General features: G+C 40.0%; 1 protein-coding gene and 2 long non-coding RNA genes across 4 annotated transcripts; 1 reads left to right on the top strand and 2 right to left on the bottom strand.

The window, feature by feature from the left end:
* Positions 1–15323: 15323 nt before the first annotated feature.
* On the top strand, positions 15324–56472 carry LOC109421913 (membrane-bound transcription factor site-2 protease). Of its 2 annotated transcripts, XM_062855179.1 has the most exons (4): positions 15324–15644; positions 15700–16390; positions 32039–32786; positions 56228–56472. In XM_062855179.1, the coding sequence occupies exons 1-4, from the start codon at positions 15570–15572 to the stop codon at positions 56232–56234; spliced, it is 1521 nt and encodes a 506-aa protein (XP_062711163.1). In that variant the 5' UTR covers positions 15324–15569; the 3' UTR covers positions 56235–56472. The 2 variants fall into 2 exon arrangements, with proteins under 2 accessions (XP_062711163.1, XP_029721011.2); XM_029865151.2 differs by lacking the exon at positions 56228–56472 and having other exon boundaries at positions 32039–33457.
* LOC134289402 (uncharacterized) lies at positions 44647–52582 on the bottom strand. The gene is made up of 2 exons (XR_009998506.1): positions 48701–52582; positions 44647–48275 (listed from the first exon to the last, which is right to left on the bottom strand). It is a non-coding gene; the product is annotated as an uncharacterized LOC134289402 (long non-coding RNA).
* A 5258-nt stretch (positions 56473–61730) lies between the features above and the next one.
* Positions 61731–63510, bottom strand: LOC134291658 (uncharacterized). Its single transcript, XR_009999214.1, has 2 exons — positions 63311–63510; positions 61731–63247 (listed from the first exon to the last, which is right to left on the bottom strand). It is a non-coding gene; the product is annotated as an uncharacterized LOC134291658 (long non-coding RNA).
* Positions 63511–72089: the final 8579 nt, after the last annotated feature.

The raw sequence follows: 72089 nt of genomic DNA, 5'->3' as shown, positions 1-72089 counted from the left end.
GGACCCAGCTTCCTTTAGAATGTCTCCCAATATCACCTAAAATTACCGAACACTTATTGGGAGGAACCGACTTCCCTCAGAATGCCCCCCCCCCAATATCACCTAAAATTACCAAACACTTATTGGGAGGACCCAGCTACCCTTAGAATGTCTCCCAATATCACCTAAAATTACCGAACACTTATTGGGAGGACCCAGCTTCCTTTAGAATGTCTCCCAATATCACCTAAAATTACCGAACACTTATTGGGAGGAACCGACTTCCCTCAGAATGCCCTCCAATATCACCTAAAATTACCGAACACTTATTTAAAGGACCTAACTTCCCTCACAATGCCCCCAATATCTTCTAAAGTTCTCAAATATTCATTTAAAAACCCCAACTCTCCGCAATAATCCACCTTAATATCACCCATTCATACCTTAAATAGTACAGAACAGACTGTGTACCCGATGGCACGTAATGCCAGAAAAAAGATTAATCACAGCTTATTTAGCATATTAGCATACATTAATGTTGTAATTTATTATGGCATTATTTATTGAATTACTTATTTAAAATCAATAAAATAATATCTGACTTCGTCAGCATAACCCCAGCCCATCTGAATAGCACCGCAGATTGACTGCGAGTGCAAGGAAACCCAACTCGGCAAAGGAATTTAAACACCACGCAGCTCGTCTTGCTCTCGGCGACCAACATTAGTATCGCTACTAGCATATCAATGTTTTAAAAATCTTGCGCGCGTCCTCTCGCACGCAACCTCCGCATTGCTTTCCGCCATAGCGGAAATTCGATGCGCCGCTTTAAACTGTGCGCACTCCCCACATCAACAATAACAGAGGCATGGTCGTGGCTACAAACTTCTCCGGCTCTCCACCCGAACGACCAACTCGCCCAGATTGGTGCAATGTATGTTATGCACGACTAAACATAACACCAATCAGGACGAGTTGGTTGGTTGTGTGGCAGTGTTTGGCTATTCATGTGCGTTGCAATAGTTTCTCTTGCCTGCTGTTGGGAGAGTAAGGCCAGTAGTACACAGGGTCAAATATTTGTCAAGGAAAGAACTCAAGAAACAACATCAGTTTGACACTAATGAAAATTCGATCGAGTCAAACAAGATGTTTGAGCATTGGTTTCTTTTTGGACAAATATTTGACCCTGTGTACTAGCAGCTTAAACAGCAGGCACACGAACGGGAAGTGCTGCCAAAGCACGGTTGAATGAAATCGGGGCGATGTTTTTCGCAATTCGATGAGTTTCTTACCTAACTTAGAATTATTTATTGTGGCCAAACTACAAAAAATTCAATGTTGGTCTCAAAGAGAGTTTGGTAGAAAACAACATAAACAATCTTTTGTAGAATATCACTTTTCTATTTTACTACGTGTTTTCATTAAATAACAACAAAAATACCTAAAAAAAGAGTATTTTTTCGGCTTTTGCCGCAAATTTTCCAAAATTTAAGCATGTTAATCACTTTAGATCGAGTTTTTGTCCAAGAAGCATAACAGCACAATGGTTCAGGCTTTCAATTCATGCAAAAAGATTGAGATTTTGATCAAAGATAGCTGAGATACAATTTTTTGAAGTTTTGCATGTTAAAAATCATAGAATTTTGAATAACTCACTTAGCAGTGATTTGCGACCCCATGTTCCTTGGGCACTTTTTCATATCTCATTAAGACCTATCTGCCCTCAAATTATTTGAAGTCCGGAAACAAACACCCTGTATACATGATTACATTTCTTAAAATATTTACCAAATCTATAATTTTACAATAAGTTTGAGCTAATTTTCTTCACGCGGTCAAAATTAGCCATTTTTGAGACTACAAATGGCTCTTAAATTGTTGTTAAAGCTTTGTTTACTACCAAGAAAATACCAGGCGTTGTTAGTAATCCCAATTTTGCGTAAACCAAAAAAAAGAGTTCGAAATAAATTGTTATAAAACAGAAAAAAATACAAACAGTAGGTGGCAATATATTTGCCACTGCCTTATAAAGGGTTAATGGGTTCGATTGAAAAATTTTCGTCAAACGGAAAATTCTTCATTGGGTGTTTTTCGTGTAATGTCCATCGCCTAATATTAGTTAATTAGTTAATATGTTAATGATAGTTCAATGTTTAGTCCGTACAGCCTCTGTTTGAGGACGGTGTTTTTTTAAATGTTTGTTCAATCTATGATTGTCTGATTGTTTCGTTGAGATAGGTATAGGTAAGTTTAAATCTTAGATTTTTGTTGAGATAAGATTATACTGCTTAGAATCTTACAAAAAAACTAGATTTACAGCAACTAAATTGTATTGCTGAGGTTTAGACTTTAATATCCATTGGAAACATCTTAAATTTTAAAGGAACCTACAAAAAAAAAGTTTTTGAGATAGGCCTGCAAATCCCTACATGTATTTTGAAACTTCGAAGTAGTTTAAAAATTTGATATGGAACTTAAAAATCCATACAGAAATTCAATGAAATTTTTCTGACTGAAACACCAACATTTGCATGGTCTACACTCCATTTTAAATCTCCAGAATATTTCTCGATGAAGAAAACTAAGTAATTAGAAATTCTGATGATTTAAAACTAATTAGTCTGTAAATCAATACCATGATTTTTTTTCCTTGAAGAAGTAACTTACAACTAAAAGACAGTATGATAAAATAAAATGTATGAAAGAACTGTTGAAGATAATCTCATCATTAATGCGACATAATTTGTTTCATTTGTAGATTCTTGTTTCCTAATTTTTATGTCAATGTTGTCCACGTGGACATTTGACGAACCCCCACCCCCCTCTCCGTGGACAAGCGTGTACTTTTCGCTAACCCCCTCCCCCCTCCAAGCTGTCCACGTGGTATATGGACGGCCCCATATAAGAGACGGGCTCCTGTTGAGATACACAGCGTGAGTGGTGTATTTTCTATTTCTCTTTCCTACACTGAGGATATGGACATCTCTGGTTGTGGCTTTCACAACCAAAGGCGCGCGCATCGTTTTTCTATGCGTTTGACGTTTCACACTAGCGCTTTCTGTGGACGATATTGCACAACACAGTGATTCGTGCAACTTTTCCACCAGGTGACGGTAGTGTGAGCTGGGCGATGGATTTCCATGGAAATCGTTCAAGATGTTACGTCTGTTTGTCTGTGGTAGCTCCATCTACAGCTCCTGTAAGTACGGTACCCCTCGAGTACGTGAACATGTCTTGGTCACAAATCTCTCCAGTAACAGCTGGACCATCAGCCATACCAATGTATAGACCCCCTGGTACATATCCTTACCCCTACGTTATGCTGCCTAGAAATCCGATAGCCCCGCCAGTTTCATGCACTCCTCTCAGTTCATCGAGTCAACCAGCTTTTTCGAGTTCGTTTCCAGTGATGTCTAATCTTGTTCAAGCGCTGCCACCAAATCTCAATCCTACGGAGGTTTTACAGTTAAACCAACAAGCTTCCTTGACATACCATCAGCTTTATACCATCAGCTGCCGTCGCAGTAGCTGAAAGATCTTCTGTAGGACCACAAGCGCTGCCGTCATGTAGTGTCCCGATGCCATCGTTGGTACACCAACCGTCTTCGACAGCACCGCTGGGATCGCCTCCATGCAATCCACTGAACACAAAGGGTCAAGGTTTGGTGGACAACAAAAGTCAGTCTTCGAGGGTTGCAAGTTCGAAAACATATACAAGACACAACCAAATCCAGTTGGAACTACAGAGATTGGATGAAGAAAGGAAGCTTCAAGAAAAGGATTATCTTCAAAAACGATTCGAATTGCTGAAGGAAATCGCCAGCGAAACGTCGTTGACATCCGACATCGACATAAGAGAAGATACGGCCAGTGAGAAGGCTAACTCTTGGCTGCAACGCGAAGCACCAAATGATCGTTTACCACCATCAGAAGTGCAGCAAAATACGTTTCTTTTACAACCAGCGCCGGCCGTACCAGCTAACATTGTCGATCTTACGGTGCCCCACGACTTTCGCAGCGGAATATCAGCTAAGAGACAGAGTGCTCAGAACAGCAGCAGAGCTCCAGCCAGAAGCATACGATTTGCAAACTCCAGTGTACATAATTTTGATCCAATTCAACGATCAACTCCGCGGCGTCCTCAGATGCAATCTGGGTTTGAATACAACCTATCGCAGAGCCACGTTGCTGCTCGGCAGGCGGTTTCGCGCGAACTACCGATCTTCAGTGGTTCTCCAGAAGAGTGGCCGTTATTTTACTCAACGTTCAACTCCACAACGGAAATATGCGGTCACACACAGGAGGAAAACCTCTTACGGCTCCAAAAATGCCTCAAGGGAAAGGCTTTTGAAGCAGTGAAGTGTAGGCTAATGCATCCTTCCAATGTCCAGGGAATCATTACTACACTGAAAATGCTTTACGGAAATCCAGAAGTCATCGTTCACAATTTGATAGCGAAGATCAGTGACACTCCGAGTCCGAAAGTGGATAAGCTTGACAGTATTGTCGAGTTCGCGCTGTCAGTGCAGAACCTTTGCGCTACAATCGAGGCCTGTGAACTGCAAGAGTATTCATACAACGTTGTTCTTCTACGAGAGCTTGTAGATAAGCTGCCGCCAGCAATCAAACTGGATTGGGCTAAGCATCGTCGTTCTCTCGCGGTAGTCCATCTTTCCTTGCTCGCTGATTGGCTTTATGACCTTGCTGAGACTGTCTGCCCAATAGCGTCGCTCCAAAGTACTCGTACTCAGAAGAAGGGATCAGCTTTTCTCAACGTGCATAGTGATGAACAGGTTGAATCTGACGCCGCGTCCACCATACCAAAATCGTCATCATCATTATGTCCCGTATGTGAAGGCAACTGCCTAGAACTAACAAAGTGCCAGCGATTCTTGGATCTCACCTACAACTCCAGGTGGACGATAATTAAAGAGTCTGGTATGTGTAGAAAATATTTGAAAAGGCATAAGGGTGTCTGTAAACTGCAACAACTTTGTGGCCAAGGCGGTTGTGCATTCAAGCATCATCCACTGCTCCACAACACACATCGTACCAGCGGAACATCGGAGAAACCCCAAAAGTCTCCATCAGGTACTCCCATTACAGGCGAGACCACCTCGAATGAAAGGAACTGCAATGCCTATCACAAATCCTCTACCAAAACGCTATTCTGGGTCGTACCAGCCGTGTTGTATGGACGTGGTAAAATCGTCAAAACTTACGCGTTTTTAGACGATGGGTCTGCATTCACCTTGATGGATGAGCAACTCGCTGAAGAACTAAACCTAAACGGTGAACTAGAGCCCATATGCTTAAAATGGACTGGCGATAAGCACCGACTTGAAAAAGGTAGAAGGGAAGGTTCAAATATTACGTCCATCGTTTTTCGGGATTTCTAGACCCCCCCCCCCCTCCCCCCTCTGTCACGCTATTTTCCTATACCAAATACACGTACTGTCACACTTTCCTAGACCCCCCCCTCCCCCAAAAGTTGGACGTAATTTTTGAACGTTCCCGAACTCGAGATCTCTGGTACAGCAGGAACTTCTAAAAAGTATCATCTGCGAGAAGTCCACACAGTTCCAAACCTCGGACTTCTCCGTCAATATCTCTATGTATGGAGGATCTTGTTCAACAATATCATCATCTTCAAGAAGTTCCAGCTGAATCGTATGAAGATGTTCAACCCAGACTTCTGATAGGAAGTAATAACACACATCTAGGTTACCACAGAAGGGTCGGGAAGGAGGCATGTTTGAGCCGGTTGCTACAAAAAGCCGTCTTGGATGGATTGTCCACGGTGGTGCAGATGGTGGCGAATTCAGTGGTTATCATGAATGGAATGCACATACGTGCTGTGAGAATATCGACAACAATCTACATCGTGCCATGCAGGAGTATTTCTCGCTTGAAAGCATGGGTATTTCCAACCCGTGCATCTAGTAGTGTCAGCTGAGGATCAACGAGCACAAACAATTTTGCAAACGATGTACCGAACCGAAAGCGGTCGATACGTAACTCGTCTTCTATGGAAATTTGAAGAGTTCAGACTAAATAAAAAGAAAATCGCGTTAAGTACTGTTCCTTTGAATTCCACTAAGAATTTGCATCTTTTGACAGATACGTATTTCGACCTCAACTGTAAGGTCGTCTTCAGTGTCTTGTACTTGACTCGACTCGAAGTCGAGGATCATTGCGTTACAAGGTTAATCGTGCAAAACTACCATGTAAAATATCACCATTGTAATCATGAGACAATTGTGAACGAACTACGACAAGTATATCACATCTGTAGATATTGTTTCGTGATTAGTTATCTCGGTAGCGAATCCAATTGTATCCCGTTGAGGATTCCAACGAAGCCCTAAAATCTTGACGAATTTGTCGTTCGGTTCTTCTATCGGAATGTTGGATTCCCATTTATGCAGTTCAAAACCTGCACTGCTGAGAATTACGTCGAGCTGTTTTTTAATCAAAATCAATTTCTCCAGATTGTTTAGTCCGGTCAAAACATCATCCATGTAAAAATCGTTCTCTAATACTTCACAGGCTTCGGGGTACTGGTTTGCGAACTGTCTTGCTAGCTCTTTTAAACATCGTGCTGCTAGAAAGGGGGCAGAACAGGTACCATAGGTTACAGTATTCAAACAATATGTACCAACTGCATCGTTGGGAGAGAAGCGCCATACTATCAACTGTAGCAACCGATCCTTTTGATTTACTACGATTTGCCTGAACATTTTCTTTAAATCAGCCGTGAACACGTACTTGGGCCAACGAAACCTCAAGAGGATGTCGAATATGTCAGATTGAATCGTAGGTCCTGTCATTAGTACATCGTTCAATGATAGCCCACTAGAAGTTTCGGCCGAACCGTTAAAAACCGTCCGAAGTTTAGTCGTTGCACTTTCAGGCTTCAGAACGGGGTGATGAGGGAAGTAAAATGTTGACTCTTTTGTTGTCAACTCATCGTGTTCGACCAACTGCATATGGCCGAGTTGGAGGTAAGCTTGCATGAATGAGACATATTCCTCTTGGAGTTGGGGATCTCTATGAAACCTTTTTTCCAATTGGAAAAGGCGATTTAACGCTGTAACTCGAGATTCACCTAATAGTTTAGGGTTCTGTTTAAATGGTAGCCGAACCACGAAACGTCCATTAGCATCTCGTTCAGTAGTGCCGATAAAATGTTGCTCGCAGAGAGCCTCTTCGTCCGTCCATTCTCGTACGTGCAAGTTGATTACATTTCCGTTCATGAATCGAGTGACCTATAAAAATCCAAATAGTCCTATTTCTGTTTGATTCTTCAAATGTAGGTTAAAATTACCTCTCTACTCATATTCATACGGGTGATATCACCACCGACTAGCCATCCAAAAGCAGTATTTTGAATGGACGGAAGGTTCTGGGATAGTCTTGTGTTCCCATCCCTCAGTATATCGAACATTACTGCAGCTCCTAGTAACAAATCTACTGGGCGTCTTAGATAGAACTCAGGGTCGGCCAGATTTACTTGTGATAGATCCCAATCAGCAATATCAATGTCCTGTTGCGGTAGTGGACTAGTAATTATGTCTGTCACCAATACCGGGATCGTTTTTTGATAATCCGAAGCTTTTGCTTTAATGGTAATATATGCTTTCTGGTCCAATCGGTGAGGCATGTTCCCGAATCCAAGAACTCTTTCCGAAGCATTTGTTGTTCTGGCGCCACAACGCTTAATGACATCAGAAGAGGCCAAATTAGTCTGCGAGCCTGTGTCTAACAGCGCACGACATGAAATGGGAGCAGCATCACCAGCTGATATTAGGACGGACGCTGTTGGAAGTAGTGATTTGCTGGACGAATAATTACACATTACTTGATGGTCTGCGAAATTTTATTTTGAAAAAGAAAAAATAACAAAGCAGTTTCATTGCGGTTGTTCATGTTCCAATAGGATTTGAATCTACTCACTGCGTTCAATCTGACTGGATTCTTGATTGCTTGATCTCTGGGCATTTGACTTCTCACGGTGGATTGAGGTATGATGTTTGCCTCCACATTTGAAGCATCCACGATTGCGACACTGTTCTGCGCTGTGATTGGGTTTCAAGCAGTTAAAGCATAGCATGAAGCGTTTAATTAGCTTAACTTTATCCTCCAACGACTTCTGTTCAAACCGGTGACATTTTCCGATGTAGTGTTCGTCTCCACACGCGATGCATCCTTGCTGTGTCGTTCTAACGGCCATAGAACGAATTTCCGATCGAACTTTTTTATGCGAATAAACCTGTGGATCTGCAGATATTTTTCGCTTTGTCGGCATGGAATCCAACATCTGACATCGGTCGTAGATAAACTGCTCCAGTTGGTCGTAAGGCGGCGGGGTTGTTCCGGATGCTGATGATTCCCATTCTCTGCGCGTCGTCACATCGAGTTTGTTTGCCATGAGGTGAATAAGCATTGCGTCCCAGGATTCCACAGGTTGTCCCAGAATTTGTAGGCATCGTAGATTTTTCCGAGCAGAATCAAATAATTTCCGCAATGCACTGGCCGATTCATCCTCGACCCGAGGCAACTCGAACAGCTCTCGCGTGTGCTTCTGTACTAACAATTTCGGATTGTTGTACCTTTTGACCAGCAAGTCATATGCGATGTCGTAATTTGTGTCAGTGGTAGGAAGCGAGTCAATGATTGCCAAAGCTGCCCCACGTAGGGACAGCTTCAGGTACTCAAACTTTTGGATTACAGCGAGAGATGGGCGATTATGAATTAAAGCGTTAAACTTGTCGTACCATTCGAGCCAATTTTCATTAGCTCCGGCGAATATGGGCAAATCAACTGAAGGGAGTCGCACATTATCTCTCCCAAATGATGCGGACGCTGCCCTCTTGCTTGCTATTGTTCTTTCAAACAGTGCCAAGCCAGTCACGTACTGTAGATCGATCTCTTCACGTTTTTCAAATTCTTCTGGAAACCATTGCTCCAACCAACTCTGTCCTTGATCGAAGCTCTTGTAGCACTCCTTCAACATTTCCCTTCTTGTTTCTAGGGAACAAACATCGTTCTTGTAGGCGTCGATGTTGTTGACAATAGATCTCATCCTTGCGACCGCATGATCACGTTGCATCTCAAACCGTTCCTGCTCCGACTGAACCACTATAATTGGTTGGTTACCTTCGCCGTCGTTTATCATGATTGAACCTGGGTGATTATAGATGATATTATCAATATATTAATATTGTTTTTAATATGATTAAAAAACATCAATTTTCCTCACAAGCTAAATGTTTGTCTTATAGGATTTGTGTGACCCACATGTCACTTCTTTTTCAAATCAGATGTCGTTAACCCGCATGTTAACCTCAAAATGTATTCACATTAGATTTATGGGAGATTCTCGTTGGATTTCAGTGGCCCGCGTGCCGCTTTCTCACTCATGTATGAACGACCCACGCGCCGTTTTCAAAACTTTTGTTTTTGTCTTATAGGATTTGTGTGACCCACACGTCACTTCTTTTTCATATCAGATGACGTTAACCCGCATGTTAACCTTAAAATGTATTCACACTAGATTTATGGGAGATTCTCATTGGATTTCAGTAGCCCGCGTGCCTCTTTCTCACTCATGTATTAACGACCCACGCGCCTTTTTCCAAACGTTTTTTTTTCTTTTCTGCGTCATTTTCTCTTTTGAGGTTAGTTGACGCTTTGCAATTAAATATCGATAAGATTTATTTAAACGAAGATCAAACCAATCTCACACAATGAATTCAATTTTAGGCGATCAATCTGATTCTTTTCCTCTTTTATTAGTTGCTCTGCCGTATCCGGCTCGAAGGACCAACATCCCAAAGCTAAGAGTGATATGCAAAAGTGTTCGAACAAGTTATCAACAGTGTAGAAACCAGCGTGCTGCGCCAGTCCCTCCGTTGATGGGTGATTTACTAGCGGCAAGGCTTGCAGCGTTCACGAGGCCATTCTCGTTCATCGGCGTGGACTATTTTGGTCCTATGTATGTAACAGTTGGACGAAGGCTCGAAAAAAGGTGGGGCGTACTTATAACCTGCCTAACAGTACGGGCAGTTCATCTAGAAGTTGCAAATTATCTTACCGCTGACTCGTGCATCATGGCGCTAAGAAACTTTATGGCAAGACGGGGTGTACTGACTCGAATCTTCAGTGACCGTGGTACTAATTTCGTTGCGGCTAGTAAAGAGCTGGAAGCAGCATTGAAGGAGATGAATCAAGAGCGTGTTATACGAGAAATTGTGAGTCCTCATACCGAGTGGGAGTTCCTGCCACCTGCGTCTCCACATATGGGTGGTTGTTGGGAACGACTCGTCCGCTCGGTGAAAACGAGCCTACAGAAGATGAAACTTCAACGTAATCCGTCCGATGAGTCCCTGCGCAACACACTAATCGAAACAGAAAATACTGTTAACTCTAGACCGTTGACGTTTGTGCCTGTAGATGACCCTGATGCTCCAGTTCTAACCCCGAACCACTTTTTGTTGGGGTCCTCTAGCGGGTTGAAACCTGCAGCACCCCTAGACGATAGTAGTCGTTCTCTGAGACGAGCATGGCGAGCCTCACAAGCAGAGGCGAATCTTTTTTGGCGAAGATGGCTGCGCAATTATCTTCCGGAGCTGACCAAAAGATCTAAGTGGTTCAATAAGATCGAACCGATTAGTATGAATGATGTTGTGGTGGTAGTAGATCCTGGACTTCCTCGGAACTGCTGGCCTCTCGGGCGTGTCATCGCTATCAAAACGAGCAAGGATAACCAAGTCAGAACAGCAACCGTTCAGACCAGCAGTGGAATCTACGAGCGTCCGGCTACGAAGTTAGCAGTACTCGATGTTCGACGCGATGGATTGGTAAGCCAGGAACCTGCGAACGTGGTAACTGTGGTAAATCGAAACTTCAACAGCTTGGGGAACAATGTCAAGATACTTCACTGACGTTCGTCGAAAGCCACGAACAATAGACCAGGAAAAAAGGTGGTTTGATTTGCCAAATGCTCATGCTGAATTCGGAGTCAAAGTGAATTATTATAGTTATTTACGTGACGAGTTGCAAAAAGTTGATTTTTTCAGCACGAGTCGTACATTTATCCAACGAGGCTCGCCGAGTTGGATAAATACGAAGAGTGCTAAAAAAATCGAGTTGTATGGAAATTTTATGCAAAGATGTTTTTATAATGCAACTCATTTGAGTTGCATAATATTCATAATGCAACTCAAATGAGTTGCATTATGAACATTCTACAACTATTTTTCATTATGCAACTCATTTCAGTTGCATAATGAACCAGTTCGGAAAAAATAGCCATTATGATACCAAAATGAGTTAGATAAAATGTAAATTATGATACTGAATTGCATAAATAAGTTTTATAGTGATCTAAAACTAGGAAAACTACCTTTTTTACTTGGGATAACGAGTGCGTGATATTTGATGCTTAAATGAAATCCAGATTTAATATTCTATTTTCCCAATCAAATCTAGAACACGATAAACCTCCACGCAGTAAATCGTATCCACAGAATTAATAACTTTGAATTGATTATCTTTAATTCGTGGTAAGATAGGTCTTGATTTGGCCAAAATTAAATAGTTACCGACAAGTCCTTTTTTTTGAGTAGGTTACGTCATAGGCTGAGGTGAAAATCTCTCTAAAATAAAAACTCTCATTTTTGAGTAGCGCCCATGCCGCACAGGGACTGTGTTGGAAACACACATTTTTTTAAATTGCTCGTACGCTCACATTTTTGCAAAATATCAATATTTTTCGGTATTTGAAGGTGGTTTATAAACCCAGTGAGGTTGCTATGTCGAAATTATTGCAAAATACATGCTCATGTGAGCGTACGAGCAATTTTAAAAAAATGTGTGTTTCCAACACAGTCATGTGCGGCATAGATGTTTACTAAAAATGTGCAGGCCGAACACATTTTTGAGCGTTGCCGTTTTTGCGTGATTGTTGGAATTGTGCAAGAGTTGTAGCTATCAAGAAAGGATAAAGTTCCTTAACTGGACTGTTGAAAACCGGAACATTTAGTTATCGTATCGCGTATATTTCACAGGTCATTTTGCTCTATATACTTTGCTGCAACATAAAACAACCATATACAATCAGAATAAAGCACTAAACGTCAGTCTATTCCAATAGTTATGATTCCCATTTCTAACAAACATTATATATTGTTATAGGAAGTTTTTAATATACGTTGCTGTTATTCAAAAACTTGGACCGTCTTTATTCTGAGTTGGCTGCCCGCCAACAAATAGCCTACCTTGTCTTATTGTATGCCGTGTATGTGTTATGGTAATCAAATGGTTCTAACCTTGGATAACATTACGTTAACTCACTGGTTCATCTCATCCCACCCGTTTCAATTTGCCTTGGTGTATCTTATGTCCGGTGTTGATAAAATAGTTCACGTCTGTAAATGTCAAAAAAGACATGCTCTGTTTTTAGAATGTCTTGAATTGGAATAAATATTGGTATTCTTACGTAAGATGTTCGTAATCGCGATTTGAATTTGGTATGGATCAACGTATTCGCCTTTATTCACTTTGCCACTGTTTCCTGAGATGTTTCACTGGTCTTCGTGTAGAAAAATAATTGAGAATTTCGACAGGAAAGTAAGATAAACGCAAATATATAGCTCAACATATTGTGGAGAATATCGAATATCTTTGAAAAATCAATAGGCAGTACGAAGTTTGTGCCCTCGAAATCGTGAGTAGGTGTCAAAGTCGACCATTGTGGCGACCATTTTCGGACTCTAACAAGTCTGTCCTTAAACCCCCAACCAGCGGGTCCGGACTGTATTTGAATAGTCCGTTAAAAAAGGAAACGATGGGAAGTGGGTAGAGTGAGACGTCTGTTTGTCTGTGGTTCAAACATCTTATGACACCATATCATTTATCGCAGTTAACCAGAGTGTTTAATCAAAGGAGGGTTATATGAGAAAATGGAATGTTATGGTATTCCAGTACACGCAGAAAAAAGGATGGTAAAATCAAAAATATTTCAGGTAAACTCAAATAAATTGTCAATTTGTTCTGGCAACAAAAATAAAACTGTTTGGAGCAAATCGAACGTCACATTTGAAGCAAATTCAATCTATTTTTGAAACAAACATGCATCTTCTGACAGGTTATGTTAGAAACAAATGTAAAAGAAAATGTTTTTTTTGTGGCAGGTCGGCCCTACGGAAATATTTGTTTTACAATTACATTTACAAAGTCTTTTCCTTCTCTAGGAAAACCCACTTCCCGCGTGGCACTTTCAATGCCAACATCATGTAGATAACATACGCTTCCGAAATCAATGGGATTTCGTGGAAACTTTTGGTGAAACTTGACTTTTTTTGCAAGAGGAAATCTTGTTTGGTGCTGCAGCTGGAACTTGAGAGTTTTGTTTAAATGGGTATTGTAGAAATTAATATGTAATTGATTTAGTTTTAAAAATTATTTTTTTAGTTTTAAATATTTTATCAGTTTACCGAATAAACATGAACATTTTTGTTTCAAACGAACGAAATTTGTCTCCGTGAAGAAAAAAAAAGAATTGTTACAACGAAAAAGCAGCGGGTCATAGGTTCGATCCCAGCCCCGGCACTTCGTCAGTTGGTCTTCCCCCCGAGAGCAGCTGGCACTTGACCCTCTTCTGAGCTCTCATAGCTCAAACGGACCCGGATAATTGGATATCAGCGAGCGGCAATCCATAATGGACGACCCCCAATCGAACAGGAAAAGGAACAACAGCCACACATCATTTCATCATCGTGCTCATCATTCTTCCATAAGGAAAGGGTAGAAAAGTGAAAGCAGCACAAAGGCAAAACCAGTTCGATATAGTAGAATAAGAATATAATAGAATACAATTAGGCGCTGTACAAAGTGTAAGTGTTGGTGTAAGTGCAGCCGCCAATTGGAATCGCTCACGTAGTGCCCTAGTGGACAAAAGGAGCTGTAAAATATGTTATGGGTAGTACGCTGATAGCCAGAAATTTCTTGGCCTATCTCGATGCCTATCTGTTCGAAATAAACATAACTTTATTTTTGGAGATACTATAAAAATCTCTTAAATAAAAAATGGCAGTTCTCATTTTCAAAAAATAATCATTTAACTTGGACTTTTATCTCAAAGATTGCACATATGTTTTTAAAATTTTGAACACCCCCTAAAAATTTAAAATTGCGAAAACTTTGGGAAAATATGCAATTTTTTCTCTTATTTTTTCGCAAATATATTCTTTTCCAGAGTGCTCATGATATAGGAAAATTATTTTTATCAAGAAAAATTCCCTCCGCAGTTTAGGACAATTCTTAAAAATGAAAAAATGGTCATTTTTCGCGGAACTCTTTTTTTATGCGTCTTCAAAGAACGACTGCGCAAATAAAAAATACATAAAGTTGAAAATTTGCATTTTTTTCGATTGGGTATGTATTTAAATCTATTGAAGAGGTAGTTTTACCAGAGAACGGAATTTTATATCCTCTGAAGATATTTAAAACAGAGCGTCAAAGTTCGACCAAAAAGTAGGTGTGTTTTTAGGATAGATTATATTCTTAATGTTGGAGGTTTTTCTATCCAAAATAAGAATTTTAAAAGTCGGTTTTGAGTGATATGTTATGTGTACATAACTGCTAGTAATAGTCATTGTTTTCCAGATTTTTCCCCGAACAAATTTATTTTGCTACAAATGTTTGAAACCTTAAAAATTTAAGAAAAAGGCAGTTTGTACAGATTGTTATTTTGTGTGGTACACTCATAGAACCATATTTTCAATAATACTAAACATTTTTCAAATTTCTTCAAGCTGTTATAAACTTAACTATATTGTGAAGATTTCATAGAAGAACCGGAATGGAAAGATCAACAGTGCGTCGAGATAGAGCATTTTGAATGTTTATAGTTGATTTCCGATACAGTCCTTGACACGATTTTCTTATTACTAACAGCAGAAGGACCGGGAACCTCGTTCGTATAATTAACATATTAACCGTTATATGGCCGGCAAACTTTTTGCTTTTTTCTACACCGTGCATTTTAAATGGGTGCTGGGTACCCGGGTACCCTGCCGGCCACATAAGGGTTAAATAAATGGTAAACTGTATAACAAGTGTTATACTTTAATTCAATTATTGAAATACCACAAACTCAATAAACAATTTGAGTCAATATCAAAAATATAAGGATATTGCCAATATTCGTCGACTGCGTAAAACGTCTGCGAATGTGTTAGTGACATAGCTAACCGTCGATCTAATCACAACACACACCAACACCAGCTCGAGAAGCCGGATCAATGAAAACTTTTTTGTTTTGATCTCGGTTCGTCAGTCAGTTAATGCAGTGCCAGTCAGTAGCAGTGCATGCATATAGAAAAAAAAATAATCAAAAATTATCCTGGCGGTGCGGTTGGTGAGAAAGAAGAAACCGGTCAACAGGAAAACATTACCACAGTGCATCATTTTCGTCCCGAATCTATAGTGAAAACCGCATTGCATCACTGCTCGGCCGGCTGGTTGGCGAATTATGTGTTGAAAGGCTAAGGTTTGTGTAGGGAAATTGGAGCATTTTGTAGACGATGGATTTTTTATTGCTCCTGGGCGTGGTAGTGGCCATCTATGGAGTCCTATTGTTTTTCGATAACTTTTTCAAGGTAAGTTTGCGACTTACATTATCGTTCAATATAAATTAATCGAATACATTTCCAGAGCTGTATGCGCTATCCTTATGAGGCGTTCCTAAAGGGGACGGGTTTATCGGTGAAATTCCTCCGGTTACAGTGGCACACGACGGCTCTCAATCGATCCATTGTCAAATGGAGTACGGCTTATCCGAAATTGCTGGATCTGAATTTTAGCTTAGGAGTTTACTTGTCGATTTTGCTCATGCCACTTGCGTCACTACTAATCATTGTGTCCGCTTTTCATACGAAGAGTTCCGGCAAGACGAGTTCGGATGGTGCCGCAGGGGTTTCCAAGGCAGTGGCCGAATCCGTATCGTTGGATTTGCTCATTCCGGGAGTTAATCTGCCATTGAATGAAATTGGATACTACATCGCGGCATTGGGGATCAACAGTGTTGTGCACGAATTGGGCCACGGGTTGGCCGCAGTGCTGGAGGATGTTCCAATCAAGGGCTTTGGATTCCACGTAATGTTGATCATTCCGATGGCCTACACTCAGCTGGACTCGGACCAGCTAAATGCGTTGAAGACGTGGAAGAGGTTGAAGGTGCTATGTGCCGGGATTTGGCACAATCTGCTGCTGGGTGCTTTCACGTATTTGCTGTTCGTCACAACTCCGGTGATGCTGTCGGCGATTTACCGGGTGAATGAATCCGTGATGGTGACCCACATCAAGAACAACTCTCCGCTGCTGGGAGCACGAGGACTGGAAGAAGGTGAGTTATGCTTCAATTAGTTTGATTTAACTACTTTTATTGTTTCAGCTTTGTGTTGTTCTGCGACAAGTATAGAACATCTTGAAATGCTTACTTTCTTACTAAGATGAAAGCTGCTTTGCTTTAGTTTTTACAGAATAGAAAGCTTTGCCCAGAAGGGAGCGGCCGTAGCGACAGATACGATTATTTGCATAAAAATAGTAAAAAACAGCTTTAGTTTTTGATTGATTGATTTCAAATTCAATCGAATCTGACCAAAGCAAATCATACAAGGAAACTGCAGCTAATAAAATATATTAGATCCAGCAGGACAACATGTTCGTCTTTAGAGGGAGCTACCGTAGCGACAGATTCGATTCATTGGTTCTAAGCAACACCCTAAAAATCTCGCCTCAAAAAGAGAGCATCCATAGCGACGGAGTTCATTCCGTCTACTAGTTTATAGAGGTTCAGTTATTTTGCAAGCAAGGTGAGAAAGTCGTAAACATGTGTGTGGTATTCGTCTCCTCTATAATGATGTCGAACCGACCGACGATATTGCAGGTTACACAGCTAAACCTGAATCACTGTAAAGCCGCACAACAGTTACTGTAGCATAGCAATCAGTCTGGTAGTCAAGTACAGAAATCGCCCTACTATCGAACCTATACCGCTCCCTTCCCGATATCGGGAACTTAGTAGCGGATAAGACCAAGCTAGCAGTGATCTGTAAAACCGGTCGTTTCCCGGTCCAGGAAATAATTTCCACGTCGCACGAGGGCTTCGCAATAGCGAAGATTACATCCCGTTGGCAGTGTTGGTAAAAACTCAAATTCTCAAATCTCATGCTTGATTCTTTCACGCGCGATTCTTGACTCGCCAAACTCACCGCCGAAAATTTCACTTATTGCGTTATTTCTTGGTTTTCTTATTATTTACATCGAAGTTTTTGGGATTCTATGATAGAACAGAAGCAAACCTATCGATTGGATGTCGTCCAAATTGATTGAGATTCGTTTTACAAGCGAACGAGATTTCGGCGCTTGATTCGTGAGAGCGAGATTTAGCATGAAAATCTCGCGCGTGAGAAAATGATTCAGAATCGCGCGAGTTTACTTACGCAGGAGTGGTTCATGAGTGTGCTTTGAGTGTGATTCTACCAACACTGCCCCTTGGAAATTATTTCCTGGGTCAGAAAACCACCGGTTGACCAATTACAGTTCTTAGGCCCCCAAGGTGGCCGATAGTGGTTATTGAGTCCCGTGGTCATCGGTGGAGGACTTCAACGTCATGGCGATTGAGTGGGGTAGCTGCTCGACTAACGCGGGCTCTACTAGACAGGCGACAGAAAAATCTACAGTAGGAACGGTATTTAGAGACCATCATTGATGTGACCTTCGGGAGCCCGGGTCTATACGGCCACAGCCGAAGGTCATCGGGCGGGGATGGCTGACCTCGCGCTTCGATAAGCCAGCATTTGTAGAGCGATTGCTTATGAAGGATAACACCGCACCGACGATCTAACCATCGATGATCTAGTTGAAACCCTAAGTCGTGCATGTGATGCCGCAATGCCAAAACGAACCCTATCCAAAAATGGACCAGTATACTGGTGGTGTTCAGAAATTGCAAAACTCCGTGCATTCCGTTTAAGAGCTAGAAAAAGGATACAAAGAGCTCGCATCGATTAAGGTAGAATGGAGCGAAATGAGCTCTACAGGACGGCTGAACTGGAACTGAACAAAGAGAATAAGGCGCGTAAGCAGGCATGCTTCGAAAATCTGCCAGGCAGCCAGCGCGACCCCTTGGGGTGATGCCTACAGAGTAGTCATGGCCAAAACGAAGGGCGTGTCAGCACCTACAGAACACTCCCTCGAGATGCTGCAAAAAATCGTGGAAACGTTGTCCGCGTCCCTTATGGCCAAACTGACCCAAGCGAGGACGTCCCAGTAAAGAACTACGAGCTCATCGCAATAGCGAAGTCGAAGTTGAACAAGGCTCCGGGTCCGGACAATATCCCGACAGTAGTCATCAAGACGGCTCTGATGCAGATGTGCCTAGACAAATGCAAATTTCCAGAGAGGTGGAAAAGGCAAAGATTAATACTACACTGCCCGAGTCCGGGAAGTCTCCTGGGCGCCCGTCAGCATACAGACCTATCTGCCTCCTAGACACCGCCGGAAAACTGTTGGAACGCAACGATTCATTCTGTCGAGGCTGATGATCCATACCGAGAAACCAGATAACCCTGGGCCACAGACAAACAGACGTAACACTTCGAACATTTTTCGATTCAAATCATAGTCACGGAAACATATTCGCCCAATGCTAAAAGGCCCATGTTTGGCCGACCACCAACTAGGTGGCGGTAGTGAGCAAACGTCAAACTCGAACAAAAACGATGCAAGTGCCACGGTTGGGCAGTTGGCCAACTATCAAATTTTGAAAAAGACCGTTAAATCGGTGTACGATGTGAATTATCAGAGTGTTACGTCTGTTTGTCTGTGCCTGGGCTCTCGGATAACCAGTTCGGCTTCCAGAAGGGTCGATCGACGGTGGACGCTATTAGGTCAGTAACGAAAACGGCCGAGATTGCGCAGCGCTCCAAAAGAAGCGATCGGGAATATATTGCGTGGTCGTCACGCTGAATGTAATGAAAGCGTACATCAGTGTCAACTGGGCCGCCAACGGGTGCGCCATACACATCCTAGGAGTCCCGGATAGCCTATGCAGGATACAGGAGAGCTACTTCCAGAATAAAGTGATAGGGTGCTAATCTATAACACCGAGGAAGGCGAAATGAGCTACAACATTACCGCGGGGGTGTAGTAGGCTGAAATAATTATGTATCCTGTAGCAGGCCGTGTTAGGAATTTGGGAAAATAAATGTCATACTTGTTTATACAATCTACCGAACAACACTTGTCTTATAGAATATTACAGGGGGTACCTCAGCGCTCCGTCCTGGGCCCGGTGTTATGGATCGCTGCGTATGATGCCGTATTGAGGCTCAAACTTCCACCAGGCGTAAAGCTGGTCGACTTTGCCAATGACATTAACCTCGTGGTATGTGGCGTGTCGGTAGAGGAAGTGGAACTGACAGCAACGCACGCAATTGGCATAGTAAAGGACTGGATGACGTCGAGACAGTTGACACTCTTCTTCTTCTTCTTTTTTCTGGCCAACTAGCACCGTTCGGCGCCAGTTGTGTTTTACGTCGGCTGGGTCTAGGAGCTAAGCCTTAAATTCCGACGCCCCAGGGAGACAGCCACCACACCTGAGGACCCTACATATCGAACCCATCAACACATGGGCCGGGATCTACGGCTTTACTTCCTATCCGAGGGAAGGCGTGATCACGGATTTTATGTCTCAGAAAATCCCATCGGCGTCGACGGGAATTGAACCCCGACCGACTGGGGTGAGAGGCAACCACGCTTACCACTACACCACCGACGCCGACCAGTTGACACTCGCGCACCAAAAAACGGAGGTGGTGGTGGTAAACAACCACAATTTGAACAACAGGCAGTGGTCATCACAGGCGTTTGGACTATAGACACTATAGATTCCATAGACTCGCGGAGACATGGTTGAGCAATACGATTTTAGTGTGTTTTGCCGTGAATTTAGAGTAAACCGAGCTAATATTCGTCACGTAATCCATTATCGCTATTGAAATCGTTACGTCATGCTCGTTTGGCTACACGAACTAACAGTTCATTTGGCTACAGTTGTCTTCGCCTCCGCGAGTCTATGGAATCTATAGTGTCTATAGGTTGGACTATCAACTCTAAGCGCTCACTGAAGCAATTGGCAGCCACGTGGAATATGGCAAGCATGGCGATAATGGCATTGCATTGTCAAAGAGACGGATCGCCATAACATCCACTTTGAAGTGGCAGAGAGAATGAGATTCGTCCAGCAAGGGTAGATGGACACACAGGGACACAGGCTCAAACCGAGTGTGTCTAAATAGACGGGTAGTCCCCATCACGAGGTAAACTTTCACTTGACACATTTTCTGTCAAGCCATGGGTGCTTTAGGTGGTATCTGCGGAGATTCGGACATGCGGGGCACCGCATGTCCAGAATGCGCAGACTGTGATGAAACCGTGGAGCATGTGCTCTTTGAATGTCCACGCTTCTTGGAGCTAAGATTGAGTATGCAGGAGATATGCGTTAGAGACATCACTCCGGTCAACATTGTTGAAAGGTTGTGTTCGGGGGCGGACAAGTGGGATTCCCTGACTTCCACGGTCTCCCAAATCGTACTTGAACTACAGAGAAAATAGCGGACCGACCTACAGCAAATTGAGTTTGCCCGCCTCCTCATCCGGGAGCTTGAGTCCAACGGGTAGTCTATAGTATTAGTCAGGTCTCAAGCTTCCAGGGGAGAGAGGACAACTTAAGACGGTAGCTGGTGGAACGATAACCAATGGAGAGTGTTCATGTACGGTTCCCCCTTTCTCGAAGTCATCTCTAACGGGCGTAAGGTACCCCGGGGCAAGTGAGAATCGGGGGCAAGTGAGACCTATAGCTAGTATTTTTTTTATTATTTATTTTTAAGACTAAAATTCTTCATAGAAAACATAGGTATCACACCTACAGATACTTTGAATACAAAAAACATTATTGTTACAACCATAAATGGATCATATACGTTATTGTTGTTCATATGTAATTTTCAATTCACTAGATAAGATTGACGTGCTCTACTACATTCGTCGTTTCAAAATAGATTTGTTATTCTACAAACCAAAAAAGGATAGTATTTGGAGTACATGCAAATGATTTCAAGCGAAAAAGCACACTGCTCTCACTTGTCCCAGTGCATTTCGCTATCTGGGGCAAGTGGGACCTATGAGAATAAACAAACACAATTTTATGGGTTCATCTCGCCTTGTCCAGCCTAAGATGAAAAAAGCACGAAAGTCAATAAAAATTGACGCGTTAAGTAATCTACTGTTGAATTATACTTTATTACCTCTAGATGATGAAATTCTTGTTAAAAATAGTAAAACCTTGGGTAAAACAAAAAGAAATCAAAAGCATGTAATTTTTAATGTTTTTCTCCAAATGCCTTCCATTTTTTTCTCACTTAACGCTACATAAAGCATTCTTTTGAGCATTCGGGAACAGTCCATAAAAAATAAAATGGGGAAATGGCCTTTTCAAAATTCATGATTAAAAAAAACATTATTTCAGTAACAAATTTTGAAAACGACGTATAATCAATGCTACACCATTGATTATACGTCGTTTTCAAAATTTGTTACTGATTTAATGATCGTAAAATTATGTAAGGGAGAAGATATTACTAAAAATCTCGAAACCCCAGATTTACTATTGGTGAGAATCATCAACTATATCATATAGAGACCAAGTTTCGAAATCTTTTGTCTCTTCATTTTACGGCGCTTTTTGTATAAAAAAAATCAATTTATTTTGCATGAGCTGCTAGAGTTCATTCAATTTCCCCCAGCGATTTGTTATTTGTTACGTAATTTATGCATGATACCATAAACCTCTTCTTATTTTAATCTCTAAACATAGTCATTCATATAAGAGATTTATGATTTATGTTACCTTATTTGTTGCAACTTATATACAGGGCTTAATATACCTTTGAACAAAAACTCTGAATAGGTCCCACTTGCCCCGTGAAACGCAGTAAATGAAGATCTGCTACACTTTTCTTTATATGCATAATATATGGAATGTAAAAATTTTGAAACAGTTTTAATGCACGTTAATAAGTACAAATATACCAACAATGTCTTTTGGGTTCATTGGAATTATTAAAGAAAATTCTGAAATTTTTGGCATCTTCTTCTTCTTCTTCTTGGCGTAACGTCTCCATTGGGACAAAGCCTGCATCTCAGCTTAGTGTTCTATGAGCACTTCCACAGTTATTAACTGAGAGCTTCCTCTGCCAATGACCATTTTGCATGCGTATATCGTGTGGCAGGCACGAAGATACTTTATGCCCAAGGAAGTCAAGGAAATTTCCTTTACGAAAAGATCCTGGACCGACCGGGAATCGAACCCGTCACCCTCAGCTTGGTCATGCTGAATACCCGTGCGTTTACCGCCTCGGCTATATGGGCATAACAAAACCAAATTAGCATTTTTTTAGGTCCCACCCCAAGTAACAATCAGCATGCCTTGAAGATTTATTCGTGTTTTATCCTGGTTTTATACGAGCATGTGAAAAAGCTAGTTGTTCTATACTAGTTTTATGTAGTTGTTTTTTTATTTTGCACCTTTGGCATTCCATAAAACTATCATATAACTTCTGCTATAAACACCGTCATTTAAAGACTTGCAAATGGTCTTCTTCTTCTTCTTTGTGGCTCAACGTCCCCACTGGGACTTGGCCTGCCTCGCTTCAACTTAGTGTTCTTCGAGCATTTCCTCAGTTATTAATTGAAGGGCTTTCTTTGCCTGCCATTGCATGAATTTATATATTGTGAGACAAGTCCAGTGTATCATTGCCCAAGGAGTCGAGAAAATTTTCCTGACCGGAACGGGAATCGAACCCGTCGTCTCCGGATTGGCGATCCATAGCCTTAACCACTAGGTTAACTGGAGACCCCAAATGCAAATGCAAATGGTCATGAATTGGTTTTATCACTATAATGATATGCCATTTCATTAAAACTTGCATTTGCGGCTGTTGTCGGAGAGATTTCCTTTTGTAAACAAATAAACAAAACTGTGAAGCAACGCTTAGAACCAACAAAAGATTTCGTGGCCATATCATAGACCAAGAAATGCTGTGATAAGACCGTTAGTTCTATCATAAGTTCAGTTATGACCACCTTAGGACGGTAAGCCCTATTGGAGAAATCATCAGGAACGCAGAGTTTTATCAGAAAAATATGTCGCCTAGCCGGTATAATTCATGTAAATACAGAAAAATCATTACTCAATTTTATGATTTCACGTACAGCGCTTAAGATCAAACTTAACGATTCAACACGTTTCCGTCATATTATTTTCAGAAAAAATACATAATGTTTTTGAAACTCCGCTATGTTGAAAAAACCTTTTTCACGCCCAATCCCACTGAGTATATTAAATGCATTTAACTTCCTATTAACCCTCTAATACCCAACCCCGCCTCTAGACGGGGTATAGTTAGAGCATTTTTGTAATTTTTGTTTCGAGGGAAATCAATTTTTTTATATTTTTGGCTGATATTTAGGACTGTTTTGTATATCTCAAAATGGTTTTTGGTGTATTTAAAAGCGTATTTACATTTTTCAAAAATCATTGAAAAATTGATGTTTTGGTCACCTTTCAGAAGTCATTGTTTATTTTGTATTGAATCGCTACAATTAACATATTTTAAATTTTTCCCAAACCATTCTATCCTTGTTTAATAGTTTAAGGGCCGATTTCTTCACCTACCCGACTTAACGACGCAAGCCTGGTTTATCTTAAATCACACTTAAAGTTAACCTTAACTTAACTTAACTTAAGTTCACCGAGGTAAGAAGTTGAATTCTCCGTTTTTGCAAGGAAATCGTGCAAAAAGCGTGGGTATCTGTGGGTATTATGATTCCTTGCCTAATTTGATGGTGTTTGAGCAAAACTTTGGAAAACTGTACTGGCAATGGCAATGTTTCAGGAATTTTGGCCGACAAAAACCCCTCACGACGGAGAGGACAAACCTGCCAATAATATCCAACGTCACCCTATTAGGTATTCAAAATAAGTCATGTTTAGAAGTACACCAAGAATAAAACTTTTTATATTTAGAATTATGAGTCAAAATGTTGAATATTCGATGGGCTAAACGTGCTTTGAACTAAGTTTTTTATAAGAAATCAGTGTATAAAAAGGTATTAGAAGATTTGTTTTGAGTGTCATCCTAAGTTTGTTTGTAAAAAAATAATATCTCTTGAACCATAAGAGACGAAAATGTTTATTGTGACCTGAAATTATGGAAGGACCGGGTTAAAATAAATAGAAACTTCAATGCAAATGTACTTTCGACTTCCAAATCAGTATGACAAATTTCCAAAACTATCAACACGGTGCCTTTTTGAAGGCTTTCAATCTAATGTAAAAACTTGATTGTCCCAAACCCGATGTGAATATTTCATATTAACGACCCGCTATTTCGAAGGTTTTTGTCTGTATTTTCCTTCAATGTTGATTTGTAGTCGGTGTGTTATGATTACTAAATGTACTCTTGTCCAAAGTTATCGATGTAAGGAATACCATATCACGATGAAGAAATTTATGTATAAAAATGTGTTAGATAAATCTACGAAATAAATAAATAAATAAATAAATATTGACGACCCGCCGGCTATAGGTTATCATTTTCTTTATCATCGTCTCTATCCATAACCAAACGTTTTACAATTTTATCGTTCCTAAATATACATGTTTCTTAAAAATATTTTCTGCCGTTTCAAAAATTTATTTATGAAGCAGGTGAAGAAACCCAAACTCTGCAATTTGCGACTTAAGCCTGGCTTAGCGCTGCTAAGCCACCTCAGAGCGCCGCTTAAAATAAGCCACACTTAACGTAAACCGTAGCTTTATTAAACCGGGTTTAGTGGTTAAGCCGAGGTGAAGAAATTGAAAAAAAAGTTAAGCCCGGCTTAAAATGTTGCTAAGCATGGTTTAAAATTTAAGCCCGGGTGAAGAAATCGGCCCTAAGGGGATTGAATGCACTCTAAGGGCCGATTTCTTCACCTACCCGGCTTAACGACGTAAGCCTGGTTTATCTTAAACCGCACTTAAAGTTAAGCCAAATTCTTAAGCCAGGTTTAAATATTTGCATTTCTTCACACCGGTTTAGCAAATAAAGGCGACGGCTTACGCTAAGCCAAGCTTAACGAAATTTCCCATATCATTCCAATGACTTTCCAATGGAAACGTCATTTTAAGCCGCCGATATTTTGAAATGCCCGTTATATGCAGTATGGAGTAACAACAACAAAACATCCGCTGAAATTTTAGCAGGAAAAGCGGAATCGCTCAGTATTTTTTTTGGATACAGAAGGAAATTAACAATAATGATCTACCTAGACTGTTGATGTTTTATCTAACGCTAGTATAGAAGATCTACGATTTAGTACCTACTACATACGATTGTTCCACAACATTTGGTGTTCGAATTTGCCTCTCATTGTACAAAGTTGGAGTGCCACATTGCAGAAAAGGCGTTGCAATGTTGATATCATGTTTTGATATCCATAATCGCCTTCGAATAAAGTTGCATTTCGATAGTGAGTTTTTGAAAATGTGTTTGTCGTGAGATGCTCCAGAGTTCAGACCATTTTTCGAATATGTTTAAAATTTTGAACTGTGTATATTTAATGAAAGCCACAGCAAAGTTCAAGTTCAACTAGAAACTGAAATCCCTTAATAGAAATAGTTTATTCTACTTTTATTCCATTCGTTGGTGTTTTTAATACTTTATTTTAAAAATGTTTAGGTGCCGTTCACAATGCTCTAATGAAAAGGAAAATATGATCGTGCGTTACGGCCCATGCAAAAAATTAGGATATTAATATAAAAATGTGTTAATACGATGCACGCTGCCTTGTACTAAAATATGAAACGGAACGTTTTTTGCAGTGCTGAAATAATTATTTTTGCAACTTCTCTTTTTTAAAGGCCATTTTACCTCACGCAAATCTGACAGGAAAAGGCCTACTTTCCCACACCAAATTAACAGTGCTGTAATGGTTCATTACAGCACTGATTTGCGTTGCGTAATGAACCATTACAGCACTGTTTTCAGTTTTGATCAACTTATTGATGCTTTCTGGACGCAGGTTTGAAAAAATGTGACAACTGCACAGTATAATCTGCTATGATCAGACTTCCTTAATCATGGCTATGAACATCAGTGTGCAGTCTGATGAAAAAGTTTAGTTAAAAACTATCCTCAAGTGGTAATTTATGAAGGTGCAAAAAACGTTGTACGCAACTCGGTGCAGAACTCGATTTTACACCACTCGTCGTAATTATCTGCTGTAAAAATCTTCATTCTGCACCTTGTTGCGTAAACTACTATTATGCCACAAGTTGCAAAAATGATGATTTTTTCAGCACGAGTTGTACATTTATTCAACCCAGGCTTGCCGAGTTGGATAAATACAACGAGTGCTGAAAAAATCGAGTTTTGCAACGTGTTGCATACAAAGTTTTTTGTAATTACGAAAAACACGCATCAATTACAACCTTAACTGCACATTCTGAGCAAACATGCAAGCGGACTTCCACGTGTATTAGCCATCTTAGCCTATTATCCGATCAAGTTGGCGTTTCACTAGGCCTAGACCAGGACAGACCGAAATGGTCGGTCACAAATTTTCAAGATTTTGTCCAGTTCAGTCTGGTACTTTTTCTTCTAACGACCTATCTAGATTCAATGTCATCGAATATCTTCGAAAAAGGCATTAATATTCTTCGTGAAAAAAATGGGATTAAATGTGCGCTAATAGAGTTTTGCAACGAGTTGCAAAGCATTTTTGCAATGAAAAACAAATCACTAGAATATGATCATTTCTATCAGTACCATCGTGCTTCGCGGTGGTTCGATGGGAACAGTGTCATGTGTTCTATCATGCTAGACACTAAATTTTGATCAAGCAAGCTGTACCATAACCGTGACAATTTGGCAAGCTCTTGCCGTGACAACTCTGGTTGTGGATCAAACAATTGCATTATGATTCATAATACAACCGAAATCAGTTGCATTATGAATCATATTGCAATTGTTTGGTAGGGTAACGGTTGAATTTTGGACCCCTAGAGGACATTGGTTTGAATTTAATTCAAAATCAAACAGATTCAGAGGGTGTTTACACATAATGATGATGTTAATATGTTCGTAAAAGCCTCCACTAACCGGTAAAAATACCCATAAGGTCATTTCTGGCTGAAAATTTGAAGAAAATAACTGATTTTTGAAGCATCCGTTTTCACTGTTTTGGACACCCCAATATATTTTGGACACTCTTCAGTATATATTTTGGACACCCAGTGTTTAAACCCGTTTGAAACTATTTTGGAAGAATTTGCCGCTTGAATATGCTGGAACACTAATAACTTGATTGACAAAAGCTGATTAGACGAACTTTGCGAATTTAATGCGCTAGAATGATAATTGTTTTTGTTTACATCTGCAAGTTTCCTCAGCACTGCAATCTCTTTTTGTAAACATGATGCGACACTCGCACGGATGACGAGATTGGCAAAAAATAATTTTAAGGAAAATAAGGATATTTCCAGTGAGGAAATGATTGCTGCCTATGCAGAGCGATCTTATTTAGCGAATAATTATAAAAAATTCCGTCATCTCATCATTAAACCTGTGTAAGTTGTGATAATAGGACACAGGGGGTCCAAATTATATTGGTTACCCTATAGTACGATAAACTAGTCCGTTGTGATACGGCAAGTATAAATCAAATTTCATAGTGCTGAGTTGCAAAAAGATATTTAAAATCCACTTGCGTCGTATTTTCGGCAGTTTTGTTCTCTTCGTCACGGGAGGTTTTTAGAAACCTATTGAACTCAAAGTTGACCTCAAATCCTTCCAAAGTAAGATGAATGATATGGAAATGTTTCAGGCATTTTGGCCGTCAGAACCCCCCCACGACGGAGAGAACAAACCTGCCAATAATATCCAACGTCACCCTATTAGGTATTCAAAATTATAGACACTATAGATTCCATAGACTCGCGGAGACATGGTTGAGCAATACGATTTTAGTGTGTTTTACCGTCATGTTTAGAAGTACAACACGAATAATACTTTTTATATTTAGAGTCAAAGTGTTGAATTTTCGATGGGCTAAACGTGCTTTGAACTAAGTTTTATAAGAAATGAGTGTATAAGTCTGTTTGTAAAAAAAATAATATCTCTTGAACCATAAGAGACGAAAATATGTTTATTGTGACCTGAAATTACGGAAGGACCGGGTTAAAATAAATAGGGTGCCTGTACCAGTTATCGCACTACCTAAGAAAAACTATTTCTACAAAAATAAGAAGAAGACCGACGAATGTAAACAATAAGTCAAATGATTGATTAGTTTGCATACTTTACAGGAAAAATATAAAAACGGAGCCAAAACTACTTTTAGTATTTATTACGGCGTGTGCCAATGAAAGGAACCCTGTACCAGTTATGGACACATTTGTTAATTTGGGTTCCACTTCGCACTATTTACATGCATTCCTTATGGGATTTGCCACAACTGGTACACTATGGCGAAATAGGGTGCAAGGAGGGCGAAAAGTTAAGGAAAATGATTTATTTCTACCATAATTTGCGCAAATTGTGAAGTTTGAATGATTGCAATCATCTTTTGTAATCGTGATCTGTTGTTCACGATTTTTTTCTTGATGATTTGCATCTTTAAAGGTTGAAAAACAACTAGGTATGGCGAATTTGAGGTACTACAGCCATAACTGGTACACTGAGCCTAGAAACTTCAATGCAAATGTACTTTCGACTTCCAAATCAGTATAACAAATTTTCAAAACTATCAACACGGTGCCTTTTTGATAACTTTCAATCTAATGTAAAAACTTGATTATCCCAAAAACCGATGTGAATATTTTATATTGACGACCCGCCGGCTATAGATTATCATTTTCTTTATCATCGTCTCCACCCGAACGTTTACAATTTTATAGTTCCTAAATGTACATGTTTCATTAACAATATTTTCTTCCGTTTCAAAAATTTATTTATGAAGCAGGTGAAGAAACCCAAACTCTTCAATTTGCGGCCAAAGCCTGGCTTAGCGCTGCTAAGCCACCTCAGAGCACCGCTTAAAATAAGCCACACTTAACGTAAACCGTAGTTTTATTAAACCGGGTTTAGTGGTTAAGCCGAGGTGAAGAAATCGAAAAAAAGTTAAGCCCGGCTTAAAATGTTGCTAAGCCTGGTTTAAAATTTAAGCCCGGGTGAAGAAATCGGCCCTAAAATTATTTTCCTTAAAATAACACGGAAAATAAAATTTTATATGAAAAAAAATAAAATAAAAATATTTCAACAATAATCATAAAATCTCAAAATGTTTTCATCCCAAAAAATCCGTACCCCAAATAGGCTTCCAGGAAAAATATAAAAGTGTGGGGATGTTCAAAAATAAAAATTAGAAAAATCAAAAACTGAAATTCACGAAATCGAGAATTAAAAAGAATCATCTTCTAAAACATGTTTAAATCGATTTTAGATGACGAAAAATGATATTTAGATCAGAATCAAAATTTTGGGTATTAGAGGGTTAATGCACAGTTTGTGTGGCGCAGTTATTTTATGTCATTATCACAGTCAAATTCACCACAAATTTCCCGTGGCATGTCTCCTCCTAACACATATTAAATAGGAAATCAAATCTCAATTCCAGATCGGCATCTTTCCGATTCATGGCTGGATAAACAACCAAGCATAATTTATTCTGACGATCGAACATTGATAGTAAAAAATAATCAAAACAAATATTTGACAAGTCAGAATATGGTTTTATTTAGAAGGTTGATAAAACTATGATACAACCCGAAATCCTAAGCCGGCTTGCATACGAAGTCCTGTAGATCATAATAAGGGTGGGCCAACTAGCCAGATCGTGGACTTTTGGGGGCATAAAGGAGCTCGAGAGTATTTTCAAGTCGGCATCAATGGTTTTACGGTTAGGGTTTTTGAATCGCTAAAAAACTTCTATAAAATCAAAATTTTTACTTGGGACTTGCCCCGGGTACCTTACCGCGAAGGTAAGGAAGAGAGAGAATAAGTTTTTAGTGGGTCTACCCTCACATAACCCGAAGATCAGATCTTGGATATCTGATCAGTAGATTTTCTCATTCTGTAAAAAAGACTGTATTCTGTGGCATTATCAATTTTATTCAATTATTTTACTACAAGGACATCTTTTTTTATTCATTTCTGACAGGTTATGCTCGAAATGAAAACAAAATTCTTTGTTTTGTGTGGCAGGTTGGCCCTGCGGAAATATTAATTTTCCAAAAATATATAAATTCTTTCCCTTCACCGGGAAACCCCAACTCCTTCGTGGCACTTCCAATGCCTACATCATATACACTACCCGTCATAAGTACGGACTCACAAAAAGTATTGCAACAATATTGCATCACCCTGACTCACCTCGATATCTCCAAAACCTGAGGACTTACAAAGATGCTGTCTTCAGGTAAGTTATTCAGAAGACCAAAAGCAACAACTTTTCTGAAGGCGGCATTTTTGTAGGTATTCTGGTTTTAGAGATATCGAGGTGAGTCAGGGTGATGCAATATTGTTGCAATACTTTTCGTGAGTCCGTTCTTATGACGGGTAGTGTAGGTCACATTCGCTCCCTAAAACAACAGAAATCCGTGAAAACTTTTCGGGAAATTTGCGGCTGGAACTTGTGAGCTTTGTTTATGTTTTCGACGGTGGAACAAGGAGTGGAAATAGGTATTGAAGACATCAATATGTAATTGAGTTGTATTCTATTAAAAACTAAAATTTTAGTTTCAGACATTTTATCAGTTTATTGAATAAACATGATTATTTTTCTTGTACCGACTTTTCGAACCCTCTAAGCAGAATACCCTCTATGAATGAGTGTAATCAGTTTCGTACCTTTTAATTCCGCCCTATGTTGCTTATCCTTTGACAGATACGCGTATTTCGACTACCACTTGTAATCTTCCTCAGTGTCAGTTATCCACTGTGGATAACTGACACTGAGGAAGATTACAAGTGGTAGTCGAAATACGCGTATCTGTCAAAGGATAAGCAACATAGGGCGGAATTAAAAGGTACGAAACTGATTACACTCATTCATATGATTATTTTTGTTTCAAACGGATGAAATTTGTCTCCGTGTATCTGCCAGTATTTCTCTAGGAATGTCTGCTGTTATTGCTCCACAAGCTCTGAAAATGACTACTTCAGGAATTTCTCCAAAGGTTTCGGTATGATTCCACAGAGAAATCCAGAGATTTTTCCATTGATCGAAACAGCCGATCGTTTAGTATGAGTTGATGGTACTAACACGTTTACGTCGTAAATATTCGAGTTAAAATATGGCGTTCTTGGTAATAATTGTAGAAAAACACTAATCTACAAGTTTGTCGAACACCACATTTCAATACTAGGCTTCAGAACTGAGTTATACACAAATTAGTCATACGATTATGAGGTGATCGAAAACATCTTTAGGCAAAAATCTCTTAAAGGGTAAATCACCAATTGTAGCACACTCCATGCTTTTTTATGAGGTGTGCAACAATTGGCGGTTGGGTAAAAGGGATCAAATCTACACATTCTCCCCTAATGATCGCTCGGAAATTTTGCTGTTATGGATGTTTTGTCCACAATAATTTCTCCTCGTGGTACAGCTTCACTACTAAACATTGAGGGTTTAGAAAACCCTTTCAAATAGAGAAAAAAAAACAGTGGATGGATTTTCATGAATATGTACTACGTTAGTGGAGCTTAATTTTACGCATATACGCATAGTAGGTACTTACAACAGAACAGGCTGTAAAAGTTTTCCATTATACCTAATACCGTTTTTTAGGTTTTAAAACAATATTCCATGAAATGTCTCATTTTCAGATAGATTGGGTGAGTCATTTTATACGAACGTTTTTTGTTTGTGTTTTTTACCTTTTCAGGGGACATCATTACCGCAATCAACAGTTGCGAAGTCCGCAACGAGGCATCCTGGTACGACTGTCTGCTGGAATCACTCCATTCCCAGCCATCGTACTGCATTTCCCCAGACTTTGTCCACCTGAATGACGAATCGGTTCCAATATCACACAAAAACGATGGCCTCATCGAGTGCTGCAGCGTGGACAACACAGCCTCCAACTGCTTCGAGTACATGGTCGATGTGAACGAAGAGGACGTGGCCCTTCCGCAGCACATGTGTCTCAACATCCGAAAGGTGGTTGAAAACTCCTTTGGGTACTGCCATCAGAAGCCCATCTGCTCCGAAGGTCATTGTTTCAAACCGATGATCAACAATTTTACGACCATTCTGCAAATCCGGAGGGACCGCAAACCGGACGTAATCTACATTGGCCACCCGGCGGACCTCACCCGAACGATCCGAATATCACAATTCGTTCCGAAGACGTCCATCTTTCGGCCCGGTTTCGCCGACGACATCCAACTGCTGCTCAAGTACGTGACGGTGTTTGCCCTCGGTCTCTCGGTCATCAATGTGATACCCTGCTTCGGCTTCGACGGGCAGCACATCGTCAGTGCGCTGCTGACGAACGGGCTGGTCGTTAGCCGGGTGCCACAGAAAAGCAAACGGGACGTGATTGCACTGTGCATCAACATCGTTGGGACGCTGTTTGTGTTTATTCTGCTGACCAAGGTCTTCTGGCAGATGCTGTTCAAGGCCTTGTGGCAGTAGGTGTGGGGTGGGTGGGGAGAGAATAGAGAGAAAGAATCTGAACTTTGTACAACTGACAGTGCACTGTGGTCCAGTGAGTAGATTTACGGGAAAAAGTGTTTGAGCGTGAACATTATGTTTTATGTTCTTTCAAAATCTTTTGTTTCAATTGTTATCTATTCCCAGTAAGTAAAATTATTTTTATTAGTCTTTGATCCAGTAAGGCCTTCAAAAAGAAAATGAATATGCATGGAAATCAATATAAAACAGTAGACGTTCGATCGGTGCATACAATAACGAGTTTTTACTGCAAGCTCGGTAAAGTGCAACAAATGTGCAGTTATCGCACCGCCAATCGTAAAAATGGTGCGTCATATTGGTCCTTATATACACTAAGTGTACAATCTTGAAAGAATTTCACATTCATTTATGGTGAAGGTTGCCAGCGTTCACTTTCTAAACAGTGCAGTTTGCCTCGCATTTTCTGGAGCACAAATCTGAAGACCAGACTCGGTGTTCAATGCGAGTAAGCAAGTAACGAGTAACATTTCTAGATCAGTTTGTTTGACGGATCTCCAGATTTCTGCTCGAGAAAAATCGAGTGGAACGAAAGGCGACCATGTAGCGGCCATCTTTGTACAGTCAACTTTCGCTTGTTACACTAAGCTCTTAGGGGCTGTCCATAAACCACGTGGTCATTGGGGGGGGGGGGTGGGGTTGGGGTTCGGCCAATGACCATTTTGTATGGACAAATAAAATTTTTTGTATGGACTAATGACCACGCGGGGGGGTTGAAAAGTCCCAAAAAATTAACCACGTGGTTTATGGACAGCCCCTTAGCCCAGTTAGTGAAAAACTTTCACTAAGTGGGCTAAGTTTTCAGCTGTCAAATAATCTCCAACAATAGAGATTCAGGGCTACCAACCTAGACAAATCATGTTTCACGTCAAAAAGTGACGTTTGACTTCGTTTTAACTGGGCTATAGCCCACCTAACGGACGCCCAGTTAAAACGAAGCCCACCTGAACGTAGCCCAACGAACGAAATCTGACTGTACTCTAGCGACCTCGTCCTTAACTTCAATTGATGGTTTGTTGACATCTTTTGCACGTTGCAGTTATTGAATTGCGATCGCTAAGTGGAACATACACATGTTGTAGATATAAAACGTCTACTGTAATACATATGTACATGTGGCCTTAGTTATTAATTCGCGAAAGCATTTATCAGAAAACGCATATTGCTGGATCGTCTATTAGAATCATGGATCCATATTTTATCCGTTATTAAGACCAGCTAAAAAATTTGAAACGAAATTACTTCATCGATTATACGATTAGGATTGAATGATCAGATTTTCTCACGCAATCCAATAAGCATTTCATACGTAGGTACGTTCCGTTCAACATTCAGGGTGGCCACAGACTCGGGAAATATGCGGGAATTAGTCGGGAATTTCGTTTATGATCGGGAATTTTCAATATGATGTGTAGCGCCTCCAGAATGTAAGCCCTAATCTAGTTTTAGCACTTGACTTACTTTAAATCCAGATTCTTACACAGTTTCAGAAGTTTCACGCAGGAATCTTAAAAACCAAATGATGCAGATGAGTATTAGATTCAGAATTACGAGTAATTTCTATTTTTATAGAGATTATCCTGGTGACATGTTTTGATTGTCCGGATGCTTGAGTCAACGATTATACCCTATTTTAAATCGTAATTTTTCAAAATAAAGTTTTGAACGACTAAAAGTCCTAAATTACAAAACGTGAAAAAAGTATTACAAACAAAATTTTGATAGTCAAATTTTGATTAATTTTATCAAAATTGCCATAAAATACTTCTCCAACATTCGTTGAGACAGAATAACAGAATACTTCTCCAACGTTTTCTAAGAAAATTTTTAGCATGTTACTTGGTATAAATTTCCTAAATGAAGGAGAACATGCCTCTGAAGCAGACCTACTGATACATGGTTAATCATAGCTTAATAATGACATAAACCAGAAATCATCAAAATCATGCGCAAAAAGACTATTATTTTAACTAGAAGTGTATGCAATTCTTTTAATGATTTTCTACAGAATATTTCACAAAGCTATTTGTCGAGAATTCAGTTCGAGTATAATCGAGGAATCACGTAGTTCGCAGAGTTTCGACTGTCTACTGCCATGAAAAACTAAGCAAATTCATTTTAGCTGAAAACCCTTCGAATTCTTGTGGTAATCAGAGAATTCTTGTCGATGGAATTTTGTATGTTGACGAACTTTGAAAAGGATTTTCTGATTGAGGCCATGGAGAAATTATTGACATAAATTTAAAGATTCTATCCAGATTTTTTCCTTGTAATAGGGTCTGGGACCATTTGGGCAGGAGCACCTATTTTGGGCACTTGCTGCTATAACTCAGTCAATTCCAAACCGATTGACTTGATTTTTGAGACACGATCAAAAACGCACAGTATCTAGGCATGTGCAAAAATTCAAGTCAAACGGTTTGAAATTGATTGAGTTATAGCAGCAAGTGCCCAAAATAGGTGCTCCTGCCCAAATGGTCCCAGACCCTAGTTAGATTTTTTGCCGAAATATTTGGCTGAGCTTTGGGACAAGTTACAATTAATGTTTTCATTGAACCTTTAAAATTATTTCTTAATTTGCTAGTGAAGGACTTCCTGATATTATTGCTTTGCAGGAGTATTTAACGGTATTTCTAGAAATTTCAGAATGAGTTCATAGAAAAACTCTCTGCAATCATCAACGTCATCATACTAACATAGTTGAATTTTATTTTATTTATTTTTTAATAATTACTAAAAAATTGAAATTTTTTTTATGGAATTATGAATTGATGACGGGAGGAACTCTTAAAGTGTTTTCTGCGTAACGATTTGTAGAATTACTGGATTAATTTATAAATAAATACCTAGAATCCTTGCAAATCATGACATTGAAACGGAAGCAAAATTGCAAGTTGATAATCAGAAGACATAATTCTCTAGATTTCCTTATAGATACGACTGTGATATGTTGATTAGGGGTAATGGCTTTCAGTCTGTTTCAATTCAAAACGGATTCTTATGTTTTCATCCGACGTTTCGGACACATTGTGCCTATGCTGCAGGCCCTTAACGATAAAACGGGACTTTGTTAATTCCTAAGAAAACGTCGGGTGAAAACATAAGAATCCGTTTTGAATTGAAACAGATTGAAAGCCATAACCCCACATCTCTAGATTTTGTTTTAAGAAATCTTTCAATGTATGGCCTGTCTACTACAGGGACTCCTTTTAAAAACGAAGTATACTATAACCAACAATTTCCATAAAAAAATATTCACGAGTTTCCAAGTGAGTTCTTTAAAAATGGGATTAGAAATTAAGCCCAGACTGTCGATTTTTCCAGAAATTCCTAAAAAGAGCCTTACAAATTTCGTCAGAAATGTCAAAGTTTTGTTGTCAGGGTTTGAGAATGTTTCTACAAACTCAGCTAGAAATTGTTTATGAATAGAGAACCATTTATAACAATCCACAGGTATGTTCAAAATTAGATAAAAATTCCACTAAGGAATTCATAGCTAGCCATTTCCACTAAACAGGTATATATCTGAGTTCTACATTTTTTTTTATCTAAATGTATCTTCAGAAGCCAGTCGCTTTTTCGAATTTTTACAATGTTAGGTACTTGATTATATTTTCTTTAAATAAAGCAATCAAAATCAACTGAAAAATTAATAGTGGGAAGGAGATTTGCAGCACTTAATTGTGCTGATGGATTCGAAGCTAACGTGCGAACACTTAACGCACGTTTGACGTGACAGTTTGGACAAAAAACTGACTGCTTTTTATTAACTGAACAACGTTATTTTTGTATGACTAGGTTGACATTTCAAGGCCACGCATGAGAAAATGACATGGTTTATATTGGTAGGACCGCTAGGACAGAACGAATTTGAATATTTTTCATAGTATTTGTAGGGGGATGAATACATAATAGTTGACAAGCAAATTTTGTTTTATTACAATCAACTGACCAACTTGGCGTATTTTTGTTTATCTCTTAGATGGTGTTATGACACCAACAGAAAAAATATCAGAATGTCAGTTACAGGTTTCTGTGGATTTTGGACCGATGACAATTTAAGGGCACAAGAGATGAACACAGAGAAGTACAAATCAAGAAAACAATTTGACACAGAATCGACTATATTTTAACATACGTGTTCGACTGATTCAATGAATCTATCTAAAAGTATCTAGAAGACAATTGGCGCTAAGATTGGAAAAAAGCTTGCAGTACAGATGACAGGGTTCTCACGGGCAGTGCTTCAAGCGAGGCTTACATAACAACTGACAATAAAGAAACCTATTTTCATTGACTTTCTACGCAATGGACATCTGACCGAACACACGTGTTTTCGTTAATCTCCTAGGCATTATTAAGACATGACGTATGTGCATGACGGAACAACTAGCAGGACACAGTTCTAGACGTCTCTTTTTAATAACGACATTCAGCATATTTCCAATAAAATTACACTACAATAAAGCAAAGACTAAAGCTGCTATGATAGAACAGATCAGAATGACTTAATTGACTATTACCTTGGAGATCTACTTCGAATAACTGACAAATTGACAAGAACCTAACTAATTACATGGAGCATACCACAAAAAACCAATTGACAAAAAGAAAAAAAGGGGAAACGTTTATTAAAACTATTTTTGTTCAACGCAGGCCAAAACAGTGTCGACTTGGGCCACACACGCCTACGTACTTCTGTGTGTTGAAACAAAAATAGAGGCTCCTAGAAGCAAATGTAGGGAAAGGGTGCGGTGTAGAACATAAGCACAGTGTTGCTACCGTCGTAATCACTTTGAAAAAAAAAATAAACTTCTTCCAGGAAATTTGTTAGCAAATTCCTCGAAGAACTTCACCAGAAAACACTCCCATAATTCTGGCTATAGGAATCAAAACAGAATTACGCCAATGATGCAGTCCTTTATACCTTCAGAATTCCTGGGATCGCGTAAAAAACTCCCTTAAAGAATTCACCAAAGAGTATTTCAACTAGCCAACCAGATTTTTTTTTATTGGATCTTCATCAAGGGTTTCTTACAAAGTTTATAATCTTTTGGTAATTCCGACAAACATATTTTCAAGTACAGGTTTACGTTACAGGACATCCGGAATTAGAAGCAAATTTCAAGCATATGTAACATGTAAATTTCTTTCGATGTTAACGTCTCCAAAATATTGTAAAACTATCACAGCATCACAATGACATTGAAAATGTTTCAGTAAGTTTTACAGATCCATCAAGCTTCTAGGATTCTTGAATGTTTTGCATGCTCCACAGGTAGGGTGACGATGGGTATTATCGGCAGGTTTGTTCTCTTCGTCATGGGGGATTTTTGTGGGCCGAATTGTCTGAAATTTTGGCATATAACTCAGCTTGGTTGGGAAGGATTTGAGGCCAACTCTGAGACCTACAGGTTTCATAAAACCTCCCATGACGAAGAGAACAAAACTGCCGAGAATACGTACGTTCCCCTATGTAAAGAAAAGTCGGGAAATATCAAAATCAATGCGGGAAAAAGTCGGGAAAAATGCGGGAATTTCAATTTTGATTTTGTGTGGCCACCCTGAACATTGCAATCAGCGAAATTGTTAGCCGAATACTCGACTATCATTCAGGCTCGCATCACCAGATACGTTGAAGCAGATCAACTAAAATGCGATGGAGAAGCACTGGCGAGAGCACTATACTGGGTCATTACCAAGATTTGGGAGGGAAAAGTATTGCCGGAGGAATGGATGGAAAGTATCGGGTATCCCATCTACAAGGTTCTGTATTCAGCTTCACTGGATGAGGTAGCTACTGACGATTGCTTCTTGTTTGACCACGGCACCTTGTTCCCGTAGACCTGAAAAAAGAATCCACTCGCCGACTTTCGATCCGAGGTATCAGTAGCCCAGTCCGCATCGACAAATCCAACCAATGCACAGTGTACAAATTCGAGCGAAAAAACGGACGCAATTCAGTTCCGGCCGCTAAGTAAATGACAGATACCAATTCTTAAGCAAAAAACTCCGGGGAATCGAATGGTGCCAACCCCTTTCCTGAAAAACATCGCCAAGTGTCTCATTTTGGCCATTTTCCCCTAAATTTGTCAAAAATACTTGAACATATCAAATTTAATCCAAAACAGGTTGGCGAAAACCTTAATATTTCAAAAACCTTCATGTACCAATGACAGACAACTTGGTTTAGCAAATGTTTTTCACTCACAATAAATGTCTCATTTTGTCCAATATCCCCTATAAAATGAGAATATTTGAGAATTTCGGCTGAATTTGAATAAAAAACCATGCAAAGTCGTTAAAAATCATGCTACTGCATGGAGAAACGCCGGACGGGTTGTGTCTTGTCTATCACATTCAGAGATGATGTCCCATTTTGTCCAATACCCCCTATAAATAAAGAATATTTGAGAATTTCAAATGAATTTCAACAAAAACCATGCAAAGCCATACAAAAGTCGTGATACTGAATGGAGAAACCCTAAACAGATCATCTCTTTTCCATCGCATTCAGTGATGTTGTCTCATTTTGTCCAATATCCCCTATAAAATAAGAATATTTGAGAATGTCGGATGAATTTCAATAAAAACCCATACACGCCATGTCTGAACCAGCAGATTATAAAAAAAGAATGTACATCGGGTTTCTTTCCACAGAATATCAGAATTCATGTTATATTATCATATGCAGATAGTTTTAAATTATTTCATCGGGGAAATTTTTATTTTTTCACCTTTTTAGCTGTTTTTCATACAAATTTGCATGAAATTTTCATTTTCGTCCAATTTCTTCCCCATACAAAATGTATGGAAAAATTTTCACCGATAGAATATTTTGAAACCTTCTGCAAATGGAAATATAGCTTAAATACTGATGTTTGGTGGAAAGAAACCCGATGTACATTCTTTTTTTATAATCTGCTGGTTCAGACATGGCGTGCCATACAAAGTCGTTCAAAAGTTTGATATTTTTTGCCTTTGAATTTTTTTATGTATTTTTAATTTGTAGGGGAAAAAGGACAGAATGAAACACCATTTTTGAATATAATAAACAATAGATGATCTGTTTGGGGTTTTACTATTAAGTAGCATGACTTTTGAACGATTTTGCATGGTTTTTATTGAAATTCATCCGAAATTCTCAAATATTCTTTATTTATAGGGGATATTGGACAAAATGGAACACCATCTCTGAATGTGATTGACAAGACACGACCCGTTTGGCGTTTCTTCATGCAGTATCATGACTTTTGAACGATTTTGCATGGTTTTTTGTTCAAAATCATCCGAACTTCTTAAATATTCTCATTTTATAGGAGATATTTGACAAAATGAGACATTTATTGTGATCAAAAGTGAAAAACATTTGCTAAACAAAGGTGTGTGTCATTGGTACATGAAGTTTTTTGAAATATTAAGGTTTTCGCCAACCTGTTTTGGATTTAAGTTTGATATGTTCAAGTATTTTTGCCAAATTTAGGGGAAAATGGCCAAAATGAGACACTTGGCGATGTTTTTCAGGAAAGGGGTTGGCACCATTCGATTCCCCGGAGTTTTTTGCTTAGGAATTGGTATCTGTCATTTACTTAGCGGCCGGAACTGAATTGCGTCCGTTTTTTCGCTCGAATTTGTACACTGTGCAATGGCTCGGTATCCTTGTTTCGCTGGTAGTTCAAAAACGTTCCCCTGGCGCCTTTCATGTACCGCACCACTCGCTCTAACGCCGTCCACATTGGCGTAACTAGAGGGGGGGCCAGGGAGGCCAGGCCCCCCCAGAATCCGCCAGGCCCCCCCCAGAAATTTTTCATGACTTTATATATGGAAATTTGAAAAAATCTGAAAACCACTGTCGTGGTGACAAACATAGATCTATATTCTCAATTTAGTTGTAAATCGGAGTTTTCGACTAGCGAAGTTGGATTTTTCTCCAAATCCGTGCGTCGGACCTAACTTCGGAAGTGGTGCGCTGTATAGCAAACAGCTATACAGCGCACCACTTCCGAAGTTAGGTCCGACGCACGGATTTGGAGAAAAACTTCGCTAGTCGAAAATTCTGGGTTTCAACTGCACGTACAGTAATAGAAATTTATTTGGCATAATATGTGTTTAAATTGACAGTTATTGGAGACAAGCAATACTTTGTACATCTTCTTTTTTAAATCGCTGAGAAATTAAATCTAAATGATAATTTCCAGGAATTCCTGGATCGGTATCTTTAAGAATCTTTGAATTTTCTAGCAACATTACTGCAAAATATGGTTAAGTGCTTCTTTATGGAAATCAAGTATCATGTGGGAAAAAAAACTCTGGTTGAATTTGCAATGGAATTCCAGCAAAAGTTTGTGAATTCCTAGTGAGAATAGATGTACGTAGCTGAAGCGTAAACGCGAGTGTATTCATTAAAACCATGCTGGAGGTGATTTCTAGTCGGTCACTATTAATTTCTTTTATTTCGTGGGCCAGGGGTATTTTTGCGTCTATCAAACAACGCACAAATTCAAATGGTCATTGAGGAAGTTTTAATATATTTAAAAGCTGGTGCTGCAAGATGTAATCGTAAGTTTGAAGGTATTCATGATTGGACTTGTAAAAGACTTGGTATTCATGAGATAATTGTGAAAGAATTCCTGGATGACTTCTTGGAGATTTTTTTGGCTTCTATGTCCCTCTAAAATTATCTAAAAGAATTTCAATACAAATCGCTGGAGGAATTCCTCTAGAAATCCTTCAAATTATTCAAAAAATCTACAAGTAACCCTGAAAAAGCCCTGGGGTGAATCCCTGAAAAACATTATGAACGGAATACTGAAATTTTTTAACTAACCGCTGAATAATTTTTTTATAAAAATCCCGAGAGAAATTTCGGAAGAAATCATTACAAGAATTCTCGAAGCAATACCTGCAGGATTCCCTGGAGTAATTTGTGAAAGTATTCCTGGAGGAATCCCTGGATGAATTCCTGGAGGAATCCGAAAAGCAATTATGCTAGGAATTTCAGCAAAAAAAAATCTGAAGAATCCGCATCAGAAATCCCTGTAGAAATTACTAGAAAATTTTTTAGATGAATCCTTGGAGGAATTTCTGGATGCATTCCTGGAGGAATCCTTAGAAGAATTCTTCAAGAAATCACAGGAGGAGTTCCTAGATGTATTTCTGGAGGATATCCGGGAGAACCTTCTGGAAAAATTCCATGCGGAATCTCTGGAAAAGTTCCTGGACTAATGCCTGGAGCATTAGGGGATTTTTTTTATTATCGTACAAATTGGTATGAAGTTTCTGAAGGTTAATGAAATAAGGTAGGGATCATATATATTTGAAAAACTAAATTGAAAAAAATCAGGGTTGCCTAATTTTCCGGAAAACTCCAGTGAAAATCAAACATTTTCCACAGACACCACCTACTTTGAAAAATCATAGAACGAAGCATCATAGGCACATTTTTTTTTGTGAAATCATAAGCAAATTTTCTTAGCAATTCCAAGATGGATTTCTGGAGGAAATCCTAGAAAATTTTTTGGACAAATTCCTGGCGGATTCCCTGGAAAAGTTAATGGAATGATTGATTGATTTGTCTTTTTAAAGAGACTTTCAGCCATTGGCTCCAAAGTTAATGGATACATTTCTGAAGGAGGCATCCCTGGAGAAGTTCCTGGAGTAATGCTTGGAGCATTAGAGAAAATTCTGATGAAATTCCAAGATAAACTTCTAGAAGAATTCCCAGAGGAATTTCTGGAGGAATTCCAGGAGGAATTCTTGGAGGAATCTCACGGAAGAATCCTTAGAGGACTCCCTGCAGGAATTTCTGGTATATTCTTGGAGGAATTCCTGGTGGAATTTCTAGAAGAACCCGTGAAATTACTTCTGGACGGATTTCTAGAGGAATCCCTGGAGTTCAAATTCATGGATTTATTCCTAGAGGAAACCTGAAAGAATTTCCGGAGGAATCCCTTGGAAAAATTCCTATAGAATTTCCTGAAGAATCTCCTGAAAGAATATCGGAAGCAATCTCTAAAGGATTTCCTGCAGAAATTCCTGGAGGAATGCTGTAGGAATTTCCGAAGAAATTCCTGGAGGGATTCCTGGATCAATTTCTGAAGAAATTCCTGTAGGAATTTCTGAAGAAATACCTACGGTAAATCTTGGTGGAATTTCTTGAGGAGCCCCTGGAGACACTGCGGTAGTAATTTCTGAGGAATTCCCAGAGGAATTCCTGAAGGAATTCCTATATGAATTACTGAAGGACTTTCTGAAGGAATTCTTGGAGTATTTCTGAAGAAACCTCATAAGGAATTCCCGCAAAATTTCTTAGAGAAATTTCTACAAAAATTCTTGAAAGAATCCCTGGAGATATTCTTGGAAAGAACCCTGGAGAAATCTCTGAAACTCTGGAGGAACCTTAGGAGGGATTCCTGGAGGAACTTCCGGACATGTTTCAGGTGGAATTTCAGGAGGAATTTCTGGACAAATCTTTATAGGAAATCTTGGGGAAATTCCATGGAACTATTCATGGATTAATTCCAGGAGGAATCCTTTAATCAATTCTTTGAGGAATCGTTCAATGAATTCCTGGAAGAATCTCTAGAGGAATTCTGGAAGGAATCTATGGAGAAATTTCTGAATATATTCATAGAGAAATTCCCAAAGAAATTCCTAGAGAAATTCCTAGAGGAATTCTGAGAGGAATTTCTAATGGAGTTCCAGGAGAAATTTCCAGAGGAATTTCTGGAGGACTTACAGGAGCAATTTCAGAAGGAATTTCTGGAAGAATTACTGGAGAAATCATCGGAGGAATTTCTGGAGGAATCCATGAAATAATTCCTGGAGGAATGTGTAGAGGAAACCTCGGAGACTAAATTCCTGGATTAATTCTTGGGGGAAACCCTGGAAGGATTTCTGGAGGAATTTCCGGAACAATTCCTGAAGGAATTGCTGTACGAATTTCCGAAGAAATTCCTGGGGGAATTCCTGGATCCATTCCTGAATAAATTACCGAAAGTATTCCTGAAGAAATACCTGGGGTAATTTTTGGTGAAATTCGTGATAGAACTCCTAGAGGAGTCCCTGGAAAATGCCTGGATGAAATCCTGGAAGAATCCCAGGAGGAATACCTGGAATAATTCTTGAATAAATTCCAGAAAGAATTTGTGGGGAAATATTTAAAAGAATCCCTTGAGGATTTCCTGGAGGATTCCTGAAAAAATATTTGAAGGAATTCCTAGAGATATCTCAGGAGGAAATCATTCAGGAATCCCAGGAAGAACTATTGAAATATGTCTTGGATAAACTCCGAGAGGAATTCTTGGGGTAATTTCTAAATGAATCCCTGGAGGATTTTCTAGATAAATTCTTGGAGAAATTGCGGTAATAATTTCTGAAGGAATCCTGGATTAATGCCTGGAGGAATCCCTATAGGAATCTCTGGAGGAACTTCTGGAGGAATGCCTGGAGTAACCCCTGGGTAAATTCCTGGAGACATGCCTGTATCAATTTCTGGAGGAATCTCTCGAGAAATTCCTTAAGAAATCCCTGGAGGATACCCTGGGGAATTGCCTTGAAAAATCCCTGGAGAAATTCCTGGACTAATGCCTGGAGTAATCTCTGGATACATTTCTAGATGAGTACCTGGTGGAGTTTTCAAAAGAATTCTGGGAGCAATCTAGTAGAGTTTAGAGTTTTTAGAAGAACTCCCGAAGCAATCTCTAGATGAATTTCTGGAGAAATCCTGAGATGAGTCCATGGAGAAACTCCCTGGAGAAATTTCTAAAGAAACCTCTCGAAAAATTCCTAGAGGAATCCTTAGAGAAATTTCTAGAGAAATTCTTGGAAGAATCCCTGGGAAAATTCTTTGAAAAATCCCTGGAGGAATCCCTGAAGCAATTTCTGGAGAAACCTCAGGAGGAATGCCTGGAAAGTTCTGGACAAATTCCTGCAGGAAGTTCTGGATAAATTCCTTGCGGAATCCCAGGAAGAATTCCTGGATTAATCTGTAAAGGAATTTTTGTGGAAATTCCTTGGAACTATCCCTGGAAGAATTCTTGAATGAATTCCTGGAGGAATCTCGAGAGAAGTTCTGGAAGCAGTTAATGGAGGAATTTCTAAAGAAATTCCAAGAGAAATTTCTGAAGAAACTCCAAGAGAAATTTCTGAAGAAAATCCAAGAGAAATTTCTAGAGCAATTCCCAGAGGAATTTTTGGAGGAATTCCAGGAGGAATTCCTGAAGGAATTGCGGTAGTAATTCCTATGGGAGTTCCTGGATCAATCCTGGAGGACTTTCTGAAGGGATTCTTGGGGTAATACTTAAGTAACCTCTTGAGGAATTCCTGGAGGCATCCTTAGAGGAATTTCTAGAGAATTACTTGGAAGAATTCCTGGGGGAATTCTAGAAAAAAAAAACTGGAGGAATCCCTGAAACAATTTCTGGGAGAACCTCAGGAGGAATTCCTGGACAAATCTCTATAGGAAATCTTGAGGAAAATCCGTGGAACTATTCATGGAAGATCTGCAGGAGGAATCCCTAAATGAATATCTTGAGAATCCCTGAATGAATTCCTGGAAGAATCTCTAGAGGAATTCTGGAAGGAATCCATGGAGAAATTTCTGAAGGAATTCAAGGAGAAATTTTTAGAGGAATTCAGAAAGGAATTTCTGGTGGAGTTCCAGGAGGATTTTCTGGAGGAATTACTGCAGGAATCATCGGTGGAATTCCTGGAGGGATTCATGAAATAAATCCTGGAGGAGTGTGTAGAGGAAACCTTAGAGAAGAAATTCCTGGAAGAATTTTCGGAGGAATTCATGGAAGAATTCCTGGATCCAAACTTGAATAAATTCCTGGAGTAATTCCTGAGGAAATACCTGGGGTAATACCTGGAGAAATTCTTGGTAGAACTCTTGCAGAAGTCTCTGGAGCAATGCCTGAATGAAATCCTAGAGGCATGCCAGGAGGAATACCTGGAATAATTCTTGAAAAAAAAAAACCGGGAGGAATGTCCGAAGGAGTTCCTGGAGGAATCTCAAGATTCATTCCTGATGAAATACAAAGTTCGATTTCTGAGGGAATTCCAGGAGGATTTTCTGAAGAATTCTCAGGGGAAATACTGAAGAAACCGCTGAAATTCCTGAGAAAATCCTGAAATCCTGGATTAATTCCTGCGGGAGTTTCTGATGGAATCCCAATAAGAGTTCTTCTAGAAATGTTTAAAATAATCTCGGAATTCGTTTTTGTAAGAATAACAGAAGAAATTTCCGGTGAATCCCTGGAGGAACTCTTGAAGTAATTTCTGAAGAAACCCGATGAGGAATCCCGGAAGCAAGCCCCATTAGGAACTCTTTATGGAATCTCAGGAGAGCTTTCTTAGCGAATACCTGGAAGATTTTTTGTAGGAATATTCCTGGATAAAAAAAATAAAGAAATCAATGTCTGCAGTAATTGTTGAAGGAATACTAGGATCCCTAGTGAAGCGGACCTGGTGGGATGGTTAGAACACTTGACTATCACGCCGAGGGATCGAATCCCACTCCCGACAAACTCGCAAAATGTGACTTCTTCCTTCGGAAGGGAAATAAAGCGTGGGCCCCGAGATGAACTAGCCTAGGGCTAAAAATCTCGTTAATACACATAAAAAAAAAACTAGGATCCCTAAAGGTTTTTTGTACAAATTTTTCAAGCAATTCTTGGAGTGTTTTTTTTAAATCTCTGAGTAAAATTTTCTAAAAGAATTTCTGGAATACATTCCTGCAGAAATACTTCGAATCATTCCAGACGTAATTATTGGAGCAATCTCTAGTGAAATTTTGGAAGGCATATATGGAGATATCCCTGTAGAAATCTCTGAATACCTGCAGAAATACCTTAAAGGATCTCTGGAGAAATTCCTGAAGGAAACTTCGAAAAAAGCACTGGATGGAACAATTACTGGAGGAACCTCTATGGATATCCCAGGACAAATTCCCGAAAAAATGTCTAGTGGAATCCCTAGATGAATTCTTGATTGAATTTCTGGAAGAAGCCAAGATGGAATCACTGAATTAAGCTATGAAAAAAATCTTGGAGGAATTGTTCGTACTCATATAGTTTACAAAACTATGAACAAATCTGAAACAGTCATTTTGATTACTCAAAACTACAATACTGATTTGCATATTCACTTATCGGGCGCCCATCCCGCTTAAAATTCATCTCAAGTCAGGCCCCCCCTGGGCCCCCTCCAGGAAAAAATCCTAGTTACGCCAATGGCCGTCCAGTGAGTTTGCTCAGGATGCTGCTGGTACCGACCCAAATATCCAAGAGGGAAACAAATGTCCGGCCGGGTGGACATACATTGAACTAAAACTTCCCGGTACGGTTCTTCTATGGTTTCTCCTTCACTGCGTACGAATTGAAGCCCTTTCCGCATCGGCGTTCTTGTTGGGTTGCAGTCTTGCATTCCAAACTTCTTCAGAACCTTGTCTATGCTTCTTGTGAAAAGTTTATCTAGCCCGACTCCTGGTCATGGACGATTTTCTATAGTATCTTAAAGAAAACTGAGACAACTTTTACTTCACAGCTTTAATCGTCACGATTCGTGCTCCCATGATCAGTAATCGTCGACGTATATAACTCTTGTCGACGCGGGTATACAATTAATAGTCACACTGTGATCTTTTGAAACCGAGCTATTTGGTTCAGCTTCTCGTTCCAGCACTTGGGAGCCTGCTTCAAACCGTATAGCGTAGCGACTTCTATAGCTTGTACTGTACATTGTTCCAGGATGCGCCTTGACACCGTCAGGTACTGCCATATAAATTTCCTCTTGAAGATCGCCGTGCAGAAAAGCCGTCTTCACATCCATCTGATGTACGATCAATCCTCTCGCAACAGCTATAGCCACTCGAATCGTCGTCAGCTTGACTACCGGGGCAAAGGTTTCATGATAATCGAGCCTGGGCTTCTGAAGGAATCCTTCTACGACTAATATAGCCTTGTGACTACATGGTTTCCGTCAGCATCTTCTTTACGGCAGAATACCCACTTTGATTGTAATGGTTTCACTCCTGCACGACGTCTCACTAGCCGTTATACTGCTTGCTCTCCATTGATTGAAAATGCTTTGACATCCATGTGCACAACAGAACATGTGCTCGATGAACAAATTGAGATTTGAAATTATGAAAAGAAATCCACGTACTCCGGTGAGACTCGAACTCACGACTCCCAATTCGCTAGACGGGCGCTTCTATTCCTTCAAGCTACGGAGTCACTCGACTATCTCCGTCGCCAGCAGGCCTAGAACTGAACTCGATTCCACAATCGCACATGGTTATCTTCTTTTCACAATCCAAACCCCCTTCGGATGGGATTAGATGAACATCTAACACATTGTCTGTTGTGCACATGTATGTCAAAGCGGGAGAGGAAGTTATTTTTAATTGTCGAGAGCTTCGGGCACTGCCTTCCAATCACTTATTGGTATGGCAATTAGTGTGCAGTCGGACTCTCGACGGGTCGGTCCTCGGCCGACCGAATACGGTAAGGGTGACCGTAGCACCTTACAAATGTCAATTTCTTGATTTTGCTTTGGCTGACCAAGCCATGTGGGAAATTACACTGTTGAAAATGCTTTGACATCCATGTGCACAACAGAACATGTGCTCGATGAACAAATTGAGATTTGAAATTATGAAAAGAAATCCAATGTTCATCTAATCCCATCCGAAGGGGGTTTGGATTGTGAAAAGAAGATAACCATGTGCGATTGTGGAATCGAGTTCAGTTCTAGGCCTGCTGGCGACGGAGATAGTCGAGTGACTCCGTAGCTTGAAGGAATAGAAGCGCCCGTCTAGCGAATTGGGAGTCGTGAGTTCGAGTCTCACCGGAGTACGTGGATTTCTTTTCATAATTTCAAATCTCAATTTGTTCATCGAGCACATGTTCTGTTGTGCACATGGATGTCAAAGCATTTTCAACAGTGTAATTTCCCACATGGCTTGGTCAGCCAAAGCAAAATCAAGAAATTGACATTTGTAAGGTGCTACGGTCACCCTTACCGTATTCGGTCGGCCGAGGACCGACCCGTCGAGAGTCCGACTGCACACTAATTGCCATACCAATAAGTGATTGGAAGGCAGTGCCCGAAGCTCTCGACAATTAAAAATAACTTCCTCTCCCGCTTTGACATACATGTGCACAACAGACAATGTGTTAGATGTTCATCTAATCCCATCCGAAGGGGGTTTGGATCGTGAAAAGAAGATAACCATGTGCGATTGTGGAATCGAGTTCAGTTCTAGGCCTGCTGGCGACGGAGATAGTCGAGTGACTCCGTAGCTTGAAGGAATAGAAGCGCCCGTCTAGCGAATTGGGAGTCGTGAGTTCGAGTCTCACCGGAGTACGTGGATTTCTTTTCATAATTTCAAATCTCAATTTGTTCATCGAGCACATGTTCTGTTGTGCACATGGATGTCAAAGCATTTTCAACAGTGTAATTTCCCACATGGCTTGGTCAGCCAAAGCAAAATCAAGAAATTGACATTTGTAAGGTGCTACGGTCACCCTTACCGTATTCGGTCGGCCGAGGACCGACCCGTCGAGAGTCCGACTGCACACTAATTGCCATACCAATAAGTGATTGGAAGGCAGTGCCCGAAGCTCTCGACAATTAAAAATAACTTCCTCTCCCGCTTTGACATACATGTGCACAACAGACAATGTGTTAGATGTTCATCTAATCCCATCCGAAGGGGGTTTGGATTGTGAAAAGAAGATAACCATGTGCGATTGTGGAATCGAGTTCAGTTCTAGGCCTGCTGGCGACGGAGATAGTCGAGTGACTCCGTAGCTTGAAGGAATAGAAGCGCCCGTCTAGCGAATTGGGAGTCGTGAGTTCGAGTCTCACCGGAGTACGTGGATTTCTTTTCATAATTTCAAATCTCAATTTGTTCATCGAGCACATGTTCTGTTGTGCACATGGATGTCAAAGCATTTTCAACAGTGTAATTTCCCACATGGCTTGGTCAGCCAAAGCAAAATCAAGAAATTGACATTTGTAAGGTGCTACGGTCACCCTTACCGTATTCGGTCGGCCGAGGACCGACCCGTCGAGAGTCCGACTGCACACTAATTGCCATACCAATAAGTGATTGGAAGGCAGTGCCCGAAGCTCTCGACAATTAAAAATAACTTCCTCTCCCGCTTTGACATACATGTGCACAACAGACAATGTGTTAGATGTTCATCTAATCCCATCCGAAGGGGGTTTGGATTGTGAAAAGAAGATAACCATGTGCGATTGTGGAATCGAGTTCAGTTCTAGGCCTGCTGGCGACGGAGATAGTCGAGTGACTCCGTAGCTTGAAGGAATAGAAGCGCCCGTCTAGCGAATTGGGAGTCGTGAGTTCGAGTCTCACCGGAGTACGTGGATTTCTTTTCATAATTTCAAATCTCAATTTGTTCATCGAGCACATGTTCTGTTGTGCACATGGATGTCAAAGCATTTTCAACAGTGTAATTTCCCACATGGCTTGGTCAGCCAAAGCAAAATCAAGAAATTGACATTTGTAAGGTGCTACGGTCACCCTTACCGTATTCGGTCGGCCGAGGACCGACCCGTCGAGAGTCCGACTGCACACTAATTGCCATACCAATAAGTGATTGGAAGGCAGTGCCCGAAGCTCTCGACAATTAAAAATAACTTCCTCTCCCGCTTTGACATACATGTGCACAACAGACAATGTGTTAGATGTTCATCTAATCCCATCCGAAGGGGGTTTGGATTGTGAAAAGAAGATAACCATGTGCGATTGTGGAATCGAGTTCAGTTCTAGGCCTGCTGGCGACGGAGATAGTCGAGTGACTCCGTAGCTTGAAGGAATAGAAGCGCCCGTCTAGCGAATTGGGAGTCGTGAGTTCGAGTCTCACCGGAGTACGTGGATTTCTTTTCATAATTTCAAATCTCAATTTGTTCATCGAGCACATGTTCTGTTGTGCACATGGATGTCAAAGCATTTTCAACAGTGTAATTTCCCACATGGCTTGGTCAGCCAAAGCAAAATCAAGAAATTGACATTTGTAAGGTGCTACGGTCACCCTTACCGTATTCGGTCGGCCGAGGACCGACCCGTCGAGAGTCCGACTGCACACTAATTGCCATACCAATAAGTGATTGGAAGGCAGTGCCCGAAGCTCTCGACAATTAAAAATAACTTCCTCTCCCGCTTTGACATACATGTGCACAACAGACAATGTGTTAGATGTTCATCTAATCCCATCCGAAGGGGGTTTGGATTGTGAAAAGAAGATAACCATGTGCGATTGTGGAATCGAGTTCAGTTCTAGGCCTGCTGGCGACGGAGATAGTCGAGTGACTCCGTAGCTTGAAGGAATAGAAGCGCCCGTCTAGCGAATTGGGAGTCGTGAGTTCGAGTCTCACCGGAGTACGTGGATTTCTTTTCATAATTTCAAATCTCAATTTGTTCATCGAGCACATGTTCTGTTGTGCACATGGATGTCAAAGCATTTTCAACAGTGTAATTTCCCACATGGCTTGGTCAGCCAAAGCAAAATCAAGAAATTGACATTTGTAAGGTGCTACGGTCACCCTTACCGTATTCGGTCGGCCGAGGACCGACCCGTCGAGAGTCCGACTGCACACTAATTGCCATACCAATAAGTGATTGGAAGGCAGTGCCCGAAGCTCTCGACAATTAAAAATAACTTCCTCTCCCGCTTTGACATACATGTGCACAACAGACAATGTGTTAGATGTTCATCTAATCCCATCCGAAGGGGGTTTGGATTGTGAAAAGAAGATAACCATGTGCGATTGTGGAATCGAGTTCAGTTCTAGGCCTGCTGGCGACGGAGATAGTCGAGTGACTCCGTAGCTTGAAGGAATAGAAGCGCCCGTCTAGCGAATTGGGAGTCGTGAGTTCGAGTCTCACCGGAGTACGTGGATTTCTTTTCATAATTTCAAATCTCAATTTGTTCATCGAGCACATGTTCTGTTGTGCACATGGATGTCAAAGCATTTTCAACAGTGTAATTTCCCACATGGCTTGGTCAGCCAAAGCAAAATCAAGAAATTGACATTTGTAAGGTGCTACGGTCACCCTTACCGTATTCGGTCGGCCGAGGACCGACCCGTCGAGAGTCCGACTGCACACTAATTGCCATACCAATAAGTGATTGGAAGGCAGTGCCCGAAGCTCTCGACAATTAAAAATAACTTCCTCTCCCGCTTTGACATACATGTGCACAACAGACAATGTGTTAGATGTTCATCTAATCCCATCCGAAGGGGGTTTGGATTGTGAAAAGAAGATAACCATGTGCGATTGTGGAATCGAGTTCAGTTCTAGGCCTGCTGGCGACGGAGATAGTCGAGTGACTCCGTAGCTTGAAGGAATAGAAGCGCCCGTCTAGCGAATTGGGAGTCGTGAGTTCGAGTCTCACCGGAGTACGTGGATTTCTTTTCATAATTTCAAATCTCAATTTGTTCATCGAGCACATGTTCTGTTGTGCACATGGATGTCAAAGCATTTTCAACAGTGTAATTTCCCACATGGCTTGGTCAGCCAAAGCAAAATCAAGAAATTGACATCTCCATTGATTGCAGCTCATCACGCACCGCCACCAACCAGTGGTCCCGGTCGCCACGGTTCTCGATCTCATTGTAGCATTGAGGTGGATCCATACGCGCCAACTTGTGACGTAGTTGGGGGGGCGAGGCCTCTCAAAATCAACCAAATTCGTAAAATTTCGACGCAGTTCATCTAGTTTAGACATATTTACGTGAAAACTAGTGCATTGAGCTAAAAAAAGTTGAATTTTGTCCAATTTTGGAGAGCTTCGCCCCCCCAACTACGTCACAAGTTGGCGCCTATGGGTGGATCTGAAGTATTGTGAAATCGTACAGCAGAAGTTGCTCTGAATTCCGTTAGAAAATCTAATAACTTACGTGGGAGCCTGCGCTCCCGTTCCCAGGGTTTTCTTCCTTTACAAACTCTTCAAAAATAGCTTCATCATCAGATTCGTTACCAGGGTCGTCATCAGCTACTTCACGAGGAGCTTCTTCAATTGGATTATCGCACGCTTCCCCCTCTGGTTTGTACAGGGCAGGAATCGCCAAGGGAACTCGTCTAGCTTAGCCAGGATGCTCATCATATGGAAAACATTCTTCATTGAATTTGACATATCTTGCGATCACGAGTTTTCTTGCAGCTCTGTCCCAAAGCCTGTATCCATTCGGGGCGTATTCAATCATTATCGTCTGGCGATTCATTATCGTCCGGGATCCACGCCAATTCCATCGTAGGACATCGATTCAGCAGATACGTTGCAGTCAGGGCCGCTTCTGACCACATATTCTTCGGAACCTTCGAATCTATTAGCATGGATCTTACCTTCTTAATCAAAGTCCGGTTGAAACGTTCCAGATTTTCGTCCTTCCTGAACTCCGCACGATCAGGATATCCACGACCAGTGAAAAACTTCTACTCCGGCTTGCGAGAGCTTCTTGACCGAGAGTAGATTGTCTCGCAAATCCGGTAGGAGAACAACGTTCTGAATATGAAATTCAATTTCTTTGTTCGACATACCTTTTATTTCTCCGGCTCCGGCATACTTCCCGACCAGCGTCCCATCGTTCTTGGCCCCATTGATAACGAATGGATCCTTCAACTTTCGCATGGACTTCAGATAACTCCCATCGTTCACGAGGTGATGGCTGCACCCTGAGTCAACGCAAAATCGGATCTTCCCAGCTTCGATCTTCGTCTCGTCGCCGTTTGCATGTACGCGACCGCCTTACTGCCAACAGCTGCGCTAGTATTACCTTCCGGTTTCTTCACACGGCAGTCTTTCTTCATAAGCCCTGTGTTTCCGCACCGGTGGCACTCGCCAGTAAACTTCTTTGGGTTCTTCCAGGGGTTCTTTCAGGGATTCTTCTTAGTACCTCCTACAAACACCACTCCGATATCCTCACCCGAGTCATCCAGGTGGTCTGCCCGCTTGCCGTCTTCAGCCAGCAGCTGTCTCCTGCTTCAGGTCCTTCTCCGCCAGATCAGTGATGGAAAACAGTGAGGAATGCAGCTGAGCAGACACAAACGCAAAGCTATCCTACTCGTGAACAACAGAAGCCAGAATATATTCGTACTTCCTTCACTCGCGAGCTAACGAAGCTGGTCGCACTCGTGATTGATTCGCGAAGCAGCTCTGAACATTTTTCAGTTTTGTGAAAAAACGAATTTACACGGCCGACAAATTTACTTTTCAGGAACAATAAAGCACAAAACACTACTACCTGATGGATAATTACTTGTTTTGCTATTAAAACCGCACTAAAATGCAATTCCCGCATCTCCACTTGTTCTTCGCGAATAAAAATTCATGTTTTTGTTTTTGTTTTGCTTCATACTCGTGAAGCAAGCGGGTGCGAATAAACTCACACACGGCTTACTCTCGGCACCGTGAGTAAACCGTTTGTTGGTTTTACACTCGCGAGTTGATTCACGATGAGAGTGTTTCCATCTATGCGCCAGATTCTCGAGCTATCGGGTAGAGTGAGGAATAATTGGGCTACCAAATCACCTTCCTCCATCTTGGCTCCAGCGGATTTGAGTTGCCGAACTAGGTCATCGAACACGTTGAAATGGACTTGCATGGAAGTTCCCTCTTTCCTGCACAGCCAGGCCAACGGTTTCCTTACCCGAGCAGGAGAAAATAGCTGAAGAATAACTAACTCAGATATGGAAAACCGAATACTTACAACCTAAATGAGGTATTAAGTAGCCCTGCATAAGAGGTAAAATACCTAAAATAATAACTAATATGTATTCTGTGCATAACGCGCGAATAATGACACCAGGTATGGTAATACCTAAATAATAATTGGCGGTTTTTCCATACAAATAGCGATTTATCCATAATTCAATAATACCTCAAGCAGTCCTCAACACCAAACCAATAACTCGTTGAGGTATTGTATAAATAACTACAAAATACCAAAATAAGTTATTTTCAATACCTGGATAACCGACCAATACCTTGTCTTGGTATGATACCTGATTTTGGTATGCTCCAGTTATGTGCCAGGTATTCATTCCTACTCGGGTAGCAATGTTTGGCTTGAAACAGTTCTCTTCGCAAAGGTTTCTTCTAGAGCCTTCCACATTTCAGCCGCCGTTTCCTTCTCCCGGACAACTTCGAGAATTTCATCCGCAACGAATCCTACAAGCACCGTCTTGGCCTTCCTGTCCGTCTGCTCCCATTTCGCTCTTGCCGCATCGCTTACAGCTAGAGCTTCTCCCGTTAGCACCGAGGAAACTTCCACTGCATCCAAATGTAGCTTGACCCGGAAACGCCAGTTTTCGTGATTCGGCCCGGTCAGCTACGGGATTCCCTCCTTTGACGAGCCAATAACCTATTCAGGCTTATCCTGCGCAGCGTGTGAGGTGAGACGAGTCGATTGAGGTGATAAAAGTCGACTCGCCCCATTTGATTTACATTAGTCGTCTCACGTCATCGTCACGTGAGACGAAACTATCTGTCTCACCTCACACGCCGCGCACAATAAGCCTGATTGTAATGGGCAGGACTGGGGCGGATGGGCTGAACAGATAACATCGACTTGAACAGTAACAAGTAACGCTTTACTAGTATTAAGAAGTGAACAGTAGGAGTGCTTGATTCAGAATGAGCTGAAAACTTTTCTCCACGGGCGCCTGTCGGTATTCCAAGGCCTACTTGGGAAGGCCTCACTTCTTCAGGCACGGCCTACCATCTACGGCGGAGTGCAGATGAAAGACGGGACTTGGAGCAGACGAATGAACCACGAGCTGCATCAGCTGCTGAGAGAACCAACCATTGTTAACACTGTGAAAATCGGGAAGCTATGGTGGGCAGGTCACGTCGTTAGGATGTCGGATAGCAACCCGATTAAAATGGCTCTCGAGAGCTATCCGATCAGTACAAGAAGACGTGGTGCTCAGTGAGCTACGTGGGTCGATCAAGTGAAGGACGGTTTGCGAACCCTTCGCAGAGTGCCGAACTGAAGACGCACAGCCATGGACCGATTGGGCCAAATCTGGAAGGAGATTGTTGAAAAACTGACGGATAAAAACCTGGTAAATTGGTGTTCGCCGAAGATTCGGTTCGTACAATAAGAAGAGATATGTTTAACAGGTATAGGGTGATCTGGCGTTATATTATTGTTTACAGTTATCACGAATGCAATGTTCTTCATTGCATCTATAGGAACGGTTTGCCTTACATTTTGTTTTCTTCGCTCACATTTTTCTTCATAAATTTGCTTTCTGGACCACGGTGCAGTAGTGGTTCTACGATGACGTAGAATCGCACACCTCTAGGGCGTTAAAAAAAAGATGAGAAATCATGTGTTGTAGTCAATAGCATTTAAGACGATTTGTGAGTAAGGAAAAGAAAGAAAAAAAAAGAATCATGAAACGAAGATGATAGCAATAGCCGTTACGAAAATAGTTTATAGCGATGACGTAGCCGTGTGTGTTTGTATATGTATGTCTGTGTATACTGAGCAACGATGTGCAACTTTGATTGTAGGCACTAACTGTACGACGGAGCATTGACATTGAAGTGTAGCTAAATACAATCACCCTTTTAAAATATCAAACGTGCGAGGTTTCATTTCACCCCCTCAGCTATGGAGACGCATGGTCGGGTTCATTATCTACTAAACAGTTTTTCCGAAAGTTCACTCTCCCGGGTAGATACGGTTGTTGGGCTCTCTCCCTTTCTTCGCAACTGCCGTCGCGCGCTCTCCGCACGTGATAACGAAGCAATCAAGCAGGAGCGCAATCAGCTGACTTGGGTTTTCCACTTGCCGAACAACCGCATGGCGACCAACCGACCGGTATAGCCCGAAGGGCCGAAGTCCGCGTTTGCTGGATTCCTCCGCATTCCCACAGTTGGGAGGTGGATGAACTTTTGCAGTTTTCCACTGTTTTCTCCACATTGTTATCCCGGCGGCGGTGGAAAACTTGCTCTCTGATTTTCCGGCGATCAAAAAGAAAATAACGGAGAGCGAGAGCGGATCTTCCCGACTGAACATCGGGTTTTTGTTTACAGCAATTTTCGAACCGCGCTCTCGTCATCGTTTTTCCGTTTTTCCCACTCGCCGCATAGCTACACGCACGTGGTTGCATGACCTTCCACACATCATCTCTCAGTAGTAGCGTCGTCGCATCCCGGTGGCGGGGCGGCCGATGGCGGTGTGGGTTGTTTTCCCAACGAACGGGGTGGGGGAGTTGCCGGTGCGAGACGTGGAACGCATTTAGCCTGTTTTTGAATGTGGAGCAAAAATAGAAACATGCTGCGCTGTCCTAGGTTCTTCACTCACTACACTGACTGGCTCGGTAGGTTGATGAGCGTTGTTGATAAAGAGCTGCCAACAAAAGAGACATCGGAACAGGGATTGACGGTTGCGTGTTACGGTTCGCAGACTGAGAAAAGTATTACTTTTTTAATAAATTCATGCATTGCGGAAATGAAATTTCAAAGAAAAACCCGATTTAATCCACCTATGGTGAACAGAACCCTTCTTACTCTTATTAAAAATATTGTTGTATTATTCGTATTTAACAAATTTATTTTGTGTGATTGACAAAAAGTTTTAGAAAATATTGTGGATTTGGCATCTAGTGGATTGGTTTCCAAAAAAAGAATCAGAACATGGATTAAACTACCAGAAATGCCAGACACCTCCTAGAATATTGTATGGAATGTAAAAAAAAATGGCTTACATATTCTGGAATATTGTATCCTTTGTTAACTGCCAAAAGATCTTGCATCGATTAACAAATGGATAAGAAAATCAGCGAGATACACTTTGTCTAATATCCCTTAATCAGTCGAATAAATTAGCTCCGAAGTACTTGGTATTCATGGTTATGGTGTATAAAGGACAACAATGATATATCTACTAAGTTAATCAGTTTTGGCATTAGCAAGTTATTTTGGCTGTCCGGTTCTTGCATTTTCCCACTATATATAAATTCAATGCTTTCATTTAACATATTGTTAGTTTTCATAAAATTCCTGTGAATTTGTAATTTGTTATTTATAATTTTGTTGAAAACAATAACCTGCTAGTATACACTTTGTATGAGGTCAGCATTATTTATAGAAAAATAATTTCCCATAGACAGGTTAAAAACTAATGCAAGATAACAAGTGAATATAATAATGAAAAAGAATTTATTGAAATACTCTTCGTAAGATATATCAGTAATCAAATGTCGAATCGAAATAAAATTTCAGGGCCTTATACAAGGATATTATAGCTTTCATTTGGTGCTTAGAGAACCCAAATCGGTTGACAGACGGCTGAGATATTTATTATGGTACCCTTGGTCGAAAATCTCTCAAATAAGTTAACCTGCATTACTCCCAAGTACTCTTTGAAAGATATCTCGGTAAGCAAATGTCCAATCCTAATGAAATTGAATAGGGTTCTACTAGAATGTTGTAGCTTTCATTTGGTGCCAGGATAACTGAAATCGGTTGACAGACGGCTAAGATACTTATTATGATACACTTGGTCAAAAATCTCAAAAGGTATAGTTGTATAAATCCTAAATACTCTTCGAAAGATATCTCTGTAACCAAATGTCCAATCGAAATAAAATTTCTGGGCGATCTACCAGGCTGTAGCTTTCACTTGGTGCCAAGAGAAATCGATTGACAAACAGCCGAAATATTTATCATGATACACTAGGTCAAAAATCTTAAAAAGTTTAGATGTATGACTCATAAGTACTCTTCGAGAGATAACTCGGTAACCAAACGTCCAATCGAAAAAAAAATTCAATAGCGTCCTACTAGGATGTAGTAGCTTTCATTTGCTTCCAACAGAACTCAAATCGGTTGACAGACGGCTGAGAAACGTGCGTGACTTTTTTTTGTAACGCACATACACACACACACACATACACACATACACACACACACACACACACATACAGACATTTGCTCAGTTCGTAGAGCTGAGTTCATTGGTATATAAGACTCGGCCCTCCGGGCCTCGGATCGAAAGTCGGTTTTTCGAGCGATATTTATACCCTTCTTATGGGTGTAAGAAGGGTAAAAAGTAATAAGATATTCGATAACTGAAGGCATAAAATATTTTTATACAGGCATTTCTTAGAAAACCTATATCCGGCACCAACATTTCAAAAGGGCGTAACTGCTTTTGCAATCAATGCCTTCCCACAAAGCTATGGATTGTTGTTAAACCAGTACATATTTCATTTCATTTATTCTCTCCATAAACTTAAGACAGTGTCTTTTCTGTTGAAGCGTGGTTCGGTAATATGAAATTACACGTTAAAACACTTGCGCAACAACTTTTGCCTGATTAAGCTTAGTTTCTTGTTGCCAAGTAGAACGCTCAAGTAAAATTCCACCTTTTTCCGCAAGTGATTTTGACAACTGATCCAGTATGGGGAGAAACGTTACTTTTCCTTACAGAACAATAGCACGTAGTATTTTTCCGCAAGGAAGAGAGACAGCTCCATTTGATTCGCACGGGAGGCGTTACGACGAATGTTACACTTATTTCCTTACTTGCCATCTGCGAACTACACAAGTAATTTTGAAGCGGAATCATTACTTGACTATTACTTGTCCTATCTTTTTGCACAGTACGTACGAAGTGGAAACTAGCCATTATGGTTGATTTAAGAATTGTAAACATGCTTTCTTGATCGCCTGGGATGAATTAATAATTTGAATTTCGCTGACTTCTTAAAGAAGCTATTTTTTTCATATAAATAAGGTGGAGATCGTGTTTTTATTATGTTATGCAGTATCAAGACTGACTTCAACATGGCAAATTGGCTGAATGAACAAACGATAAAAAAAATTCGGCAGGTGAGTAGTGTTTGGGTGCTAGTAATGTAGAGGGTCCATCGGTATGCCATCGGAATTTACTTGTGTGGCTTTTTAGCAATGTACCCTGCCCTCTATGGGTTGCCCTAAGTGAACTTTTATAACAAGTTTCATGTCCCCTCATTATGTTAAGAAGAAACATCAGAGAATATAAATATGACTGCCACAATGGCCGACCTCGACCATTCTAAGAGCACCAATCTAAATAATTCGCAAAAAAATGCGCTCGATTTGGAAAGCTTGCTTTTTTTGCAAGTAAGCATAGCCAGGATAAATAAGTGTGGCTTGGTTCGAAGTTTCGTTCGTCAGATTTGTGCCTCTAAAGTTTGTACGCAAAATTGCAATGAAATTGATTAGTAATGGTTTTAGATTCCATATCTGGAACAAAAAATCTGGAAACCTGAAGATTCTACTCAGATACTGCAATGGTTTTTGCCTAGATTTTCTTTTAGTATTCCTTCTGGAGTTCCTTGTACAAAAATTTCTTCTGGTTGTCCTGCAGACGATCTCTGTGAAATACCTCAAGAAGTTCTACATGGAATTGCAACTGTTTTTTTTTTGGAATTCCTTCAGGAATTTATCCGGATACTTCTTGGACCCTTGCAGAAGATCCCTCTCAGAATCTTCAAAGTGCACTTTTTGGGATTTTCTACACTCGCAGTTCCGTCTGGAATTCGTTCAGTAGTTCCTCTTGGCATTCTCCCTGATGTTTCTGCTGTTTTTTTTTAGAAATATTTTCTATGTTTCCTGCGAATATTTCTCATGGAATATTTCTAATATGTAGATTTCTTCTTATACTTTTCAAGGTGATCCCTCTGAATTTCTTTCACATCTTTCGCCTGGGATTCCTTCAGCAAGTTATTTTTTAAGGAGGAATTTATATCTCAAGAAAATCGTTTTGGTCTCTCCACAGACAAACAGACGTAACACCTAGAACAATTTTCGTGAAAATTCATCACCATGCTCACACTACCATCACCTGGTGGAAATGTCTCACGCTACACTGAGTTGTGCAATATCATCAACAGAAGGCGCTAGTGTGAAATGTCAAACGCAATGAAAAGCGATGCGCGCGCCTCTGGTGGTGAAACCTACAACTATGAAGATTCAAAATTATCGTTAAAAGAGTGGTCGATGGAAATCTTGTGTCAAGTGTTACGTCTGTTTGTCTGTAGTCTCTCTATTAGATTTTTTCTGATATTTCACTTGATTTTTTTTTCTGGAATTCCTTCAGTAGATCCTTAGTGTGCTCTTCCTGTAGTTCATGCTAAGATTTAAAGAGCAACTTCATGTGAAATACTAAAAAACATAACTAAACGAATCTCAGGACACATCCCACTAAGAATTTCTAGAGGAACCTCAGAACAAACTCATTGAAAAATATAAAAATGCACTTGTTGAGGGATCCCTAATATTTTTTCTTGAAGGAATGTCAGAATCCTGAACTAAACTTCTGAAAATATTCGAAAAGAAAGAAGGAATACAGGTCGGACTCGATTATCCGGAATATCGATTTTTATTTCACTCCGGATAATCGAGTTTTCCGGATAATCGAATTGCATATAAAAATATAATCAAAATTCAAAAACGTATTAAAATATATGTTTTTATTATTTTATATTCATGAAGCAGTGGCGTAGCCAGAAATTCGAATAAGAGAACGTCCAAAAATACTTTTTTTGCTGCTTTCCCCAGTCTCACTTTTTATATAAGTAATCATATAAGTTTTCACAAAAACTTTTTATATAAGTTTTCACTATTTACTGCATCTCCCCGCCCCTCTCAAAATGTGACGTAAATTATGGATATTCCCTTTGTATGCTGTATTCAGTAAGATCCTGAAAGTATTTTAGATTGATAAGATCGAGGCACTTTTCTGTCAATTTTGAACTAAATAAAAAGGTTCTGGGTTCGTAAAACAAAACATAAACAGTGTTAGGAGGCATGTCGCGTTCGGAACATTGACACCTTATCAACAGCAGCTTCTATTTCGAGCAGCTTCGATACTGCAATTTATTATCATTATTAGCTAAAGTTTTCATTACAATTTCATTACATATTAAACTTACAAAATAGTATCGGTTCGCGGGACAAACAACTCTCCTAACACAGTGCACTCTCCTCGTAGTTCCTATCGGACTCACGGACAAAATTACACTGCCGAATCACCGCATCTCACTGCAATAGGCAGCTCCGATCGAATCCTCGATACTTTAGTTTCAGGGTTGCCAGGTCCACTAAGCACGAAACGTAATGCGAGCATTCGTAACATTCCCCCCCGTGGAACTGGTAACAAACTGATCTTCCAAACCTCGAATGTGAAATAGTGTTAATACGATGTTCCATGTGAGTACTCATTATGGTTTGCGAAACAGTAAACTTCATCCAGATGGCAGCACCATACCTCCGTGTATGCAATTGTAGTAGGCACGGGTGAAACAAAGTGGCTCCATCCACTGCTCCGGAATTATAATTTCTGCTGCAAAGCCTGTCCCATATTAGTCGGATCATCATTCTCCTCTTCCGTGCTGGTGATTGTATGCAATGATGAGCTCCATTCAAATCATTCAAACGATAACCACCGGGATCGAACAACAACGGTTTCAAACGATGATGTTTGCTTTGCTTACTACCGCGCATGCATTGTTTTTCGTTCCCCATAGGATACGGCACTCGGTCAGCTACCTGATCTGCGTCGTCGTAGTTTACACAGACCCCGTAAGCGAAGCACTGCACAAAGTTGATAGTTTTTTTTTTTTTTTTTTTCCTTTATTTTTGAGACTTTCAGCCCTGAGCAAGTTGATAGTTGTTTTTCTGGGATTGATGTCGTAGACTCGGTCGTAGATTATTTCATTCTTTGGAATTGAATGACGTGTCTGCTTCTTCCCCAGCTTGTGTACAACTGACGTCATAGATTGTATGCTCACAAACGAAACAGCTGTTGGAGAACCAGCTGATAGCATTTCGGTTTTCTCTCTGCGCTCTTGATGAGATATAGACTCTAGATCGCCGTTGATAGCGCTTTGTGAAACAGTAAATGGCTTCGACAAGAGTTTTGTTTGTGAAGATGTTTCGGGAGAGTCTGCATTTTTCGGATCCACTGCTCTCGTGCAGTACTTTTTCGGCTGGGTTTTATCACTTGAAGGAATCGATTCCACCATCGCTCCATTGCTGACTTCACACCTACTATTTTGCCGTAGTATTGCTTTCCGCTGAGCGCTGAAATCCGAATTAAGTTTCTGCACGGCTCTTTTGAATTCCTCTTCAATATTCGCAATCTCTTGATCATAATACTGTTCCATACGCTTCACTCTTTCTGCGTGTTCCTTCCGCCATAACTTATTCTTCTCTTCAAGAAGGGAAAGTTCTCGCAACGTACAGTCCATGGCGGAAGGCTTGTGGTGGATAAAATATTTTTATCGAAGTTTGTTAGGAGGCATGTCGCGTTCGGAACATTGACACCTTATCAACAGCAGCTTCTATTTCGAGCAGCTTCGATACTGCAATTTATTATCATTATTAGCTAAAGTTTTCATTACAATTTCATTACATATTAAACTTACAAAATAGTATCGGTTCGCGGGACAAACAACTCTCCTAACACAGTGCACTCTCCTCGTAGTTCCTATCGGACTCACGGACAAAATTACACTGCCGAATCACCGCATCTCACTGCAATAGGCAGCTCCGATCGAATCCTCGATACTTTAGTTTCAGGGTTGCCAGGTCCACTAAGCACGAAACGTAATGCGAGCATTCGTAACAAACAGTAAGGGGTCAAACATTAACCCTCTAATACCCAATCCCGCCTTTAGACGGGGTATAGTTTGAGCATTTTTGTAATTTTTGTTTCGTGGAAAATCAAACTTTTTATATTTTTGGCTGATATTTAGGGCAGTTCTGTATATTTCAAAATGGTTTTTGGTGTATTTTGAAGCGTATTTACATTTTTTAAAAATCATTGAAAAATTGATGTTTAAGTCACCTTTTAGAAGTCATTATTTATTTTGTATTAAATCGCTACAATTGACATATTTTAATTTTTTCCTAAACCATTCTATCCTTGTTTAATAGTTTAAGGGGATCGAATACACTCTAAAATTATTTCCCTTAAAATTACACGGAAAATAAAATTTTCTGTGAAAAAAATTTAAAATAATAGTATTTCAACAATAATCATAAAATCTTAAAATGTTTTCTTCTCAAAAAATCCGTTTCCCAAATTGGCTTCCAGGAAAAATATAAAAGTGTGGGGATGTTCAAAAATAAAAATTAGAAAAATCAAAAACTTAAATTGACGAAATCGAGAATTAATAAGAATCATCTTCCAAAACATGTTTGAATCGATTTTAGATGACGAAAAATGATATTTAGATCAAAATCAAAAATTTGGGTATTAGAGGGTTAAGTACATCACGGAACAATTGGTATAAAAATTTCCAATTTCAGCGTAACGTACTTAATGGATGTTCCCTAAAGATGGCATGGTTGCAGGAAAGGGGTGTGATTTGTGTAAATTGGAGAAAATGTTGAGGGACGAGAAAAAAAAACTTTTTAAGTGAATGAGGCTGTTGTATGGTGAATTCAGCGTTAATTTTCAGAGTGTTCTAATCTAGAAGTAGCCTTTTCCGTGTGTCTATAATACACACGATACTGGGAGCAGTTATGCCAACCCAACAAACATTTTGATCAAACTCCTGGAGGAATAGGCCTGTCTAATTTAAAAAAATGTTCTCTGATTCTCAAGTCCACCCCATATTTTAATTGACATCCAAAAAGAAGTAGCTGCGATTGCTGGTTATTTACTTCTTTGGCATCAATGATGGAGGAGTTGAGCGAAAATTATTATAATTCGTGAAAGCCTAATGTAGCCTAGAAACTAGCTTTTCGGGGGCAATTTTGGACTTGAGAATCAGAGAACGTTTTTGAAAAAGTGGACAAGCCTAATTTAAAACTTCCTGGAGAAATCTCTAAAAGAATTCTGAGGAATATCCGGAAGAATTTCTGAAGAAATCCATGCAAGAAATCCTGTAGAAAATATCTGGAATTCCTGAAAGAATCCTAGGAGAAATTTTTGCATGACTACTTAAAGGAATCCTCAAGGACTTCTGGTGGAATATCAACAGAAAATTCCGGAGAAAACTTTAAGAAATACCTGGAGAAGCCCCATAAGAATCCCATAAATAGTTCCTTGAAAAAAAAACGGAGATCCACCTGTGGGTATTTAAAATACGAATCCGTGGAGGAATTCCAGTATAAAATCCAGCAAGAATTTCCCGGAAAAATTTTCGCAAAATCAGCAGGGATTGCTTGAGGAATCTCAGCAGAAATTATCAAAGGAGTCTCAGGAGGAATTCTTGGAGGAATAAATCTCTGAAAGGTTTCACCTTGAAGGAAAATTTGCAAAAACCCCAAGTAACCACGGTGCCGAGGCCTTATTGCATGCAGATATACGGTGTATTTAGAGCAATAATTATTTTGCATGAACATTTAAGGTTGATTTAAAGTGGAAATGGCAATTATGCTGTCCGAGATGAACTAGCCTAGGGTTGAAAATTTCGTAAATACAGACAAACAAAAAAGGCAATTATGCGACTGAACTAAGATTATACCAGTATAATCTTAATTGCTCTAAATACAGGGTGCGTGCGATATTTTTGCACTAAATCATATCGTAATCATAAAACACGTTTTAAAAATAACTCGACAATAGATCTATACTAAATGATTTTTTCGCGAACAATTGTGATTATTTCAATGATTTAGGAAGAAAAACGTGGTCCTAATATCCTTTTTTGAACGATCCTGAGAACCGCTGCAAGTCCGTTTTAGTGTTGTTCTCTATATTTTGGTCAATAAATTTGTTATTTTAGGTAAAACTAGAATATTTTTTTGTACGAGGAGCTCCAATAGTATCATCGTTATGTGTGAAATTCAAAATATATCCCATAAATTTGAAAAAGAGGTTTCTAGAAGACGAAAATGCGAACAACTTGAGTATAAATATATGGAGCAGCTGCATACTATCTGCATTTTCTCAGCTGTCAAGAACGCTATGAAGCTGATTTTTTCAGTGTAGTTAGGGGATTCCATAGGCTTGTTATCTACAAAAAAAACTACATCGCTGGAATGGAAGATAGCGGAGAAATAACTGGAAGAAGTCGGAAATTCTAATTTGAGCAATGGTATTCTACTAGGGCTGCTCAAACATTTATGAGAAAATTTCAAACTAAAATATCCTAAGTTTGACCACCTCAATTTGCTGTTTGAGACTCCCATAAGCTACAGCACAAATTTGAGCTGAATTGATAAGGTCTTAGGTATCGCTCGACTAGTCTGAAGTTTATATGGTAAAACTGGTACAAATATGTGCAGGAATGGCATAGTTTTAGTTTTCTGCCACTAGATGGCACTAGAAGCGTTCAGTAACCCTTATTTTTAGTATTATTATAGGGAATTCTATGCGGAACATCTTTGTTGAAGACCGCTAAGTGATCCGATGCTTGCTAAAAAAAAAGTTGTACCCTAGACTTAGTGTATCGAAAAAACAACCAGTTTTTATTGATGCTATTCGATAATGTGTTAAAATCACCACGTCAAAATTATTTCAATTATAATTTTTGAAGCATATCTGTATCATTACGTCTCGTGTATCATTATCGGGCTTTTACACATTACATTTTACTGATTTCGTCTTATTTACACAACAAATAGTAGAATCCGAATTGTTATCGGGCGCGCTAGTGTAAAACATAGGATCTGAAAATATTTTCTCATACCACCACGTTTTTGATTATTAATGGTTTTATATTTTTCACTGTTAACTAGAAATATGGTGCATTTGATGATGTTGGATTTATGTTTTTATTGCAACCCTTTGATGAAATATTCCTGTGAAGGTTAGTGCAAAATTATCGCACGCACCCTGTCCACCGTATATCTGCATGCAATAAGGCTTCAGCACCGTGATTACTTGGGATCCTAGAAACATATTCTGAAAAAATGCCAGCAATCATTCTTTGAATAACTCACGGCATGTTTTAAAAAGAGATGCAAAATTTAGCGTTTACTCGCTGAGAAGAGATTTGAAATTGTTTGACCATTTTCAAATATAACGCGAGATTCTTTTGTTACGTAATTTTTGTATGACGCCAAAAGTTATCTACTGAATTTTAAATACACTGTAAAATACTGGAAATGTTAAATGTTAATGCTGATTAATTTTCTCGTTAGAACAGGCTAACATAATCGGGTCAAAAAGCCGACGAAATCGGAGGAAAACGGAATTGGGGGCTTACAAAATCGTGTCAGCACAATGTTATAATACTTAATTATGTCAAATTTTAATATTGAAATAAAAAAAAAAATATCGCAATAAAAATACTCCGGATAATCGAGTCTAAAATTCCGGATAATCAAATTCCGAATAATCGAGTCTCCGGATAATCGAGTCCGACCTGTAGTACAAGAAAGTCTTTGAAAATCCCTAAAATATCCAGAACCAGAAGAAATTCCTGAACAAAACCCACGAAGAGCTAAAGCCTAATTCCAGAAGGATGCCCAGGATGAATCACTGAAGATCCTTCTGAGATTTTCTCTGGAATTCAATCCGGAAATTTCTTCTGTGATTCCTGCAGAACATCATTTCGAGATTCTTCAAATATTTTTTTCTGACATTTCTTCTACACTTTCTTCTGGTATTTCTGTCGGTTTTTTTAGATGACATATGTAATTCTTCTTAAAATTATCTAGGATCCCCTCACAACTTCCACTCAAGAAGCCAGAAGGATTGAAGGAGATCTTCTTGAGAAAATTATTATGATATTTCTGAAAAAATATCATAGGAATAGCAAAATAATAGCCTTCGACAGGTTTTGTAAATTCATAAAGTGCAGTAGTTCATGCAAGGATTATTCCAATTATTCATCCTGGATTTGCTGAAAGAAGTTTTTCTCATATTCATCAAAAAGAATCCTTTGTCATCCGTCGAGGGAATTCTTCTGGAATTTCTTGAGTACCGTAATCCGGGGTAACATTGATCAGAATTTTCTATCTTTCTTGAAAAATTCTCTTGTTAAAGCAAATGTTACATGTTTTATATTTCTGATACAAGTACTGGCCCTCTGAGTATGTGTTAAGCTACTCGAAAAAGTATTGTAAAACTTTAAAACATGTTTAAATAGGTTTTTTATTCTAATTTTTGATTGTGTTGATTTGGGGTAACATTGATCATGTCAGTGATCAATGTTCATTTGTGTTGAAAATATCCTTACTAACTATATTTGGGGTGGCTGATTTCGAATATGTTGTCCAAATTCTTACAAATCATGTACTTTTTAAATTATTTTAGGATTAACATCCTCTAAACCACGAATAACGCCTAAAGGTAGGCAATGGCTTAAAGAATTGATAGCAGACTTTTAATAAATCGTATATTTTACTGGAAAATAGCATTTTCATGAAAGTTTCGTTTATTAAATCCAACTCTAGGATATCATATTGAAATAATACAGTGATTTCGAACCTCATTTTGTATCTAGTATTCACGCCAAGCATGAATGTTTGACAATGTATCTCATTGGGTTACGAAACACAGTTATGGAAAAATCGGTTTAATTCAATGTTTATGAAATTCAATTTTCATAAATTGCATGTCATTTAATAGCTAAATGATAGCAGATTACGATACATCATTCCACAGCAGACACTGATTCAATGTAAAATGTTTGTTTGAACATTTCATGAGGTGGGTCAAGCCGATCAATGTTACCCCGCTGATCAATGATACCCCGGATTACGGTAGTTATTTTTGCGATTTCGTTTCAGAAATTAGCTTTGGGTTTCTCCAGGTATCTTTTTGTAGTCTTTTTCAAAGACTTTCCTGTACTATTCCCCCTAGAGCTTCTTTAGGAATATTTTCAGGAGTTCCTTTTAGAATTCTTGTTTTCCTTCAAAAATTATATGTATTTGGGACTAGCTGTTCCGACAAACTTTGTCTTGCCAAGATGTCGTGATTTGACAACTGTTGAGACCATTGCTGCACCGCATTCTAGATCATCGGATTCGTTTCGATCGTATTGACTATCTTCCCAGCAAATAAAGTCAGTATTTAAAAAATTTCAAATTTTTCTTGGTAATTTTCATAACTTTTCTTTTTATAAACGCAGCCACCATAAATACGAATCGAGCCGCGCAAGGGTTTTTTTAGGAAGTTCCTTCTCATATATTTCAATGAATTTCTTGCCCTAATAGTCCTTCTGAAATTCGTTAAGAAGTGCTTTCTAGTATTTCACACAAAGCCACACGGGGTTCCAGGTAGGGTCTGTGGGGCGCTTCAAGCAAAGTTCTAGGGGATCTGAAGGGCATGTCAGAAGCATTTCTATGAATTTCAAGGGGCACTAGGAGTGGTTTGGGGAGGACCCCAGATGTTTCAGTGATATATCAGGACATTTTAGGGGCGTTTAAAGATGGTCTCAGGATTGTCAGTATCTACTGGTATCCCCTGCTCTGAAACCCCCTGAAATGCCCCTGAGATCCTCTGGAACTTCCTTGGAACTCACTGAGACACTTGGAAGCGTCCCTAAGGTCTCCTGAAAACTTCTGGGACCCCTTTGAAACACCGCTGAAGTCACATGGAACCCCCCCTGACACCCCTCATCGGATTCCCTTGAAGGCCTCCGAAAACCCCTTGAAACGCCCATGAAATTTCCATGTACTGATGAAACCCCTTGGGATCTCCTGAAACGCCGCTGTAACCTCCCTTGGCTCTCCCCATCTACTTTTCTCTTTGCTCTCCCGTTTATCCTCTGGCCACCTAATTCCAATCTCAAATGCCAAGGAGCAAGACTAATTCTCGCGAACTAAGTTTCCGCGAAAGCCCTAACTTACAGGGGATAGACAAAATGATCGGGACAGGCAAAATTTTCCCTTCTCAAAAAAATTTCAAATAGCTGTAACTTTTTGATAAGTGCATCAAATATTCTCAAATTTTCACTGTAAGTTGATCAACTATTTGTGTATTAGTGAACAAAATTCGGTAAAGGTCAAACGATTCTGCACGAATTTATAGAGATTCTAAAAAAAGGTAAAATTATCCAATAGCCAACTTTGAGCTGTTATATCTCCGGATTTAATGAACCGAATGCAATGAAATTTTGACCATTTATGACTTATATAATGAGCTTCGAAAAACTTTTGACATAACTAAATATTCTTAACACGGAAGAAAGTTATAACGATTAGATTATTTTTCTAATAAAACACCAAATTTTCTTAAATTTCAACATCGTTAAAAAATTCAAGATGCTAATTATAGTTTATTTATATTCCCTCTGATTCTCTTGAATACAGATATGTTTTGAAAGAAAGTAACAACATAGGCGGCAATTCATTGAAAAAGTAATGGGATGCATATTAAAAATAGACCAATTTACTAAAAAATCATAAAATTAATGAAATCGCTATAACTTTTTCTCTCGTTATTAACTTCAAGTTGTGTCAAACGTTTTTCAGAGCTCGTTATATGAGTCATAAATGGACAAAATTCCATTGCATTCGGTTCATTGAATCCAGAGATATAACAGCTCAAAGTTGGCTATCGGATAATTCTACCTTTTCCTAAAATGCTTATAACTTCGTGCAGAATAGCCCGATATTTTCCAAATTTTGTCCACTAATACACAACTACTTGATCAACTTACAGTGAAAATTTTAGAATATTTGATGCACTTATCGAAAAGTTACAGCTAATAGGACATTTTTTGAAAAGTGGAAATTTTGCCTGTTCCGATCATTTTGTCTATCCCCTGTAATTTATGTACAAAATTCCCTCTGTTTATGCCTTTTCTTATGTACCCTGCGGGTGGAGGCTCAGGTAAAATATTATCTCCTGGGCGCCCATTATAAACTCCACCCCCGACGAAGACTGGCGCTTGAGCCTAGCTATTAAGCACTGTAGTTGGAGGAAATGCCAATGCAGAACCCGTAGCTTCCGGGAAGGTAAGCCTAGTTCCCTGGGTTAGTGAGTTGGTGTCAGGCCCTGCGAGCCAGCCGTTAAAAAGACAAGCTCCGAAAAATCAACAAGAGAAGAATGCTTGAAAGAATGCGAGCCGATACCAATGGCAACGACCACAGCGACGAAAAGAGATTTGCGATTGGAAGCCCGGTACGTGGAACTGCAGATCTCTCAATTTCATCGGGAGCACCCGCATACTCGCCGATATACTGAAGGATCGCGGGTTCGGAATCATAGCGCTGCAGGAGGTGTGTTGGACAGGATCTATGGTGCGAAAGTTTATAGGTAATCATACCATCTACCAGAGTTGCGGAAACACACGTGAGCTGAGAACAGCTTTTATCGTGATGGGCGACATGCAGAGGCGCGTGATCGATTGGTGGCCGATCAACGAAAGAATGTGCAGGTTGAAGGTCAAGGGCCGATTCTTCAACTTTAGCATAATGAACGGGCACAGCACTCACTCCGGAAGCACTGATGATGAGAAAGACGCATTTTACGCGCAGCTTGATCGCTAGTACGTCACTTTTTGGATTCGACTGTGATAGATTTTAGCTTGAAAATGGCTCTTCCAGTCTTGACAAAAATCAAATACAGCTATTTAATCTTGTCCGACGTTTCGGTCTCATTTAGGACCTTCTTCAGGGAGTCCAGAGGTTGACTAGGCCCCACGTTGTGTTTTCTTTCCCCGGGGACAAGACGAAGGAAGAACTACTTCTTCGCTTACTTTACGGTTTATTGGCGCACCACAGAGAGGCAGTGCTCCTGCTCTGTGGTGGTTCTATTGCTTACAACTATTACATGTAATCACGCTGCCGCTTTTATAGGCGACAGCGATAGTACGGAGAAATGTGCACAAAGGTGAAATGCGCTAAGGGCTAGCAACACGCAGCCCAGTACAGCAATGATAATGCCATTGGGCTGCTCGCTGCTAGCAGCAGAATAAAGAGGAGACAAAACTAGCCGAATTGAATACACTGCTGCGCCGCTGCTGCGGCTGAGGGTGCCAGGGTGACGCCGTTGATGTGCTGCGCCAACATACTCCCGCCCGAAAACACACGTTTTCAAATTATCTTCTGCGCCGGGCAGGCTGACGACGACGTTTCATCTGGCGCTGTATGCACGATCGGGATGGGCTGATTCGGCTGGTTGCGATCGGGTTTCGATTAGACTGCGATGATGCGCTCGCAGTCCGATGTAGGTCCAGAAGATGATTCGCTCTTCGATGACGATTCGCAATCGAGCCAGGTAGTTTTTGCTTGCTTGACGATGTCGTTCTGGTGGTGCGGTTGGTTCGGTTTGCATTTGATTGACTTCAATTTTTCACT

The sequence above is a fragment of the Aedes albopictus genome, chromosome 3 (assembly GCF_035046485.1).
Source record: "Aedes albopictus strain Foshan chromosome 3, AalbF5, whole genome shotgun sequence".
NCBI classification, from domain to species: domain Eukaryota; kingdom Metazoa; phylum Arthropoda; class Insecta; order Diptera; family Culicidae; genus Aedes; species Aedes albopictus.
This window is presented reverse-complemented; position numbering and strand designations above follow the sequence as displayed.

Coding starts and splice junctions, on each gene's coding strand:
- LOC109421913 (XM_062855179.1), top strand. CDS start 15,570: ATGGATTTTTTATTGCTCCTGGGCGTGGTAGTGGCCATCTATGGAGTC. Junction 15,645..15,699: donor TTTTCGATAACTTTTTCAAG/GTAAGTTTGCGA, acceptor ATACATTTCCAG/AGCTGTATGCGCTATCCTTA. Junction 16,391..32,038: donor AGCACGAGGACTGGAAGAAG/GTGAGTTATGCT, acceptor TTACCTTTTCAG/GGGACATCATTACCGCAATC.